This window comes from Adiantum capillus-veneris, chromosome 11 (assembly GCF_014529385.1).
Source record: "Adiantum capillus-veneris isolate H3 chromosome 11, ASM1452938v2, whole genome shotgun sequence".
Lineage (NCBI taxonomy): Eukaryota > Viridiplantae > Streptophyta > Polypodiopsida > Polypodiales > Pteridaceae > Adiantum > Adiantum capillus-veneris.
In genome coordinates, this window is record NC_140941.1 from 156,712,072 (window position 1) to 156,784,160 (window position 72,089).

At 42.0% G+C, this 72,089-nt stretch overlaps 1 protein-coding gene across 2 annotated transcripts; it reads left to right on the plus strand.

Annotated features, from left to right (window-relative positions):
• Positions 1-28,590: 28,590 nt before the first annotated feature.
• LOC147448286 (DTW domain-containing protein) lies at positions 28,591-42,140 on the plus strand. 2 transcript variants are annotated; one of them, XM_086524136.1, is made up of 8 exons: positions 28,591-28,918; positions 40,268-40,408; positions 40,534-40,626; positions 40,762-40,888; positions 41,007-41,080; positions 41,169-41,249; positions 41,333-41,415; positions 41,706-42,140. In XM_086524136.1, exons 1-8 carry the CDS (start codon positions 28,619-28,621, stop codon positions 41,899-41,901), a joined length of 1,095 nt encoding a protein of 364 aa, XP_086380262.1. In that variant the 5' UTR covers positions 28,591-28,618; the 3' UTR covers positions 41,902-42,140. The 2 variants fall into 2 exon arrangements, with proteins under 2 accessions (XP_086380262.1, XP_086380261.1); XM_086524135.1 differs by having other exon boundaries at positions 28,593-28,918; positions 40,977-41,080.
• The last annotated feature ends 29,949 nt before the right edge of the window (positions 42,141-72,089 follow it).

The following is a 72,089-nucleotide window of genomic DNA, read 5'->3' on the forward strand; positions in this document are numbered from 1 at the left end:
TGAGATGTAAATCCCAAAACTTGTCCACATATTTGTGGATAAACTCGTTGGAGAGCAGCTTCAAACTCCACCATTCGGTAAGCACTCTGTCCTTTGCATCACTTGCAAGGAATTGCTTCATGATGGAAACTCGTAGAGTTTTCCATGTATTTGGGCTTCGCCGTTGCTGTGAAGGCTAGCCCACCATTGACGAGAAGATTTTTGGAAGTGCATAGCTACATGACGTAGCTTGGAGGACTCCGTGAAGCACTCGTCTCCAAAGGCCGCATCAAATTGCTAGGTGAAGGCCAATACTTCGTCCATAGCACCAAAGGTGCCATCATAGGTGAGAAAAGAGATAATATTACCTCCCTCTTTGAATTTCTTGAGCTTTTGAGACCTTCACCATGCAGGGGAAGATTTGTGATGTCCTCTCCTCTTGTATTCTCTATGAGAATAGTTGTTGCTTTTGTTGGAAGAGGAGGAAGGTGAAGAAGAAGGAGAAGAGGGTGACCTATTTCTTGTCTTTTTCTTCCTTTGTTTCCTCTCTTCCCTTTTAGAGTGACGAGGAGAAGGACTATGGGTCGATCGTTTCCTCTTGGGAGGACTTATAGATCGTCTAGACCGTCGTCTTCATGGAGCCACATCTTTATAGGAACTTAGTGATTCGCTTCTTTCTCGTTCTTTGGATTCCTCATCTCGTATGGGAGAGAGTCTTCTTCTTGGAGTCTCATCAAGAGGCCTCCTAAGCTCTCTCTCTCTCCTCTTGGAGAGAAAGGGAAATCCCATAAGCACGAAGTTGTTGAGTAACTTCGGCTTGCAAAGCAGGGTTTCCCATAGCTTGTTGCAACCTAGTAACAAGATAATTAACAAACATGGGGGCATCATCATTAACATCTTCATATGCAAAATCAAAGTTATCAATACTCATTCTACTCTCTTGGTTATTGTCAGCCATGCTAATTAAACTTAATTTAAATTACTTTGTGCTTTGGTACTCTCTAAAACCTTCGTTGCTACTCTTCTTTACCTCTGAAAATTAGCTCTCAAGCAGCCACACCCGTGGTTTAAACACTATCAATTGCAAAGACTAGTGGAGAGGGTCTAACATTGCTTGGTTGATTATGGTTCTTGTTGAGCTTGCTACTAGCTCAATAATGGTTAAGCCAAAGGCAAGCCTTGAGAGACTCCATTATTAAGACTATAGTTCCCAACAGTGTACATCCAACTAAGTCCTTTTCAACCAAGATAATAGATCCTTGTGAAGGAGTACGAGCGGAAGTGTGACACGAGAGAGAGTGCGAGAAGAAGAGCACGACGATATGGTGAACTCGCTCTACTGTAATGTGTAGAGCATAGTGAGTTCTTATTAGGTTTTTACATAAGAATATGTGTACATACCTGGCGGCCCGCCCACTTACCTGGGCGACCACATTGGGCTTTATACCCCAACAACCTCCCACTTAAAGTCCAATGTGGTACTTTAAGTGTGAGAGAAGCTACTATACAAGCTAATATACAAGAGATGTAGAGAAGTGATGTACTACCCTACACCTAACTGCTTGCGAAAATGCGCAAAGCTCTCTGAGGGAAGTCCTTTTGTAAGTAGATCAGCAGGATTTTCTGTGGTGTGAACTTTGACAAGCTGAATTTGCTTATCCTCGAGCATTTCCCTGATGAAGTGATACTTCACATCCACATGCTTTGTCTTTGAGTGATAAATTGGATTGCGAGCCAATTGTATAGCACTCTGACTATCACAATATAACACAGGCATCTCTTCTTTGATTCCCAAATCTGTTACTAGTCGATTAAGCCAAATTAATTCTTTGCATGCCTCTGATGCTGCAACATATTCAGCCTCTGTAGTAGACTGAGTAACACAATCTTGTAATCTAGAACGCCATGATACTGCTCCACCAGCCAATGTAAAGACATACCCTGACGTAGACCTTCGGTTGTCTAAGTCACCTGCATAATCTGAGTCTATAAAACCCTTTACACTTAGCTTTTGACTCCCATAGCATATACGCATACTCTTTCTAGCTTTCAGGTATCTCAATATTCCTTTCACTGCCTCCCAATGTTTCTTGTCTGGGTTTGACATGTATCGACTTACTACTCCCACTGCAAATGCAATGTCTGGGCGAGTAGCAATCATTGCGTACATCAAACTACCCACTGCAGACGCATATGGAATCTTATCCATTTCAGCCTGTTCTTCCTTAGACACAGGACAATCTTGTTTGCTAAGTTTCACATATGGTGGCAATGGAACACTCAATGCCTTTCCCTTCTCCATATTGAAACATTGCAAAACCTTGTCAATATACTCTGTTTGAGATAACCAAATCAACTTCTTTGATCTGTCTCTCTCAATGCGCATACCAAGTATATGACTTGCCTCACCCATGTCTTTCATGTCAAACAATTTTGCCATCTTTGACTTTGTTATGGCGGTTACGCCGCTAGCGGAAGCTAAATAGCGAGAACTCAACCAACAACAGAAATTGTCAGACGAGGACAGAGCTTGACCCGCAGGCGCATGGAAACAACTAGGTGGGTGTCAAATCACCTACTCGACCTTTTAATGACAATCACTACTAAGGAAATCAAATCTAAGTTCTAAAATACGCAAATGACTGAAATCCGTACTACGAACAAATGCTATACGAAACAGGATCTAGAATCATTGAATCGATCTCAAACTCAACGGGAAGTTTATACACTAGGTAAGAACAACACCCTAAAGACTTGAACTGCAAAATCAACCTATAACCACTCCGTGCGGTAAACGCGTATGAAGACAGGCCGAAAAATACAAGTGACCGAAACTTGACCCCGATTGTACTAATGTGTAGCTCTACTCGTTGTGGTTCTATAGATATGTTGCATGCTCTATTCCGACACACGAGTTGGAAGAAAACTCACACCGAAGCTCGTAGGAACTTACCACACATAGAAGCCGATAGCGCGCACTCTTGGTATCTGTGCGTAGCTCTCGCCGTTGCTAACACAATGGTGGTGTCGCTTCTTCAATGGCGGCTCCGTAGCTCGCGTAGCAAGTAGATAAGACTCTCTCTCTCTCTCTCAGACACAGTCACGGCGCTCAAAAACTCACTTTGATTAATAATCTGAATCTTCTTTTAGGTTACAAAACTTTGGCTTATATACCTCAGCCTTGGAGGTGAGAACATCTCTAACTAATTACATCGGCAAGTGAAATTACTTCGGGATTACAAGCCGGAAACTCAATTGAGTCCTGTTACTTAATGAATGGCTCAATTCAAAATCAATGTCGGAAAGACATTTATTACAATCAATGGTTACAAAAATGATGAGTGTGAGCAAAAATGTGGGTGTGATCCTCTGCTGGCTCAACACTCCCCCCCTCCGCGTTCATGTCATCCGTGACATGACTTTTATGCTTGGTCAATAAAGTCCTGTCGTCTTGAGCATCTGCAAATGTGATTCGTATCGTAGGTTGCCGATGGTCAAGGTTGGGCCGAATATTTTACTTTCGTGGGTGAAAAAGCCGGTGTAGAAAGCTTCTTCGAATCTTTGCATGTGGAAGCTAGGCAAAAACATAATCCTCTGGTATAGGAGGTGCAACACTTTTGGAGAAGGCTGCAATGAAAGATCATATATCATATCAGTCACTGTGTCGGCCGTCGATAGTAGACTCGAGGTCGTGGCTTTATCTGGCGCGAACACTTCAAAGCAAGCTAAGAGAGTCCTGCAGATTTTCTTGAGCATCTGACACGAAAGGTCAGGAGAGCCAGTAAAGAGCTTGATGGTGCCCGTTAGGATTTTCACCATCAAGCTTTACCTATTCTCTCTCCTGCCTTTGGTCCTGGCATCCTGGGGTAATTAAGCCAATTTGGCTTCTTTTCTGCAATCCTGCCATGCTCTTTCCAGCTTCTGACTCTTGGCACCGGGCAAAAGGTTGCATCCTCCCGAATCTCCTTTGGTGCCTCTACCAAGTAGATGAGGTAGGCTGGGTATTTGTTCAGCCAACCTTTCCTCCATCTAGGCTGCGAATCTACAATCTTCTTTGATTGTTCCTCTTTTGTGATGTCGCCTTCGTAAAGAGCGACATACTGCTCCTCCTCTATTCTCTTTTTCATTTTTATCACTTCAAACTTCATCAAAGGGAAAGGCAGGTTGGGTTGCATCCACTCTTCATGGAGCACTTTTGTGTCTAATCCCTGAAGTCTAATGGAGATTAGGAGTCTCCTCTCCCATTCCATTTCCGCCTTGGCACTCTCCTCTGTTGACTTTGCTATTTGGTCATGGAGCCTTTGTTCTTCTTCTTCAGAGATTCCTGAAGTCGAGGCCACCTCGTGAACTGGGGCTGTATCTTCAATTGTGGTTGCCTCTCCAGTTTCTGGTAGCTCTATGGCTGCTCCACCTGATTCTTCTTGTGGTGTCTCTGTCTCTCTTCTTTGTTGCTCTTGTAGATCTTGGAGCTGTTTGCGGAGGGTCTCATTCTCTGTTCTTAATGTTTGATTTTCTAAAGTGAGCCTCTCCTCTGCTGCCAATGATCCCTCCGCAATGTGCAGCCTTTGCACTTGCTCTAATCTTAGCTCTCTTTGTAAGCTTCGAACCTGGTCTTCCAGAGTTGGTACAAGAGCTCCCTCTTGTTCGGTTCCTGCTCTGCTAGCTCTAGGGGTAGTCCTGAGTCTAGTGATTGTTCTTTCTTGGAGCGCGACTCTTTCCCTTAGCTCAATGAGCTCATCTTTAGCCGCCTCCAAGTCGTCTTCCATCCGCTCCCTTGCTTCCTGTGCACTTGTTACTTCTCTTGAAGCCTCGGCTAGCTGGAGTATCAAGCCATCTCTCTCGTTTTTCGCATCGTAGAGTGATGCTTTATGACTTTCAGATTCAGTCATAGCATCCTCTAATTTCCTCTGCAACTCGGCTTCCCTTTGTTTGGCTGTTTCAATCTCCACTTCCTTTGCCTTGGATCTTTCTTTGATCTTGTTGAGCAGTTCATGCACTCTTCTTGTATCTACACCTGATGGTCTCGAGGTGAAGAATCTGTGCAAGTCTGCCCTTTCCAGGTACCTGTTGATGTTCTCTGACCTGCTATAATCCACCAATTCTTGTGGGATCATCGGTATATCCACCGCTTGCCCTTGAGGATCTCTGAAAGTCCCCTGGTAGATCTTTATTCCCTCTTGTTCCAGTACTGCTTCCTCCACCCAAGTTTTGGTTGGCTTGAGGGTTTCTGCTGGAATGTCAAAGGGTTCTGCTTCTGCAAGAGCATCTTTGATTGTCGGTCTTTTTCTCTTTGTTGCTGATGACTTGGCGGAATCCATGGATCCTGTAACTCCAATTTCAGAAGTTAGCGTCTTTTTAGTACTGAAAGCCGAAATGAAGCTTTTAACTATTCAAATGACTTGAAAATTGAAACATGAGCTATTCAGGGCCTAAGGATGCAGGGTAGGTGAAAAAATATGCAAACTGGGCTCAAAATCATGCTGGAGACATTATACGCGTATGATGTCTTTTGTGTCAAAATGACTTCATATTGGTTGTGCTTGTAGCTGATAGTGTATACATGAGTATCATATGCTTGGATTTGAGTTTGGATCCCATTTGGTCAAGTTTTGGCTAGTTTAGTCCAGTTCCGGCTCTTGGCAAAATTTTGAAAGGGATTTGGATTTTATGATCCAAATTGGACAAAACTTGGTGGTTCACCTTCAAATGGCATGTAGATCACTTCTGTTTGGTGGTTGAAGCCCTGGGGTGCCAAAATCACATAGTGAGACATCATACACGTATGATGTCTTTTAGTGTATTTTTGGACCAAATTTCTCTATAAGCTTGGATATGGCTTTAGATAGGCTTATTCAGTGGATTTATGAATTTTGGATAGATTTTGGGCTAAAAATGGCTCTGGAGACATCATACGCGTATGATGTCTTTTTCATCAATTTTTTATGGGATTGGTTCTGTGGACTCCCCATGTACTAGTGAAGGACTGTCCCTACTCAAATCTTGGTTTGGACTTGAGTATGTTGGATTTGGGCTAAAATAGGCTTTGGATGAAGGATTTTCCCTCAATTGGACTAATGGGATGATCCACTTGACCAAATGGTTCCAAACTTCATATGTAGCATGTATTAGATATATATAATGGATGTTTGATGTCAAATGAACAGTTTTGGCTCTGTAAGTGCAAATAGACATCATACGCGTATGATGTCTTTTGTGTCAAAATGGTGCCTTTTGGTTCCAGATGGCTTGTAGATGTGTTAATCAACAATCCTACAAAGTTTCAATGAGTTTGGAGTTATTTTGACAAAATTAGGACCAAAAATCAATTTTATGGCCTACTTTGCGTCTTTTTGGTTTTCCTTGGGTTTTCTAACTCCAATTCTCATGATACTTGGTTCATAGGATGTGATTAACATGTGGAATGAGGCTATGCACTCAAATGTTGAAATGGATGTGAAAATCATGCTGTGAGACATCATACGCGTATGATGTCTTTTCTTGAAATGTTGGTCTTTTTGTGCAAAGAATGCTTTGTGCTAGTGCCCTAAGCCCTGCTAACTAGTTTTCAACTTAAAAAGTCATCAGTTTAGCTAAAAAGCCCTCTTATAGGCATTTCAGTTTCCGAAGTCGTCTTTTTGCCTTGGAGTTGAATTTCTTCAACTTTTCTTCTCGAGAGTTGCATTTTCAGCTCATTGGATATGTTGTGAAGCCACCCATTTGGTTGAACTTGACTTTGGCTTCCCATTCTCCATCTTTCTCCATTTGGTTGCCCGAAAGCGTCTTTTTCACCATCGGTAAGTGAATCAGCTTTCTTTTGGGTTTTGCTTGCAAACATAAGTCATCCATGTATATTTGAAGCTGCTTGTGAAGTTTCATTTCATTCGGTCGTCAATTTCAGCCGTTATGCCAAAATGACGCTTTGTGTGTCCGTAGCCGAATCGGTTGTTTTGACCCACTTTTGGTGGTCCAAACCTGGAGATACTCCATGGTTGCATTGCCCTTGATGTTGTTAAGATTCATGAGAAGTTTTGTGTCGTTTCGACAACTTTTTCCTGTTTGCCTCTTGCAGGCTCTGTTGACCTAGGGTTTTTCAAGTCGTTCTTTCTCTAGCTTTGAGTATTAGAAACCCATCTTCTATGTTAGGGTAACCCACCTCTAAGTTCTTGCAAGGTTTGGTTAGGCGGTTGTGCCCCTACCTAGCGTTCTTCCCCATTCCCTGTCTGCTCTTGTTTCTTGGTTTTGGTCAGTTTTCGCGACAAAAGTTAACGATAAGCACAAAAGCTTATGGCAACGAGTCTACCTCTCATGTCTGGTGTCCTCTGAGCTCTCGTAGCAGTCGTAGAAGGCGGTAGAAGGTCGGATGCTCCTGTGTGCTCTTTGCTCTCTCCAAGAAGGTAATAGTGGAAATGAGCTTGAAAGTAAAGTGAAAAATACTTAACTTCGGACTTCCCGGATCACTTGTTACCAAATTCGACATGTACTCCTATCTCGTCGTGAAATGCACTTTAGGATTTGAAATTTCTCAATTTGGACTCCGTTTGACCTGTTTCTGAGAAATCTGTCCACTTTGCCAAAATTCTGTCATTTCGGGCTTTCCGCAACTTTTTCAGAATTGTACCCAATTTTTACCATGGGTTGCCCTTGTCATTAGGACCATCACCGTCTATTCTTTTCTTTTTTCCGATCTCATTTCACCTGCTTTTTATTTTTCTTTTACTTTTATTAAGAAAATCATAAAAAATAAAGAAAAATAGCAAATTGAAGCCAAAAAATTCCAAACATACACGATAAATAGCTGGTAACCCTGTGTATATGAATATACACTTATTTGTGATTTCTGGACTTGGATTACCACTTTTTAGCTCCAAAAACACTCTTATTTAGTGATGTTTACACGTCTAGAGACCCAAATTCATCATTTGATCTCTTCTTGTTGCAAAACAAGGTATATAAGGGCATAAATAGTATCAATATCCGCAATCAAACATAAAAATTGCAAAATCATGTAAGACACTGCCCTTGTAATATAATTTTTGTTTTTCTTTGTTTTTGGCGCTTGTAGCTGCTTTGTAACTCCTGTATACCTGTATACCTCCCCCCCTCCTAGTATGAGTCCTCCCGGACGACTATGAAGTGTCTGTGGACGAAGCATTGTAGTTGTTTTGGTCATAAGTTCCCAATGCAATTGCAGAGAGATGATACAACAGTCTTTCCAGTAAAGCTGCTCTTTGTTTGATTGAAGGATTGGTGGTCGGGTTTTGGGTTGGTGATACTTCGGTAGTAGAATCAGTAGATGGATTCATCTTTACCTTGTTGTTCTTTTGTATAATCCAAATCTGCTTCCGCTTCGCTTGTGCTTGCCACAAACTCTTTGCGACCCAAACCTGCTTTGTCCTTTGTGTTGATTTCCTCGGCTTGAAATACCTAGGAGTTTTCGTTGATTGTACCGAAGGGAGTTCCTGTTTACAAATCTTTGGGATCCAAATTTGCTTGCTATGGCTTTGTGCCGTCATGAATTTCTTTGGAATCCAGATCTGTTTCACTGTCCTTGATTGTCTGGAATCACTCTGTTGTCTGGAATTGAAGACTCTGTTTTCCACCTTTGTGTTCTCTGGCACAACCTTTTTTGGTCTCCATACCAACTTTGACTCCGTTTTTTTCCAAGGTTGAGCTGTTATATTATTGCTTGTCTTCCTTATTCACTGTTGAGAATTCCTCGTCGAAGAGTAATCCGGTTGTATAGAAACTTTTGGTTGCCATTGCTTCTTCTTTTTCTCTGGTTGTTGTTTGCCCTTGTTCGTGGATTCTTCCTTTGGAGTTGGCTCTGCTCCTTTGGTGAACTTAACTGATTGACTTTCACCTTCGTATTTGATAAGCACTGATTTAGAACTCCAGTCAATCATTGCATTGTATTGTTTCTGCCATGGTTGTCCTAGCAATAATGGCTGTTGTGTAGCTTGGTCTTCAACCATGTAAAACATATGAGGATACACATACTGGTTAATCTGTATATGTAAAATTGTGCATCCGACAGTTTTGATTGAATTCTCAGAGTAACTCTTTAACTCTTGCTTGGCAGTTTGTACTTTAGTGTCATTTGTCAATTGTCTATAAAAACTGAGTGAAAGTAGGTTAGCTTGAGCTCCTGAATCCAATAGTGCTCTGGCTTTGATTTGGTTGGTTCCTACTTTGCATTCAATGATGGGTTCTTCTTTGTCATTATCCATTTCTATTATACTGACTGCGTTTATTCGTATTGCTCCTTCATTGCGCTGTTTCTGACGCAGTAGTCTTCTTTTCTCCATTTTTTCCTTCGCCTCAGCTTGCGCTTCCTCCACAATCATTTTCTTTTTCTGGACACGCAGCTTATCTTGATGTATTTTGAGAAGCATGTCTTGGGTTAGCGGCAAAAGATACTTTTTCACTCTGCATCCACTAATCCAATTGGGCATTTCTTCTCCGTCTAATGTAGCAAGCTTGATGGCTCCACTTGGTGATAGATCTTTAATCACCAGAGGTCCCATCCCTCGCTTTTTAAGCTTCTTAGCATGCTGTTTCAGAGTGTAAACTAGGACATAGTCCCCAACCTTAAACTCTTTAGTCCGCACATGCTTATCAAAAAATTCTTTTTGTCGCCTTTTTTGAGCGTAGATAGAAGCTACTGCTTTTAGACGAAGCTCATCTAGCTTTTCCAGGTCATCTATTCTATCAGAAAGCTCGTGCCCTGTCCACTCTAGATCCTTAGCCACCCTTAAGGTTGAAATCAAGAATTCTATTGGTAAGATAGCATTTAGCCCAAAAACCATGTTATATGGGGTCGTTCCTATTGATGTTTTATATGCTACCCTATATGCCCATAATGTTGAATGCAACTTCTGGTCCCAGTCAGTTCTCGACTCAGATACAATCTTCGTAAGGACCGTGCATATGGTTTTGTTTGTTGCTTCAGCTTGTCCGTTTGCTTGTGGATGATACGGGGCTGATTTCCTATGGATTACCATGAATTCATCTAGAAGGATCTCTATCACTTCATTTATAAAATGTGTGCCTCGATCACTCACAATTTCTATTGGCAATCCATATCGTACAAAGACGTATTCATATAGAAATTGTGCCGTGGTCCTGGCATCTGCTTTTTGAGTTGCCTTTGCTTCGACCCACTTTGATAGATAGTCTGTAGCCACAACGATGTATTGTGCATGAGTCTTATATGCAGGAGGTGAAATGGGTCCGACATAATCAATCCCCCATTTTGCAAAAGCTCTTGCCCCCATCATTGGTCTAAGCGGCATATCATCTCTTTTAAGTGGTACTTTGGTCCGCTGACAGTCATCGCACCGTCTAACGTATTCCTCAGCGTCCATATGTAATGTTGGCCACCATATTCCTGCGGCTAAGACAAGTTTTGTTGTCTTATCACCTGAGAAATGGCCTCCACCTACTCCTCCATGAGCTTGCTCCAGGATTATCACATACTCAGACTCTGATGCGCAAATCCTAAGCTGGTTGTCTTTACCTCTCTTATAGAGTTGATCTCCTATTAACGCGTAATCTCTAGCTTCTGTCTCTACAGATTTCTGACGAGCTTTTGACGTTCCTTCTGGGAAAGTTCTATTTGTGAGATATTCAACAATATATACACTCCATTTCTGAGCGATCATTATCTGATATAATGTCGAATACTCTGCTGGCGGTTTTGATGAACATACAATACATACAGTGACATATTCATGTACGCTTTCTTTCATTCATGGCCAATAGACTCCCAATTGTAACAAATTCCTATATGTGTTCCTTCTTGAACAATAAAATGCACATTCCTGAACATGTGCTTCGCGCAGATATATATTTACTATCCTAGATGAATAACCCACATGATGATCATTTCTATCGCTTTCACTCTGTACTCTTTTGTCTTTTCGTAAGCTCTTTTGATTATTACCTCTCATTCTTCCAGAAATCTTGTCCTTAACACAATCTTCCGCCTTTACTAGCATTAGGAATTGATTTTTTCCTCTTATTCTAGGCATCGGATTGGTTCTAACCCCCTTTGTTTTTTTCTTTGCTCTATAGCGTTTCTGGCGTTGTTTAGTTCGGTTCGGAAAATCATAAAATCGGACATCCGTTATAGTTTCTTCGTTTCCGCTTGAATTGTCCGTTGACTCGTTGTCTGCTTCATTTCCCCACTCTGGATGATCGGGAATGTCGTGAAACACCTCTTCTTCATCTTCCTTTTCCAGTGTATCGTTCTTTTCAGTTTCTTTTTCGAGTACAGTTCTCAACATGAAGTACGGAACCACGTCGTACCCGTCCTTGTCGCAAAATTTTGTTGTGGGACCATCCGGAATTGCACAAACATCTAGGGTTGCTAGAATGTGTGTCCATTCTAATGGTTCAAGCGTGTCCTCTGGAAAGGGTTCTCCTACATAAGCTTCATCTTCGATAGCCCTTTCTAAAACACATTCTTCTCGTTTCAGACTTCCACATTTCGAAGCTCCACACATCCATAACTCCTTGGGTTTACCTAACCAAGCTGGAAATTCGGATCCCGCCAAAGTAGCAGAATCAAACTCCTCCACCGGTGTTCGGTTCACATCTTTGTAGCTATGGTCTTTCAGGTTCACACGTGTAGTGGTTTCCATATTTCTCAGGTATATGTGATCGTAGCCCCAATCCTGGACCATTTTCAACTGTCTCATGAATGGTCTTCCCAGTATGATATCATAGTTATTCTCCTTGCCAAAATCGACAATAGCAAAAGTATGTTCGTATTCAATGCCGCAAGAAGTCACTACAACTTTCTCTAATAACCCCACAGGTTTCTCCATGTGTCCATCTGCTAATTGGAGTTTCAACCTAGTCTTCCTTATTGCTGGTTTCCCCCATTTTTTCCAGATTTCTTTTGTAGCAATGGCTACCCCAGCTCCGTTGTCTAGTATTGCCATCGTCTTCACTCCTTGGAATTCAACTGGTAAGGTTGTATTCCCCTCTTCACCTTCACAATACTCTCCGACCTTGTTTAAGGGTACAGGCTTAGCGTTCTTTTGTGGTTTGTTCAGCTCTTGTATACCCTCTTGCAGTCTCGATGTTGGGTCTCTTATCCCAAATTTCTCCAAGCATTTTCCTACAGTGGTCCACATATGTGGTCTTAACCTCAAAATCTCAGCTAGAGTGATAGTGCATGTCACTGGTGTTGACAAGATCTCTATCAATCCTTGCGAGTCCATAACTTTTTCTGATGAGATTCTTCGTGAGGGAAGTGCTCTAATCTCGGATTTTTCTTCATACTCTCCTAAGTATGAAGGTAAGGTATTCAGTGAATGAGGTTTGCTCTCCATTGTTCTAACAGAGCCCCCATCTCCCCAGTAAGATTGCAGATCCAAGTCCACTTGAGATCCTGCCTCAAATTCCACTATGGGAGGATTCCTGATGTCCTTTTCCCAATTTGTCTGATTAGCTTGGCAACTTAGCTCGTTTGCAAAGTTTGCCTCTCTCACTTGTTTCCAAAATTCATTGTAATCCTCATCTCTTCCGTAAGACCTCTGTATGACTGGATGAAAACTCTCTATCTCCTGATCGGTTGTGTTCAACACTATGCGGTCATCCTTGTGTGTATTTTCAGGCTTTTGTGCACTGGGAGTCTTTTCAGCTACCCGTGAAACAATAGTCTCTTGCTGAATTGGGTTTTCCGTTCCACAATTCATTGTTTCTTTTGTTGGTTCTAATAAGGCTTGTGCAGTCTCGATCATTTTCTGGCACATTTCAAGTCTCTGCTTTTCCAATTCCGCGTTTGGGTATGTCATCCACCTCTGTTCTTGTGTTTGGTTGTTCTTTAACCTAGCTTCGTAAGCTCTCATCAGTGCGTCCAATGGTTCGTGTACTTTGTCGACTAGCACTGATCCCCCTGAGCTTAAGCTAGTTGTTTCTTTGATACTCTTTTGTTTCGTTCTTTCAGGGCTCATCTCTCGTTTCCCGTTTTGACTCTCAAGTTTTTCTAATCTATCTTTCGTTTGCTTTAGTTCCTCAGCTAGAATAGCGTCTTCACGTTCTTTTCTCAACTTCATGCGTGCTTTTCTAGCTTTCCATGTGTTTCTCTGACTCCGCGGTCCTTGACTAACCACTTCAGTCGCTAACTTTCCATTCTCAGGTTCTCTAGTGGTTTTCTTAGCTTGAGCTCTAGTAACAACTTGCATTGGTATCAGAGTTTCATTTTCAGACCCACTGCTGGTAGGAATAGTTTCTAGCATATTCAATGTCGTCTTTTGCACTTTGTTTGGATTTTTTGAACAATCCTCAATGAAGTGAGTAACCCCACACTCAGTGCAATAAGCGTTAATTCTAATGATTTCCGTATGTGGGCAAACATTCATCAGATGGTCACCTCCACACTTGTAACATGGTCCTAGTGCTGGTCTTGGTCCCATTTGATTCGTCCTTTGTGGATAGGATGGTCTTTGTCCTGTTAACCCTCCATGAGCTATGAACATCAATGTTCTTGCGTCCAAATTGTATCTTTCTTCATCAGAAGAACTTGTAACTGTTGGTGTTCCAACATTCCCAATCATGCCCCATGGTTCTGGTTGTTTGGGTTCTTTTGGTGGGTAATACACAGTTGGAGACATGTGTGCACCAGATTCTTCATAATAGGCTTGAACAGGCACTAAGGCTTGTTCTTCCTGATTCTCTAAGGTTGGTGCATATCTAATGCCCACTGGTCTTGCTCCTGGTAAAGGTGGTTGTTGTCCCAATACCGGTTGCGGTCTTTCTATCCCCATAGGTCCTGGTACATTTCCCGTTGGGTATCGAGGTACTGGATGTACTTGAGGTGGTGCTAATTGAGCAGGAGGTGCATATTGACGCTCCCTTACATACCCTTTGTTGTAATAGCACTCCTCTGTTGGATGGTTTGTCCATTTTTGTTCAATAGCACACCACTTCAGTGTTTTTGGCAATGGTTTTTGGTATGGTGCCATCCTTTTTAGAGCCTCTTCTATCATTTGCTCTACATTTGGCATGGTTGTTGTTTGAACATTCTTTTTAGTGGTAGTCTCGCTCGCTACGGAGGAGGAGCTACTGGATGCAAAATCTGTATCCGCTGACACCTTTCCATAAACTGTACAGTTATCCACTAAGTACAATGCTTCTCTCGTTACTTGCTCGAAACTTGTACAAGCTTTCAAGTGCAAGTCCTTCTTGAGAGTGTCGTTCCTCAGTCCCTCAATAAAGAGAACAGATAGTCTGTCATCTTGTGGTCGTTCACGTACTGGACATCTCTCAATGTATTGTTTGAAGCGAAGTGATGCTTCCTTCACTTTTTCGTGTTCTCTCTGTTTAAAAGCATATATTTGTGAGACCGTATTGTGCTTAATCCCTCGTTTTGAGAATTCCTCAGCAAACTCTCTTATCAAATGGTCAATGTCATGGAATCCCCCTATGTTCAGTGGTTGAAACCATGTCAATGCCGTACCTTCTAGAGTAAGACCAAATCCCTCGTATTGTGTATGGAAATCTGTTATCTGCTCAGCTCTTAAGACTTGCTTAAAGAGTGACACATGTGCATACGGATCTCCTGAACCACCATACTTCTTTGGCATACACTTCGCTACTTGAGATGGTCTCATACGTCTATGGTCTGCTACCAATCTCATTGCTCCTGTGTCCCGGCTAAACCTTTCTCTAGCATCATGGACCTCATGGGTTACCCTTGTCGGTTCCCCTGCTCTGAATCTACTACTAGGAGGTAAATGTGATGGTTCCGCTTCGAACCTTGGACCTGGAGTGGTATACGTGGGGATTGGAACTGCACTACCTCGATTCGTATCCATTGACTCTCTGGAATGTAATGATCCCATTGGTCCGGGTTTCGAGTACTGAGGTTGACTGAAAGAGTCAGCAACCTGTGTTCTTTGTCCTCCTGTTGTCATTGGGTTTTGCACTCCATTTGTTGGTGCTGGTCTTTGTGAGCTAGAAGTAACATAATACTGATGTAGTGGTCCCCCAAAGTATGTATATCCTTCTAATTCTTTCTTACCCATTGTTGAGTATTGCCTGCCATACTTGTCGTAAGCGGCAATTTTCACTTCCGATCCCTCTGTGTAGGTAAAGACATAAAGTCTTTTTTGGTCTGTCAACTCTCCGGTGTAGGGTTCTTCACATCTATAATAGAGGTCTTGCTCCCCATTATTATATTTGTATAGCCCCACATAGATGTTATCAGTGTTGATCCTTGTAGTTTCATTCTCTCTTCTTAACCTCGCATCAGGGAAGTTCATTATTGGTGCTTTCTCCTCAAGTTCTTCATCTACTTTGGCTTTGGTGCCCATCAATCCCCACTTGTCCACAATGTTAGGGTTTAGGACTACCAAGTACATGGTACCCTCGTCATCTAGATATCTATCTCCGCTATAGCTCACAGGCACTAAGTCCTTGAACTCACTAGGTCTCTCCTCTATCTTTACACAATAGCGGTCCATTCCATCTTTGTAGATCTTGGCACCTTGCTCATTGTCGTACTGGTATTTTATGAACAATAGCTTCATTGTGGCGGAAGGGTTTGATGATCCTGCTGCCATATTTTCTCTGTTGTTCAGGTTCAAGTGTTCCAAGTGTTCAGTGAAAATCTCGTAAGATCTCTCCGAAGAAGTATCAGAGACACTTCCTTCAAAGATCGGCTCTAATGGTTGCACCCAACTTTGGTTTACACTTCCCTCGGTTGATATGACACTTGCTGGTTCCCCTTGTTTTGGTTGGTTATTCTGGAGGTTCCTGCCCGATCTCAAATTCATCAATTCCCCTAAAGGACTTTAACTTTTTCGTCTCAGCAATTTGTTTTCCCCAAGTTTTTGTGGTCAGAATTGATCCAAACTGATTGATACTTGGTCAATTGTTTAATCTTGTCAGTTGGACAACTTCTGTTTCATCAAGTGAGAATTTTGTTGCAGTTATGCTGAAAAAGACATTATACGCGTATGATGTCTTTTTTTCACAGATTTAGACTATTTTGGTTATGCTCACTCTCAGTAGCCCCCTTATGCTCTGTCCACTCACAAAATTCAGTTTGATCTCTGTTTGAGCAAGTTATGGCTAATTTAGGCTTTTCTTGGCAATTTTCCGCTTTTGACTTGTTTTGGGTCAATTGAGATCCAAATGGGATGAAACTTGAAATATAACCTCTAGACAGCTATTACAATAGATCTGTGTTGGCAAAGTATCAAAATATGTCCAAAATTAGGTCAAAGACATCATACGCGTATGATGTCTTTTTCATCAATTTGGGTCAAAACTTAATATTTATGCTTCCTACAGTGCTTGTAACAATCTTGTCAGGTCAGATATCAAAAATAAGCAGTGGATGTGCCAAAAGACATTATACGTGTATGATGTCTTTTGTCCCAGATTTTGACTATTCTTGGTTTTAAGCCTTCTCCAATGTTTACAATTGAGTTTCAAGTGTTTTTGTCAGGTTTGAATGTAAAAACAAGATCTGAATCCAAAATTTCCTCTTCTTTGCGTTTCTTGGACTCCGACTTGTCTTTTTGGGTTTCTTTGAGTGTTAATGCTCTTGTTTTAAGTTGAAATTAGGGTATAACCCCCTTTTTGAACACTTTGGTAAAGTCAAAATTTCTGTTTTGGTCTCTGTTTGGTCATTTAGACATCATACGCGTATGATGTCTAAAGTTGCAGATTTCCAGTTTTTTGGCACAGAATCCTTCCTGAAGCTTTCTCAAGTGCTCAGCAACTCCCAGATACACAGAAAATTTCTCTGACTTTTGTTTATTGCAAGTTTCACTACTAACTCGACGGTTTAGTGATCTAACATGCAATCAACCATATCAAGCAAATACTCCAATGATTACTAGCTCTAGATCAGGATCAAATGAAGTCCTACCTAAGCTATTCCTAATCATAAAATGGGTTTGGTAATTGTGATTTTAAAGAAATCCACTGCCACTCATGGACTAGCAAATTCTTCTTCTATCAACAACTACTCAACACCAACAAAACAACAAACAAATCTAAGCTAATCTAAAAATACTGTCAAAACGGAAGACCCAGGAATACCCCACTTCTTAGAATCTCTCGAGATCTTCGGAGTCCACCACTCCTAGATCTTTTCTAACTAAAGTATACAAAGTAGTTTATACGACTCACCTCGTAGGATTAGTCTAAGGTCACCTACTTAGGGCTCTCGTCCCCGGCAGCGGCGCCAAATGTTATGGCGGTTACGCCGCTAGCGGAAGCTAAATAGCGAGAACTCAACCAACAACAGAAATTGTCAGACGAGGACGGAGCTTGACCCGCAGGCGCATGGAAACAACTAGGTGGGTGTCAAATCACCTACTCGACCTTCTAATGACAATCACTACTAAGGAAATCAAATCTAAGTTCTAAAATACGCAAATGACTGAAATCCGTACTACGAACAAATGCTATACGAAACAGGATCTAGAATCATTGAATCGATCTCAAACTCAAGGGGAAGTCTATACACTAGGTAAGAACAACACCCTAAAGACTTGAACTGCAAAATCAACCTATAACCACTCCGTGTGGTAAACGCGTATGAAGACAGGCCGAAAAATACAGGTGACCGAAACTTGACCCCGATGGTACTAATGTGTAGCTCTACTCGTTGTGGTTCTATAGATATGCTGCATGCTCTATTCCGACACACGAGTTGGAAGAAAACTCACACTGAAGCTCGTAGGAACTTACCACACATAGAAGCCGATAGCGCGCACTCTTGGTATCTGTGCGTAGCTCTCGCCGTTGCTAACACAATGGTGGTGTCGCTTCTCCAATGGCGGCTCCGTAGCTCGCGTAGCAAGTAGATAAGACTCTCTCTCTCTCTCTCTCTCAGACACAGTCACGGCGCTCAAAAACTCACTTTGATTAATAATCTGAATCTTCTTTTAGGTTACAAAACTTTGGCTTATATACCTCAGCCTTGGAGGTGAGAACATCTCTAACTAATTACATCGGCAAGTGAAATTACTTCGGGATTACAAGCCGGAAACTCAATTGAGTCCCGTTACTTAATGAATGGCTCAATTCAAAATCAATGTCGGAAAGACATTTATTACAATCAATGGTTACAAAAATGATGAGTGTGAGCAAAAATGTGGGTGTGATCCTCTGGGTGTGATCCTCTGCTGGCTCAACAGACTTCAAAGCTGAAATTTCTTCCAAGTGCTTGCCAGCAATCAACATGTCATCCACATACAAAATAAGGATCAACCAACTACCATCCTTAGCCTTCTTTGTATATATACAGTGATCGAACTCACTACGTTTGTAGCCTTGAGAAAGCATAAACTTGTGGAACTTATGGTACCATGCCCTCGGTGATTGTTTTAAGCCATAAAGACTCTTTAACAACTGGCATACCAAATCTTCTTTGCCTTTCTCAACAAACCCTTCTGGCTGCTGCATGTAAATTTCCACATCTAGATCACCATGCAAGAACGCTGTCTTGACATCCATTTGGTGCAACACCAAATCTAATATGGCAACCAATGCAAGAAAACATCTCAATGTAGTCATCTTGACCACCGGAGAGAAGACTTCATCAAAGTCAATGCCTTGTTCTTGCTTAAAGCCCTTGGCAACAAGCCTTGCTTTGTACTTTGGCTGACTATCATGAGCGGTGATCTTATACCTGTAAACCCATTTACAAGGTAGAGTCTTTTTGCCCTGTGGTAATTTAACTAGCTTCCATGTCTAGTTTTTATACAGAGCTGTCATCTCTAACTGCATGGCCAATTGCCAATTCCCGGAGTCCTTCATTTGCACTGCTTCCTTGTAACATGAAGGCTCATTGCAATCAGTCAACATGACATAGTTCATAGATGGAACAAACCGATCAGGAGGTCGCGTGATACGTCTAGATCTACGCAAAATAGGTGGCTCAGGCTCAGCCACAGCCTGTGGATCCTATCTATCCTGTCCTTGCTCCTCTTGAGCCCTAACATTTTGTCTTGCACGTGCAGGTCCATCTTCTTGGAAGACAACTCTTCTAATTTCCTCAACCCTCTCTGGTTTAGAATGATATTTGGATTCATTAAAGTGAACATCATTGTTGCGGATAACCTTTTTGGATTCGGATCCCAAAGTCTGTACCCCATCTCACCAGAATTACCATAGCCTAGAAAGATGCACTTTCTACTCTTTGGCTCAAGTTTGTTCCTAAATTCCTTTGGAACGTGAGTATATGCCTCACAACCAAAGACTCTGAGATGCTTGTATGAGGGCATTTTGCCTGACCATACCATCTCTGGCACTGAATCCTTCTACAAAACCTTGATAGGAGATCTATTAATAAGATGAACAGATGTTGATACAGCTTCATCCCAAAACCCATTTGGCAGATGTGCATTAGACAACATACTTCTGACCCTCTCTTGTATGGTCCTATTCATCCTCTCAGCAACACCATTTTGAGGAGGATTGTAAGGAGCAGTAAGTTCACGTTTTATACCTTTTGACTCACAAAAGTCCTGAAAGGCCTTTGAAACATACTCTCCACCATTGTCAGTGCGTAAGCATTTAAGCTTCTTGCCACTCTGATTCTCCACAAGTGTCACAAACGTTTTGAAAACACTAAACGCTTCATCCTTGTGCTTGAGAAAGTAAACCCATACTTTCCTCGAGTAATCATCTATAAATGTCATAAAGTAAGAAGCTCCCCCTAGAGATAGGAGGCATAGGTCCACACAAATCACTATGAACAAGTGCCAACTGTGTATCTCTTCTACTGCTTCTATGCTTATGTGGCTGCTGTGTTTGCTTACCATACAGACAATGTTCACAGAATTCAAAATCATTAAATGAAAAGCCAGGAAAATAACCAGAACGAGACAAGATTTCCATTCCCTTCTTGGACATATGTCCTAACCGGCTATGCCACAAAGAAACGTTCGGCTGCTCGGTTACATTGATTACATTTTTAGAGACATTTGATACATAAATCATGTAAAGTCCTCCAGACTTTACTCCATGTGCTACTATCATCGAACCCTTGGATATCTTCCACATGTTTTGTCCAAAAGTGGTGACGTAGCCAACATCATCAAGTAAACCTGTGCTGATCAAGCTTTTTGTAATTGCGGGAACATGTCTCACATTCTTCAGCATGAAAGAAGAGCCATTCTGAAACTTCAATTGAACATCTCCAACACCTAAGATCTCACATGTCTGCCCATTGCCTAGCCGAACATGATCTTTAGTGGTCACATAAGAGGTAAACCACTCCTTGTTTGGAGACACATGAAGTGATGCCCCTGAGTCTATAATCCAGTCACTCAGTGCATTTCCATCAGATGCTGTAAGAAGAGCTGAGTCCATTGTATTCTTCAAGAAGTAGATGTCTCCTGACACTAGACTGTCATCCTCTGCAACAATGTTTGTCACATTTATTTCTTGAATCTTCATTGAGGACTTGTTCTTCTCACCATGGTCTTCAGCTTTCTCTTTGCCTTTTTCTGCTTTCCATTCTCTGCAGTCTCTTTTCATGTGACCCTTCTTGCCACAATGATAGCATTCTATTTCACTCTTGCCTTTAGCACTGCGGGACTTGCTACGAGACTGATTCCTCTTTCCACCTTTGTACTTTTCTTTTGTCCTTCCCCTGACAACTAAGGCTGTTCCTTTGCCTTTGTCCATTGTCTTTCTATTGGTTTCTTCAGTAAGCAGACTTCCTTCTACACCTGCTATGTTCAAACCATCTGGAGGTGCAGAATTACTCAAAGCTGTGCGAAAAGTGTCCCAACTTTCCGGCAATGTGATCAACAGGAACATAGCTCTAACAGGTTCATCAAACTTGACACCTTGAGCTGACAACTGACTGTAGATGGTGTTGAATTCATTCAGATGATTGGACATAGGTGTCCCTTCTTTCATCTTCAAGTCAACAAGCTTCTTAAGCTAGTATACCTGTGAAGCTGCACTCTGCTTCTCATAAAGATCACTCAGCTTTGTCCATGCTTCATAAGCCGACATCTCGTCTGCTACATTGAAGTAAACGCTTTCTGCCAAAGTCAGCATAATGGTAGAAAGTGCCAATTCATCCATTTCACTCCATTCATCTTTGTCCATATCTTGTGGTTTTATCCCCTTGAGCTTTATAGGTTTTATCTGCTTCTTTTGTACCAATACGTGCCAAATCTGCTTCTTCCACAATGGGAAATTGGTTCCATCCAGCTTCTTGATATTGTAAAGAGCAATGTCCTGTGATCCAGCCATAGCTACGCTTCACAGTAGTTTACTTTACTGGGAAAAATTCGGCAGAGTTTCCCCTGTAAACTGACCTCTGAACCAATATCAACCTGTCAAATGAACCAAGAAAGCTTCAGATTCTGCAAAAATTTCGGCAGAGTCTGCTTTGTAAAATGGCTCTGGTGTACTCAAAAACAGACCAAAAAACAACTCAAAAAACTTTGTCTCTCTGACACTGTAAGCTGTGGGTAAACCTGTCCTGCACCTGTACTGTCTCTCATTGTCCTGTCACTGTCCTGTAAGCATAGACTGCGACAATGCCTCAACGGCAGTAAAGCAAAGATGCAATCCCAACTGTCTAACTCACAGTCAATACATCCTAGCTGCCTTTCTAAGGGTGCTCGAGGGATCGCTCCAAGACCTGTATCACCGAAAGGATCTCAACATTTGAGAATCCCCCAGCTCAATAAAACCTCACTCGACCCTCAACAAAGGCTGCAGTGAATCTGACAATACATAGACTTCCCACAAAATCATACATCCACAAATTTCCCACTATATGCTGTAACCGTTGCGGCGGTTGTTTGCTGCGTGACTCACAGCCAACAAACCCTCAACAGACATACATCATCTCTGACAATACATAGACTTCCCACAAAATCATACATCCACAAATTTCCCACTATATGTTGTAACCGTTGCGGCGGTTGTTTGCTGCGTGACTCACAGCCAGCAAACCCTCAACAGACATACATCATCTCTGACAATACATCCCATGTGGAAGTACCTGCAATGTCATGATGAAATTTGGAATATCAAGCAGCAAACACAAGCTACCTGATGAACTAGTGGATGTCGCCTACAGTCTGTGTGTAGATGCGCCCGTGTCGTATGTGACACGCCTCCAAGAACTGTGAGCCGCCCTTCGATGTGTAGACAACCACAAATCAACACTCTGGGAGTGCCGATATCCTCAGCACCTACAATCGTAGGCCGAAACCCCAAATTTGCAGAGTCGGATCTGCACTCGTCGAGACCACGTAGTCGAAAATGGCCTGCGCAGAACTTTGTCGAAGCCGAACGGTGGTCGAGATGACCTTAGAATGAAATTCTGAGAACACCAAGCCCTTCAGGCTTGCCCACTGGATTTGGGGCCGTGTCTTCGCCTGTCGAATCTCACTCCAATCTGAGCAGGTGACTCTAGCTTCCTGTAGTGCCGCCCCGAGCCTCGATCTGAGCTCTAATACCAGTTGAAGGAGTACGAGTGGAAGTGTGACGCAAGAGAGAGTGCGAGAAGAAGAGCACGACGATATGGTGAACTCGCTCTACTGTAATGTGTAGAGCATAGTGAGTTCTTATTAGGTTTTTACAAAAGAATATGTGTACATACCTGGCGGCCTGCCCACTTACCTGGGCGACCACATTGGGCTTTATACCCCAACACCTTGTCCCACTTACCCTATTGCAATGAACAAGTCCAAACTTTCATGGACAACTTAAGGACCTCTCTTCTTAAGCAACTAAAAAGAAACCAATAGCTCTGATACCAATGTAATGGAAATGGCCTATGAACATTCAGAATAACATAATTAAGAGAACTATAGTGAGCATTTTTATGAGACTACTTTGAGAACATAGAGGGCGAACTTAGTTAGCGGTAGAAACACAACCATTATACTTAATTAACTTGGCATGAACAATACTTTTGCAAGAGAGAGAATTAGAGAACATGACAACAGTTGAGGTTGGTCCCCCCTCCAATAGGATTCTGTATTATAGATTATCCCATAAAGAGAGACTTGGTACAATACAATCTTTGTGTTTGTTGTAACCTAGGTCATGCAATGAAGATGGAAAGCTTCATGCATCACGAGCATAACATAAAATTTGTAAAAACATTAACCATCCCCGGCCTCAGGCCCAACAAGGCCTCAAACACCTTCAAAGGTGGAGAGAGCTAGCGGGGAATGAGGGTAGGGAAGAGGAAGAAGAAGTAACATACGAGAAAGAGATAGTTCCTCACTGATCATCACTCCTCTTGCATAGCATAGCATAATAGCATAATAATGATGATGAAGAAGATGGCAAGCTTAAGCATTGAAGATTGGCTCTTGGTTGGATTTGCATTCCATAGCCAAGAGTGCTGGTGTAGGCTCTCAACAAGCTTGGAGAAGGAGATGGAGCTCTTGCACTTTGCCAAGCAAGAAAATAAACTTGTGAGAGTGTGTGTGAGAGAGTATACCTCCCAAGAACACCCGTAGATTCTCTTGGTCCACCCCTCCTTGTAGCTCAAGATGAAATTTGATGTGACCCCTACAAGCCTAGCCAATCACATGCTTTAGTCATATCAAGCAACCATGCCAGCATTAGGACAAGTGTCCTTCTTACCCCTTTGAGAGAGAGGGCTTGATAAATGCTTAAACAACTAATTTAATTAGCTAAAAGATTATTGGACCCCTTTAGAGGCCAACCAATAGGCTTCAGGAACCTTATGAGGGCAACATGAAGAGGATCTTGACATGTGTCCTTGTTGCCTCTTTAGACTAGGCTTCCCTTGTGTGAGGGTGTGTGTGTTCTCTCTCATGCTCCTACAAGTAGGGCTCACCCCCCCATGTGTAGGGATCCTTGTTGAATTTTGGAATACCTAAGCCCCTCAAACACCTTAGTCATTAAGCACTTCAAGCACCTTAGTTAGCAAGCATGACAAGCACCTCAAGCTTGGGCCGGGTTCCCACCTCAAGCACAACCCTAGCCTGCCTAAGGTCAAATGACTTGTCACACTAACCTTTGGAGGTCTTTAATGAAGCTAACCCTAAGGTCTTTAAGCTCCATAAGCTAACCTTGCTCTTTGGCAGACCATCTCTCAATTGGAATCCTTTAACCTTGGCCCCCTGTTGAGATAGATTCATAAGCACATGTCTATATTCCAACCCTTGTTCCCATTTATACTCCCACATTAAATGATCAGTTTAATATGAGAAAATCATTTGGGTGTGTTAGATATTAGATTTTATGACATCTAGATTTTCTTGGGATTTTCAAGTTTTACCGTAGGTTTATAAAAATCTATGTTCAAATTGTTGTTCCTATGATGGACCAGCTAAAATCTAAGGGAAAAACCTTTCAGTGGGGTGAAGCTCAACAGAAAAATTTTGATGCACTCAAGGTCTCTCTAGCTCTACACCCACTTTAGCTATTGTGGACCCCACGATACCTTTTGTGCTTAAAACAGATGCTACTAATTGTGCTATTGGAGCAGTCCTTTTTCCAAGTAGGAAGGCCAATTGCATTTGAAAGCAAGAAACTTGATTCTGCACAATAGAACTAGTTTGCTTATGAAAGAGACATTTATGCAATAGTGTTTTCTTTGAAACATGGCGACATTATTTGTATGGTGCTCAATTTGAAATTGTGTTTGACCATGAAAGTATAAAGTGGTTTACACAACAATCTGATTTGAAAGGCCGAAAGGCCACGTGGACTAAGATTCTTCACGAGTATGATGCAATCTCTTATATCGTAAAGGTTGATATAACGTGGTGGCTGATGCTATGAGTAGAATGCCTAATATCAAATCTCTTTTGTTCATGAAACTTAAAAATTATTTTTGGATTCTCTTAAAGGTATATGTGAGCACGATGATGCATACATACTTTGAGGTGTGGGGCCATGTCAAAAAGAGGGATCCTTCTCACTCCAATGTTGGTAGTGTGTCTATTTCCTCCATACTCAATTCTCCTCTTTCAAATGATGAGCTAACTCGATGGAAAAAAATTCCATTGAAAATGGGTACCTTCTCCACAAGGGGTGAGTTGTGTATCCACGGATGGAGACATTCGGTGCCAAATTCTTTATGAATATCATGACAGTCCAAGTGCAAGGCACCTAAGCATAAGAAAAACTTATGCAATTGTACAACAACAATTTTACTAGGCCAAGGTTACATGGGTACTACGCGTTGCATTGCCAAAAATGTCAAGTTAATAAAGTAGAGTACCTGAAAGTAGGAAGTCTCTTGCATCCGTTGGAGACTCCCAATGGTAAATGGGAGAGTATCTCTATTAACTTCATTGTGGGTTTACCAACCATTGTACCATGTCATGAATCGGTATGGATGGTTGTCGATTGGCTGACTAAAATTTTTAAGTTTATTCCAACCAAATCCATTATTAAAACTCCAGAGTTAGCTCTTTATTTGTTGACAATTTGTACATGTTATATGCATTGCCCAACGATATTGTGAGTGATCGTGATCCCAAGTTCAATAGTCATTTTAGGAGGGATGTGTTTAAACAATTGAGAACAGGTTATATGGATTGCCCATCAATATGGTGAGTGATACTGACCCCAAGTTCAATAGTCATTTTAAGAGGGCTGTGTTTAAACAATTGGAACATGTTATATAAATTGCCCAAGAATATTGTGAGTGATCGTGATCCCAAGCTCAATAGTCATTTTAGGAGGGCTATGTTTAAACAATTGGGAGCACAACTCAAACTCAATATTGCAGATCATCAAGAGACGGATGGCTAGACTGAACGTGTTAATCAGGTGCTAGAGAATATACTAAGAGCATATGTTATAAAAAAGAAATCTAATCGGGAAGATTATCTTCCTATTTTAGAGTTTGCTTACAATAGTGCAAAGCATGTTATGATCGGGTTTATTCCTTTCATGCTTATGTATGGTTTTCAACCTAGATCACCAGTTAGGTTGGGGTTGGTGACTAAAAAAACTTCAGCAGGTGAAGGAATTTATCCAAGATCATAAGGATATTCTAAAATTACTTGTCAAAATGTTTCGACAAGCACATGATCGATATAAAAAGTACGATGATGAGAAACGTCGACAAGTAACCTTCATGGAAGAAGAAGAGGTATTTTTACGTGCGGTAGAGCATTCAAAAAGTCTAAAAAGTGGTCAATGCCTAAATTATCTCCTAGATATGGTGGGCCTTTTAAAATACTCAAGCGAGTTAGGGATATTTCTTACAAACTTTCTTTACCTGCACACTCTTGTATCCATCCAATTTATCATGTAAGTCGTTTACGTTAACACTTGCATAGGGGCAACGATGTCATTGACCAAAGGTTTTGGTTGATTTCATTTAACCTCCAACCCTATCGCATGAACTCGAGCTTATATTAGACTACCATAATTTGTGTACTTGTCATCATGTGCGTCGTCAAGCATTAGTTAAGTGGAAAGACTGGCATGAAGAAGGTGCCACTTGGGAAAGCATTAGTGTTCTTAAGAAGAAATACCCCACTTTTGTTTTCAAGAATGAAAACACTTCTCCAAGGGGCGAGTAATGTGAGGTCAAGGATAGTGTGAAGCGCAAGGGCTCGGGGGTTGCCTATAAGTAGGCAGATGCCTAGGTGGAGAGCTAGGCTTCACATCCCCTGGCCTTAAATAGATGCCCTATGAGCTCTCATTAAGAGCACCTCTTGTAACGAACTTCAAGCTATTACATATGATTGCAAAAGTGTGTAGAACTTAGACAATCACTAAGGCAATGAGAATAGACATAAGATATACTAAAAAATGCACACAATAGAGGATCCTAACCTTACAATCATTGTCTACACAAGTTGCACTTTCATTCTATTGGTCCATCACACTTTATCTCATCTCTAAAGCCTTTAGAGGTAACTTCCATGTAAGTTCATGCTTCGACAACTAAACCTGGTTTGAGATGTCTATTTTTAGAAGCAAGGAACATGGTAGATGGCATGTTATTTGTGATGCAATGGCCAAGATAAACGCATAAATAGGACTCTGAAGACCATTATAAGGAAGATTACGTAAAAGGAACCTCATAACTAGAGTTTGAGGGTTTACACTTTGGGCTTATAGAACATTTTACAAGGTGACAACATGCCTAACATAATTCAAACTGGTATATGAGACTAAGGCTATTGTTTTCCTAGACATAATGGTTCTCAGTTTGAGAACGACTTTAGAGTCAAGGATCAATTTTGACATCACCCAAGGAAGAGTTTGGACAACTTGTCAGCTCTAGATGAAATCAAAGAAAAAGCTATCTTTGGAGCAAAAGATCATTCAACAAAGAAGCTATCACTGGCATGACATGAAGTTAATGCATAGACAGGTGAAGTAGGAAGATTTGGTTCTACTTTACTAGTCTATACTAGGCTCAAAGAAACCTATTTGAAGATATCATGGTCAAGCTAAAGGTCTTGTTCGAATTGAGGTTTCCTAGAGTGTATAATGGGGGTATTATAAAGGTCAACCACATTACTGAATGTCCAGTGAGGGTAGCTAGGAAGAAGATGAAGTAGAAGAAATGCCTTTGAAAGATAACTCGTCTAACACTAAAGAAGGGGTTGATGTGAATCTGGGTGATTTATTTAGTGTCATTGATACCGATGTGTTTGAATTGGTTAATGAAGTAATATTAGCTACAAAGCTACAAATGATGGCAAACAAAAGATTGTATGGCACCTTTTGTAAAATTCTCATTAATTTATGAAGTCGATCAATTTAACTTTGTCATCTCAACTTGACCCCATGCGGAGTCGACACCGCACGAGACCAGCGAGAGGGAGTGGAGGTGCTCCGAGTGTGTGTGTGTTTACCTACATTTTAATAAAAAAAAGTGTGTGTTTACCTCCTCTGTGTAGCTGGTTCCGCTCATAGCCTGCAACTCTCAAGCTTGCTAGTAGTAGGCCATGCACATGCAATACTAACATGCATATACCTAGCTTCTCCACTTGGTAGATTATGTTCTTCGCACAAAAAAAAAAAGGATTGAAGAATGGCGTTTCTCCCTAAGGTGGCCATAACACAATGTACCACGTCATTCTCAATCTTTCTTCTAATTTGTTGATCAGATTTGGGGATGCGAGCTTCAATGCATACATTCTACTGTTGCCTCACATAAAAATCATAGGCATCGTCTTGCCAATCAAGAGGCTATTGGGTGCTCCATTTCCTAAGGGGATTTCCTCATGGCCCTTTATCATGATGCCTCTACCCCATCTCATCTCGGGATGGGTAGGTGTGCTTCACACACGAGCTTCAAGTTTAATTTCAAAATAGGCCCATGTCACACACAAAAAGGTAGATAAGCTATTGGCTAACTTTTTAAGTGGGACCAATGTTTCAACCCCTTGCCCATTCTTAGATGTAGGAGCTTCGCTGCCCAGCAAGGTTGTCCACTGGACTCCACCGTGCATCTCGCAGACCCTATCACGTTTTGGCACTTGGTTGCCACGATGGCTCACACATTAGACATAGCCTGATGGCCAAGGCATAGCTGCGTGAGCCTGGGCCCTGAAGTGAAACCCTCTCTTGATTCGAGGCAATGTGCTTTGAGGGCTCATTTGCACACACGTCCGGGCGGACGTGTGTGACAGGGTCCTATTTAAAATCTCCCTGCACGCACCAACGTTTAGTGTAACATATGCTAGGAAGGCGATGGTCGGTGCCTTGTGGGTTGTCGCTCCCCACGACTGTCGCAGGAAGAAGTAACTTGCCCTACCGTCGTACTACTGGCAAGCTCAGACTTAAGGCTATGGTTGTTCACAATCCAATAGCAGGGGAAGCTGCTCCTGTCGAAGACTTCTCCGGGGCCTGGCACGACTTCGGAAGATCCCCTCCTGACATCCCCCCTCTCGTCAAGAGACTCATCCTTGAAGTCAAGTCTCTAGAGGTTGAGTTGGGCGAGAAGCTTGTATTTGGTGGACCTCGTGGTAGCCTGCAGGTTTCCTTTTCCCTTGCCATCTTATTGAACTCAGTTATATAATAATGAAGAAAATTTAAATAGTTCAAGTGCTCAAAATGTATGCGCATATGGGGTCTAGAGAGTGTGCACAAATCGTTTCAATCACGAGCACGCTAGCATATGAACATGGCAGGGAATATCCCTGATGTTTGAGGAGTATAAAATTGTAGATTATTTTAGATATAACATGGCCTCTCAAAGGACCAGAAGATGCTAAAGATGATGCAAAAGTTGTTGACAAAGGAATCTGAAAGGGAAAAGTATTTTTTAGCTATCAGAAATCAAGCATGGAAGTTGAAACGACTCTTCGGGTATAGTTGCAAAAGGGTACGTCTTGACTACCTTAACATTGAGGGGCTGGGTACTTTGCCGCTTTCTTGAGTGGGCCGAACCTTGTAGAGTCTGGGCTCCACCTTGCAACCTATGACCTCTTTGCCGGATTCAAGATTCCGAATTGGCAACCGAATGCTCCAAGGAGACCACCTCCATGCCTAAATTGCGCACCTCATGCACCGACATTAGATGGAAGCCTACTTGTGGAACATAAAGAACCTTAGAAGAATGCATCCCCCCTCTCCAGTCTGGGATAATTCCACAAAATTACAATTTGTCGCCAATGAAGATGGAACCACGGTGTCGTGGCATGTTGGATAATAGATCTTTAGAAGGTAGCATGTGCCATGAAGCACCATAGTGTTGTCTGTCATGTGCCGTGAAGCACCACTACACCACTATCAAGGATACAATCTTGAGAATCTCAAACCGCAAGAACTTTATCAATCTCCAATGTTGCAGGAGAAGCCTCAAGAGGTGTCAGCTTTAATTGTACAAAGGCTGGGGGACTTTACTACAACTGAAGAAGAGGACGACTCACCAACTTGCTTTGGACACTCCCATCAATTATGGTCTTTCTCTCCACAATTGTTGCAATGCTGCTCAACTTTCAAAGCTTCCTTTCCAGCATTTGTCTTTTTTTTGTTGTTGTTATTTTTTGTCAGGCGCAATGGAATTGAAATGGTTTACAACTTTTTACTTTCACAAATCTTAACTTCTTTCCTTGCTTGAATGTGTGCTACTTAGCACGAATGATGGTTCCTTTTATAGATAGATAGAGAGAGAGAGAGAGAGAGAGAGAGAGAGAGAGAGAGAGAGATGACACCCGATGGAGTCCGAACCAACCCTCTCAAGGGCCCCCCCACTTCTGCTTTTGATTGCGTAAATGGAATGTACACACATGCAATACCTCAAGTGTAGACTCTACAATCTCAAATGGGGAATGTCGCCGCGGTAACTCTTCAAAATGAAGCACCTTCGGGGCTGATTTGATGCACCTTTGGATCTGTTTCGATGTGGGGTTGCAGATGGCCACCAAGGGATAGATTTGTGGCTTTAATTGCACTCCCGATGTGAGAGGAATGAAGGGCTGATGGCTGGCTGAAAAAACGCAGCAGATCTGATGCGCTTAGCAGGTCTGAAAATGCAACAGATGATGGACAACGATGGGAGAATTTGATGCGGCGAGGGAATGGCCGAGAAGAGGCTCGATTGGCTAACAAAAAGTCCGGGCTGCCGCAAGAGGGATCTAGCATTAGCAGATGTGAGGCTTTTCTGGCGATGAAATGGGGCCAAAACACCAAAACGATGGTTGATCCGGCTGATGGCACCGATGTGGAGCAAAATGCCAAGGGACTGCAAGACATAGAAACACTAGGTTGGTGTAACAGACTTGGACACTCCAAGTCAAGAATATACTGCGATAGGACAGGAATTAACTTCAAAACAATTCACAATTAGATTTGGCCCGTGGCGGAGTTCCGTGCCAACAGATATTGGCCCCAAAGACTGGCGCCCCTTTCGGTATTTCTTTTTTATTAAATTTGTGCTCAAAGTACAAGGGAGTGGGGGGGGGGGGGGGGAGGGCGGTCTCACTCTCAAACTCTGCGTCCAGATGCTCTCAAGAGTGAGGCCCTGAGGGCTCTTTTATTCTGTAAGGTGCAGCGGAAGTGAATGTTGAACTTTGCTCAAGATGAGTGCTCCGAACTGTGCTCAAGGTTCCTTTTACTTACGGCAGGGAGAGCCTTTCGTTCCTTTAGTGAGAGAGTGCAATGGACACAAATAAAGTGGTAGACACTGTGAATGAAGGTGCTGAGACTGAGAGATAGATAGAGAAGAATACGCTAGGGTCTTGGTGGGGGTCCTGCTGAGAAGGTGCTTGTTGAACGCGAAGTTCCTGTTGCCTCTTCTGCCAGAGAGTGCTAGCGCTAGGTTTCCTTATATATATCATTGGCGAAATTGCCCTACCAGTTTCCAACAAAAGTCACTTAAAAATAATAAGTGAAAAATGTCAAAAATAGGGAAAATAGGTCTATGCACTGTAAAAATGCTCCTAATGGGTTCTGATGGAAATCTGATGGTCATGTTGTGTGCAACCAGAGGATATGCATCTAATCTAAGTGTCTGGATATGCACGGTCTGCGAACACACTCACAAAAGTGCCAGATCATGAAGTAGCGTGTCCACGTACACATAGGGTTAAATGTGTCACGTGACATCCCCTCCTTTTCAAAGTGAGGTACTGGCATTGAACTGTATGGTGTCGAGGGAGATCGCCAACAGGGTCTGGAATCCTGGAAAGGGCTCTTCGCCGGCCCACTCTGATGCGTGGGTCATGTGATACTTGAACTTAATAAAAGTCTGCAACACTTGCTTCTCTGGGCCGCGCAGAAAGGGACACAAAGTCATTTGTGGCTCCTTCATGCTTCAACTTCGGCTATAGTCATGCATCTACCTTCTTCAAGAATCTCCGAGGATGAAAATTCCTGAAACCACTTCCAACACAAAACCATGAACATACCCATTCCACGTAAAGTGATTGGAAAAAGACTATTCCTTCGAAAAAACTGTGCATGCAATGTAGATATACAAAGTGACGGAGTGCCACACCGTTCATGAAACACACGCAAATTGTCACGTGACACATCCAACCCTATGTGTCCGTGGACAAGCTACAGCATGATCAGGGTTCAGTCAGTCCAGTCAGTCTAGATTAGAAGTGATCTGACACTTTTTGTGAGTCTATTCGTAGACCGTGCATGCCTAGACACTTAGATTAGATGCATATCCTCTGGTTGCACACAGCATGATCATAAGCATTCCCACCAGAATCCATCAGAATCCTTCAGGGGAATTTTCCAGTGCATTTAGCTTGTTTTACCTATTTTTGACATTTTTCACTTATTATTTTTACGTGACTTTTGTTGGAAAGTAGGTAGGGCAAATTGAGTTTGTATATAAGCAAACCTAGACTAGCACTACATGGCAGAAGAGGCAACAGGAGCCAAGCTCAGCAGGCAACTTCTCCAACAAGACCCCTTGGTGGATTTCCTCCAAGCAAGAAGCAGAATCTCCCCTAGCGTTTTTGAAGACCCCTTCCTTGCCTGGCGTTTTTGCATCAGCAGTCATCGCCATACCTCCCAGCCACTAGCGTTTTTCACTCAGCATCATCGCCATAAGAAGTTCCTTACACAGCTAGCATTTTTGACATCAGCATGCCTAGCGTTTTTGGAAACACCTTAGCCTAGCGTTTTTGCATGTCCCAGCAATTGCAGATTTGCAGTAGTAGAAGACCTTCAAGTTCAGCCATAAGAGGTAGCAGATTCAGCCCGAAAAGACCATCAGTTTTCAGCCTAAAGAAACCTCAGTTTTCAGCCCTAAGACATTGCAGGCATTAGCGTTTTTGTCAAGCCAAATCAGACCCAAAAACGCAGCCAAAACCTGCGTTTTCAGCCACCCAAAACAGCCCCAAGTTCAGCAGATTTCAGCAATTAGAAGGTTCGTAGATTTCAGCCCTTAAGTCGTCACCGTCGTCCCCGTCGTCGTCACCGACATAGTCCCAAGTTGCATCAGTTCCATGCATCATCATTGACCACTTTGTGCAATCAATAGTAGACCACTCTCGCCGACGAGAGTGGGGCCTTCGGAGGAGGGTTTTACAACGTCTTTGGTGTCGTATCTCTCTTCTCTCTCTATCTCTCAGTCTCATACACTTGTACGCACAGTGTCCATTCACTTTGTTTGTGATCATAGCATTCTCTCACTAAGAGCGGAAGGCTCTACCTTCCATAAGAACAAAAGGAACCTTGAGCACAGTTCGGAGCACTCATCTTGAGCAAAGCGCAAAGATTCATTCCGTTGCACCTAACATTGGTATCAGAGCTTTGGCAGTGTTCTGTATCACTCAAGGAAAGAACCACAAGAATCACAAGAATTTTTTTGCTTGTTGTGGTCGCACGAACCCAAGCTCGCTTGGGCGTGTCGATTCCTAATCATGTTTTTGAAGAGTGACAGGAATCCCAAGAAAGAAGGGCTTGTCCAGCCCTTGTGTCTCTTTTCACTCATTGAGAGAGGACCGTGCACTTAACGACCGGCCACTCGACGTGAGGTGGGAAAGAGCAACCTTGGTGTGAGCGCAAGGCCGCGAAGGGTGCGCCCGCAGAAAGGAGTAGAACTCGGGTGAAGAGAAGATCCTTCTCAAACACGGTTTGCAAGCGAAAGAAAACCTCAAGAACCTTAAGAACCTCAAGAACCAAAGAACCCAAGCACCCAAGACCCTCAAGAACCCAAGTTCCTCGTGAACTTAAGAACCCACAAGAACCCACAAGAATCCACGACTTCAGAATGGTCATCACTCGAAGCGGAATGGATCCTTCGCTTGGAGGTGATGAGCATGAGAGAGGCGAAGAAGAATTTTCCCCACCAGGAGGTTTTTCCGACCCTCCCCCTTCCCCATCTACGTCAAAGATTGCACTAACTCCTATGGAGGAGTTGGAGCAAATGTTTATAAAAAGGAATTTAGAACGGGAAGCAAGAAATGCAGAAAGAATGACAGAAATGGAACGCAGATACGTAGAAAGACGAGCAGAAAGAAAAGCAGAAATGGAGCATAGACGCCAAGAAAGAATTGCAGCTTCTGTCAAAGAAAAGAGCGACCAACACGTGAAAGAGTTCTTGCGACTCGTTTCTCGAGCTCAGACACAGATGCAAGAGACTCGGGAAAAGGAGACTCTCTCAGTCTCTTCTTCTCCAAAGCCTGACACATAGGATTTGCATGATTGTGATAAGCATGATGATTTGAATGACAAGCATGATGATTTGGATGACAATGATCAGCATGATGATTTGGATGACAATGATCAACATGATGATTTGGATGATAAAGACAAGCATGATGATTTGCATGATCAAGATGTGATTTCTCACAAGCATGATGATTTCCATGATTAAGATGTGATTTCTCACAAGCATGATGAGTGGCATGAAGATGATGTGATTGTTCACAAGGATGATGTGTTAGTAGAATCTAGATGCTTTTTCTAGCGAAGCTAACCTCGTTGTAGATTCGATCAATCACGAAGAACCGATCTTGGCTTTCGAGTCAAGGTCCAAAGAACCCCCACAGGACGATTCTATCATTCAGGAAGAATCGATCTTGGCTCTCGAGCCTAGGTCCAAAGAACCCCTTCAGGAAGAACCGATCTTGGCTCTCGAGCCTAGGTCTAAAGAACCATCACAGGAAGTATTATGCGTTCGCATGATTGATACACACGCATTGTTCGAGGGTTTCGTTCGTGATCGTTTCCTGTATTTTAGTCAACGTCTTTATGTGATCCCTTTTACTAGGCATGGCATATTGTACGTTGAGCACGTTTCACTCATGGATGAGCACGAATGTATGCGGATTTTTCATGAAAAGCTGAAAAGTATGCATTTAAGAAAGTCACATTCTCTGTCTCTTCCTTGGTACGACACAGTTGTAGAAAGAGCACATGAAAATATGAGCACCAAGCATGGGTATTTCCGTTGTGAATTGCCACATTTGATTGCTTTAGATCAGAAGAGAAAGATTCAATCTCAATGTTTGCGTGTGTGTGGTGAACGGGTTAGCACTCTGTCTATTTGTTCATCTACATTGCATGCACAGTCTTTGAGGAAGACAAGATTTTTTCCACTCACTTTACATGGAATGTGTATGTTCATGGTTTTGTGTTGGAAGTGGTTTCAGGAATTTTCAGCCATGGAGATTCTTGAAGAAGAAAGAAGCATGACTCTCGACGAAGTTGAAGCATTGAAGGAGCCACAATCGCTTTCGGCGCGGCCCAAAGAAGCAAGCGTTGCAGAACTTTATGAAGTTCAAGTACCGCACGACCCACACATCAGAGTGGGCCGGCAAAGACTCCCTTCCAGGATTCCGGATGCTATTGGCGATCTCCCTCGACGCCATACAGTTCGGTACCAGTACCTCACTTTGAAAAGGAGGGGATGTCACGTGACACATCCAACCCCATGTGTCCGTGGACAAGCTACAGCATGATCAGGGTTGAGTCAATCCAGTCAAGTCTAGATTAGAAGTGATCTGTCACTTTTTGTGAGTCTATTCGTAGACCGTGCATGCCCAGATGTCACAAAGTGATGACGTGGTGGACAACAGAAACCCTAATTTTTGCCAGAAATCCTAAAATTCATGCAAACCCTAATTTCTGCCAGAAACCCTAATTTTCGGAAATCGCGGAAGCTGGTTTTTTTTTTTTGGATGAGTGACGCGAATTTTGCTTTTTTTTTTAATAAAAAAAAGAGAAAAGACTCTCTAAGAGAGAGAGAGACACGGAGTGGCGGAATTCCACCCCAGAGAGTATTGGCTTCAAACCTTGGCGCCCCTTTCGGTATTTCTTTATATTGCATCAACACAGTACAAGCCGGTACTCCAGACTCTGCACCTTCTTCAGGAAGCATGCCAGAGAATGAGCCCTAACCTCATATTTAAAGGCCTTTGGCCTAAAAACCAGTTTACAGTAAAAAGCCTTCAAACTTAAAAGCTTATGGTCCAAAAGCAAAGCCAAAAAGCTGCCAGCGTAAATCTCCGAAATCTGTATAGCTTGCCACGTCATCAGCCAACGCAATTAGGGTTAGGGTTAGGGTTAGGGTTTCCAGAATTAGGGTTTGCAGGTTTTAGGGTTAGGGTTTTCAGAATTAGGGTTCCAAAATTAGGGTTTCAGCAATTAGGGTTTTTGGCAAAAATTAGGGTTAGGGTTTTCTACTCTTGGACAACCACGTCATCACTTTGTGATACTTCTTCTGTTGCTTGTTCTTCTTAGGGTTTAGGCCCCTCGGCCGGTAGCTCCGTTCTTCAGTAGGTCGACACATCAGCAGTTTGTTCTTCAGTAGGTCGACACGTCATTCATGAGTGAAACTTGCTCAACGTACCATATGTCATGCCTAGGAAAAGGGATCACATATAGACGCGGACTAAAATACAGGAAACAATCATGAACGAAACACTCGAACAATGCGTGCTCACGAATCATTCAAACACATAGTACTTCCTGTAAGGGTTCTTTGGACCTATGCTTAAGAGCCAAGATCGGTTTGTCGTGTTTGATAGAATCTGCCGGGGGGGGGGGGGGGGTGGACCTTGACTCAAAAGCCAAGATCGATTCTTCGTGATTGATTGAATCTGCAACGAGGTTAGCTTCGCTAGAAAAAGCATCAACTAAACCATCATCCTTGTGAACAATCACGTCTTGATCATACAAATCATCATGCTTGTGAGAAATCACATCGTGGTCATCATGCAAATCATCATGCTGATCATTATCATTCAAATCATCATGCTTATCATCATGCAAATCCTATGTGTCATGCTTGGGAGAAGAAGAGACTAAGAGAGTCTCCTTTTCCTTATTCTGTGCAAAATGCACTTGCACAACAGAAAAAAGTCGCCACAACTCTTTCATGTGTTGGTCGCCCTTCTCTTGTCTTGCTTTGTTCTCGCGATCAAATTCTGCTTGTCTTACTTTGGCTTCCAAGCGTGCTTGCTCGCGCTCACGTGCTATGGCTGCCATTCTGGCTTGGTGCTGACGATCAATTTCTGCCATTCGTTCTGCTGTTCTTGCTTCGCGTTCTAACTTCCTTTCCATAAACATCTGGTCTAAAGCCTCCATAGGAGTTAGTGCAATCCTTGACATAGATGGGGAAGGGTCGGAAAAACCTTTTGGTGGGGAAAATCATTCTTCGCCTCTCTCATGCTCATCACCTCTAAGCGAAGTATCCATTCCGCTTCGAGTGATGACCATTCACTGAAGTCGTGGGTTCTTGTGGTCTTGGGTTCTTAAGTTCACGAGGAACTTGGGTTCTTGGGGGTCTTGGTTCTTGGGGTTCTTGAGGTTCTTCTTTCGCTTGAAATCTGTGTTCGAGAAGGATCTTCTCTTCACCCGAGATCTGCTCTTTTCCGCGGGCGCACCCCTTGGCGGCCTTGCGCTCACACCAAGGTTGCTTTTTCCCACCTCACGTCGATTGGCCGTCCGCCAAGTGCACGGTCCGCTCTCAATGAGTGAAAAGAGGCACAAGGGGAGGGTGGAAAAGTCCTTCTTTCTTGGGTTTCATATCACTCTTCAAAAACAGGATTAGGAATCGACACGCCCGAGTGAACTTGGGTTCGTGCGACCTCAACAAGCAAAAAAAAATTCTGTGATTCTTGTGGTTCTTTCCTTGAGTGATACAGAACACTACCAAAGCTTTGATACCAATGTAAGGTGCAGCGGAATGAATGTTGAACTTTGCTCAAGATGAGTGCTCCGAACTGTGCTCAAGGTTCCTTTTACTTATGGAAGGGAGAGCCTTCCGTTCTTTAATGAGAGAATGCAATGGACACAAACAAAGTAGATGGACACTGTGAATGGAAGTGCATGAGACTGAGAGATAGAGAGAGAAGAGAATACGACACCATAGACGTTGTAAAACCCTCCTCCGAAGGCCCCACTCTCTATGGCGAGAGTGGTCTACTTATGATTGCACAAATCTCTACAATGCTTGGACTTGCCGACGATGTCGACGACGACGATACGGGCTGAAATCTGAAAACTCTAAGGGCTGAAATCTGCAAATCTTTATCTGCTGAATTCTGACTCTATGTCGGGGACGATGTCGATGGCGATGATGCGACGATGACGCGCTGAAAACGCAGATGCTGAAATCTGCGTTTTCCGGGCTGAATATGCAAACTTCGCGGGATCTGACCGTGTGTCGAGGATTTGATCCGGGGAGGAGAGATCTGTGAGGTTTGGGACTAGATTTGCGGTGTCTAAAGGTTGAAAACTGAAAACGCTGGTCCTATGGCTGATTCTGTCGTGATGATCTGCAAAACGCTGAGTTGTCCTGTAGATAAAAAACGCTAGGGCTGAAAATGGTCTTCTGCTGCTGCCGGTGGCCTTGCAATGCAAAACGCTAGGCTGTCCTGCTGTAGCCTTGTCGCCAAGCCGATGTAGAAGCAAAACGCTCGGCTGATCTTGTCCAAAACGCTAGGTTGTTGGTGGGGATGCAAAAACGCTAGACCATATTGGGGTGTCCTGCTGAGAAGTTGCGAATTGAGCAAGGTGCTCCTGCTGCCTCTTCTGCCAGAAAGTGCTAGCGCTAGGTTTTTATTTATACAAACTTAGCAAAATTGCCTTACCTACTTTCCAACAAAAGTCACTTAAAAATAATAAGTGAAAAATGTCAAAAATAGAAAAAATAGGTCTATGCATTGTAAAAGTGCTACTGATGGGATCTGATTGGAATTTGATGGTCATACTGTGTGCAACCAGAGGATATGCATCTAAATCTAAGTGTCTGGACATGCACGGTCTGCGAACAGACTTACAAAAGTCCCAGATCACTTTCTATTCTAGACTGACTGGACTGAACCGAACCCTTATCATGTTGTAGCTTGTCCACGGACACACAGGGTTGGATGTGTCACGTGACAATACGCAAGCTAAAGGCTACTAGTGCTTAGCATCTGGCAAAGCATGCAAGGTAGGTGGACACTTGGATGGCCCATGCATGGCACGTGCGAGTGAACTGGAGTCCATGCAAGTCGACTTGGAGAATACGCAAGCTAAAGGCTACTAGTGCCTAGCATCTGGCAAAGCATGCAAGGTAGGTGGACACTTGGATGGCCCATGCATGGCACGTGCGAGTCAACTTGGAGTCCATGCATGGCAAGTGGCAGTCCATGCAAGGCAACTGACGTGCATGCATGGGAGGTTGTAGTTCAAGCATGGCAAGTACTAGGCGACCCTAGTAAAGGCAGTTGCATGACAACACACAAAAGCTGCCATTTTCAGCTAAGGCGCCCATTCACACACATGAAGAACTGGCCACTTGTCCAAAACAGCCCATTAGAGGCTTAGACAGAAGAAGAAAGTGCACACACTTGCTTGGACTTTGGGAAACACACACACGTGCGCGCGCGCGCACACACACACACACACACACACACACACACACACACACACACACACATCTATTTAAAGGGCTGATTTAGCCAATTGTAAAGATTATTGCTGCTACTTTCTGTGTGTGTGTGTTCGCTCTCACAAAAGTGCCATCTGTCATGAGCATTGTAATATAACTCTTTGCTTACTTGAAAGAAATATTGAAAGGGGCTCCTATTCGGGGCCAGTATCGTGTAGGTGAGGAACTCCGCCTCTTTATCTCTCTCCATCCTTGTCCAGCACCCTTCTCAATATTTCTTTATTTATTTATGTAAAGATTACAACTATGTGCATCCATGCACCCGATCCAATTTACAACTGAGGTTAGGCCTCGTATTTGAAGGCCCCAGGCTCTATAAGCAACTCTTAAAACCTAAAAATAGGCTCCAAAATCTCTCGCTTTTATTGACTTCCCAAAAAGTCAACTGCTCTAATAACTGATCCTCAAAATCTTTTTAAAATCACTAGCGCCCAAAAAATAACTGGCGCAAAAGGCTGTCCTTGTACAGAGACCTATGATTTACATTGTAAGCGGCCTATGATTTACATTGTGATTTGGGGCGGGATTATGTGTCACTCAGTTGAGACTTAGGTCCTTATGTTTTGCAGCCTCTTTTCCTATTCCATTGGTTTGTGGTGCCATGTCACTTATTTGTCATAGAAGAACGAAAAAAAGGACCAAACAGTTGAAGGTTCTGTTTTTTTGTGGCTCAATTTTTTTTGAGAGAATCTATAGGTGTCCCAGTAGCTAAGATCTCAACATGGGAGAAACTCAGCTAAAGGGAATTCTATTAAACATCCTAAGCTCTCAAGTATGTATAGCCTTTGATTCACAGCAATCTCTTGTGCTCAATGATTCATCAATTAGGATGGTGTGAAGAAATATGAATGTCAAATAATGTAGTCGAAGATGAAGCTTATGTGAATGAAGCCAGCCACATTTTTTATGTCTGAGCTGTTAAAGCAGAAAAAGCATGCATGCGTAGAGATTTAATGAAATGTTTTTTGGCTGATGCAGGGACGAGCAAAAGCTGCGGAGGATCACAGACATAGGGCTTTTTATGGGTATATGCCTGATAGGGAAGAAAAACTGCAGTTTTATTCAGCTAGACAAGTTGCTTGCAGAGTCTTGGGCTGTAAAGGGTATCTGTGCAAAGATGTAAATCTGCTTTCTTGTCTATTGCATCAACACATTATAAGTACATTGTTTGCACTCGCATGCCTGCCTTAATGTCAATTAGACTATCTCTTGCTGCTGATTTATGAATGTGCTTGCGTGTTCAGTGCTGGCTGCCATTGACAGATTGCATGTGTGCAAAGGTGGAAAGGGTTTCACTGTGGTCAGGGGTTCAGTTATGGCTCTACATGCACCCAAAGGTGAGCACCACGGTTTTGAAGAGGAGCGTTCTTTTTGTGTGAAGTAGTATGGATATTATGAGCCAGTCGTGTCGGGATGATCCATTTTTGCTTGTTAATTGACAATACTGGTGGTTTCCATGCATTTATTTGAAGGATTTTCTCAGAAAGAATAATTCTGGGAAGCTGCTCTGGCAAGTCTTTGGAGGAGAATCAGCTCATCTATGCGTATGTGGAATAGAAGAACAAGAAGAAGCCATGTGGGATGCTTTGAAGCAAGCGGGTTTGTGATCAAATTCTCTTATTCTGGGCTGGCATTTTGCTGATCAGCTTATTTATTATTCAATAAAAGTATAAAAATGTTACAATAGGCCAAGGTTCAGTTTGGTATCTCTATCCAGAGCAAGGTGTTTCAAACACTCAGGTCAATGAACTTGTACTGCCGAAGGAATTAGCTCATACGGGAGTCCCAAGGGTAAGGTAACAAGACAATCTTTTTTATGTTATAGTTGTTTGGGGTCTCTAACGTTACTGGAGCCTCACCATTCTTGGGATGGATGCAGGACAAATGCAAAACCAGTTTGAACTTCATTTTGATCGATGGTACTTGGAGCAACTCAAAGATGATGGTGAATCGCCTGCAGGTACTGCTTTATCTGATTCTTTGCAACAACAGAGTGGCTTACTCTTCAGAGGCTTATTGATGCGTGTGGTTGTGCATTTTCAGAGTCGAGCAAGAGGGACATGGCAGGATTGCATGCAGTCTTTGTCTCTTTCTGTTGATAAACACTCTGTGCTACACAATTTGAGGTGAGTTTAACGAATGTCAGGTTCGAAGGAATTTTTATATTGCAAAATTTCCATGCACAGGTTTATCATGACCTTTTTCATGACCGGGCCTATTTGCTTGTGATTTGCCTTGGTTGCGAAGTTTTTGGATAGCATCATTTCATGAGTGTTGTTTTCCTCAATCATGCAATCTGGTCTTGACAGCTATGTTTGACTTGTCCTCATTGAGTTTACTTTCAGTGTTTGATACGTCATGATAGTTGATTATCACACTGCATTCAGAGATGGATAATTTCCTATTGTGCATGTAGACCACAACCATCCCTGGATCGGACGTGCACTGCAGCTGCGGTGGTGCAATTACTGAGGGAATTGGATTTGCGGGAAGATCTTGTTGGCTGCCAACTTGAGAAGGCAGCTGATGCGCTTGATGAGGCATTACAGCGCCTTCTTGAAGTCCTGACAACACGACGTGAACGAAAGGGTCGAGGTCTGGGAAAGCATTGAAGTGCACAGCTTGCATGCCATGGGATGAAGCTGCAATCACTTATGTTACAGTTAGCCGAATAGATTATGGGCCTTGGGGGTTCGGGAGACAGCCAAATTTTTAGCTGGTTGTGGCTGGTTCCTTTGCTTGCACCTACATTAAGGTGGACATGGGATCTGCTTCGTTTTTGAAGGTAGCATTCTTGAAAGTTACTCTGTTGTGAAGCTTACCCAAAATGATCAAACTCTTGATTAGTTTCTTTTTTGTGTTTGTGGCTTCTCTCACATGCAACCTCTTCTTATTCTGTTTACCTATCCCTGATAATACGTGCTTCCAATACCAAAAGCTCAAAATACTACAGGTCTTTCAGCACCTCTTTTTGTAATTAGTTTATTGAAGAAGAGTAGTGTCACCTATAGTTGTACACACTTCTCACTATCATGGGTGCGGTATTTTTTATTTGTGGTGTGACAAAAGCGTAACATTAGGTATTCAATCACGATACTAAAATCAATTACTCATCTGTGAATTTGTTATGTGTTCCATGCAAGGAAACTAACATTGTAAAGGAAGAACACAACATTCAGGATCTCTTCTTTGGCCTCCTCTTCAATTGTACAGGAATGCTTCGATTATATGAATGTTTTTGTGCAAATACTTTCATGACGTGTGGAACCATCCGTCTTTTAAACATGGAGCTCCTCCTTGATGATGACCTCACAAAGATGAAAGTGGAACATAGGCGAGCATGCATATCTAAAGTACTCCAAGCATGTCGTCGTGCTACGTCACATTTTCAATGTGAATTTTAATGTTCACTTTTTATGTTTTTTGATATATGGGACCAAATGCTACAATGTACATAATGTCATACGCGTGAAAACAATTGCCACGGTTGTAGTTATACCTTACAGGGGAGGTAGGGCCTTGGACGTTGCACTTTGGCATTTTTTTCTCACAATAAAATACTCCTAATTTGGATTACAGTATACATGTTATGTACGAGGAGATGACACTCATTTTGCCTAGAAAGCTCAATGCAGACGACCTCAAAAAAAGAAAAAAGAGATTCCATGCGTGAAGATGTTTCCAAAGTGTTGTTGGAATTAGGTTTACAGGAAAACACAGCTTGGAGAAGATGAAGGAAGCTCAAGGCACACAACATAAGAGTGTTTTTACTTAGTGTGCAATGGAAAGATAGATAGCCCTAGAATGATAAAGGGAAGTGTCATGCTTTGAGGACATGATGAGTCCACAAAGGGGAGTAAGTCCAAAGCTTAGCGAAAAGCTTCGAACTTCTCACGAGAGAATGCTTTTGTGAAAAGATTTGCAAGATTGTCTTGTGTTGGCACATAAGCCTACCTGCTCTCTCTTGCTTCTCCTTGACATAGTGGTAATGCACTTCAATGCGCTTTGTGCGAGCATGAAAATTTGGTTTCCTCGCAACTGCCAATGTGCTTTGACTGTCAGTGTAGATAGTGTTGGCAGTGTCCTGTCCAACACCCAAATGAGCCAAAGGCACACTCAACCGTAGTTGTGAAGACTGCCCTGTACTCAACCTCACAACTAGAAGTGGCCACAGTAGGTTGCTTTTTGCTTAACCATGATATGCATGAGCTACCAAGCATGAAACAAAAACCACTTGTGGACACTCGTGTGTCAAAACAACCAATCCAATCTGAGTCCGAAAAAGCATAGTCTGGCAGGAATGATTCCCCCTTGGGATAAAACAAGTCAAGATGTAAAGTGTCACTCAAGTAACGAAAAATCCTCTTGATAGCCTGCCAATGCTTAGACCGTGGGCTATGCATAAATCTGCTGACTTCTGAGACTGCAAACTGAATATCTGACCTCATGTTGCATACTTAAATGAGGCATCCAACATCAGTTTGGTAAAGAGTGACATCTGCAAGATCACCAACATCATGAAGATTCAATTTCAAACCTGTTTTCATGGGAGTGGCAATAGGTTTGCAACCCTCAAGTCCAAACTTACATAGCAATGTCTCTATGTAACTTTTCTCACACAAAGCAATACCACCATCACACTGCTTAAACTGTATACCCAAGTAATGATGCAACATCCCCAAATCTTTCATCTAGAAAGTAGCATTCAAATTAGCCTTAAATTCAGCAATATGTCTCTCATTTGGTCCAGTGATCAGCAAATCATCTACGTAAAGAACGACAATGAGAAGTACATCACCCTCACGCTTTACATACAATGTGCTTTTTGTTGGACTGTTACGAAAGCCTCGTTTGACCAAATGAGTGTCAACCTTCTCATACCAAGCACGAGGAGATTGCTTCAACCCATACAAAGCTTTGTTACATTTGCATACCTTATCCTCTTGTCCTTTCTTGAAAAAATCGTGAGGCCTCATTACATAAACTTCCTCAAATATGTCACCATTCAAGAAAGTAGTAACAATGTCTGACTGATATACATCCCAACCAAAATGAGCTGCCAGTGCACATAGAAAACGCATAGTAGTCATACGACAAGTGGGAGCAGAAGTGTCTTCATAATCTATTCCTTTTTGCTGTGCATAACTCTTTGCAACAAGTCGAGCCTTATAGTGATCAATCTCACCATCCGGCTTGTGTTTCAACTTGTAAACCCACTTCGTACCAATGGCCTTTTTTCCAGGAGGCAAATCACATAAATCCATGTGTCATTTTTTAAAAGTGCATTATATTCTGATTGCATGACAGCCATCCAATTTTCTGAGTTTTGTGCTTCATCAAAAGACAGAGGTTCCTCAACATCATGTAAGCTAGACACAACCAAAGCACAACAATATGATGCATAAGGTGCATGGTGAGAACCTGAACGAGTATGACTAGACAAAGGTGTATCAAATTTACTTTCACGCAAAGTATGTACCAACCATTTATGCATATCTCTAGCCTGCTCATTCTCAACCCTTTCCTCATCAAGTACATCATGTACATCTGCATCAATAATAGGCTGATCTGTAACATTTTCAAAAACCCCCATAGGTTGTACATTTGCCTCATTGGAATTTACATTCAAACTTCCACCATTGAAAAGAGGCAACAAAGCGTCATAAATGTCCTATGAACTGACACTATTGTCTCTAGTACATGACAACAAGGACTCGACCAAATCTTCCACAAACACAACATCGCGTGAGACCAAGATACACTTTGTTTGTGGATGATACAACCTGTAACCTTTGCTTTCAACACTGTAACCAACAAAAATACATTTGACAGTCTTATCATCCAATTTTTTGCGCTGCGCCAAAGCATGTGCCAAACAACCAAAAACACATATATTTTCAATAGAAGGCTTTCTATCATACCATGCTTCATACAGAGTAATAGACTTCAAAGCTTTCGTAGGACACTTGTTAAGTACATAAGTGGCACACATGATGGCCTCAAGCCAAACAAAGCTTGACTTTTGACCATACATTGTGCCATTTTCGTAAGTGACTTGTTTTTCTTCTCAGCAACACCATTTTGCTGAGGCGTATAAGGCATTGTACATTGGTGTTTTATCCCATGACTAGCCATAAATGCATTAAATCCATGAGACATATACTCCCCCCCTCGATCGGAATAGAGGGTGTCCATAATACATTTCAAGACATTTTCAGCCATATCTAAAAATTATTTGAAGCACATAAAAACTTCGGAATTTGCTTTAAGCGGATACACCCATGCATGCCTGAAGTAATCGTCAATGAAAGTCACAAAGTAAAGGTAATTGCTCAAGGACGAAGTTTGCATGGGCCCATAAACATCACTATGCACAAGCTGCAACCTACGTATGGCCCTAAAAACCATCCTTGGAAACTTTGAACACTGCATCTTACCCAAAATACAGCCTTCACAAACATGTTTGACAGGTGCTTCAAGAGGTGGCAAAGAAGCAACCATATCAGATTTCTGCCAACGCAGCAAACTGACAAAATTCAGATGACCAAAATGTGCATGTCAAAGTTTTGCATATGAAATAGCCTTTGAATCCTTTGTAAAATTTTACCCACACTTGTCATACAAAGTGACCTTATACAACCCACGATATAAAATGCCAGATGCAACAATTTCATCACTGAAACTGAACATTACATATGTCATCCACAAATTTGACTACAAGACCAAGTCTAGCAAGTGTAGATACAGACAAAAGATTCTTCTGTACATAAAGTGCATCAACAAGTGTGAAAGAACTGCCATTTGCAGCAGTAAGCACAATCTTTTTAACTCCCTGAACCGGATAAGAGGCATTGTAGAACACAAGTAACTGAATTCCCATGAGGGACATACTCAAGAGAGGTGAACAAATCACGATGTGAGGTAATGTGCTTTGTAGCACTACTATCAAAATACCACACAGGTGAATCTGTAGCAACTGACATGCATGCATCATGGACAACAGAATTATAGATATACTGTGCACTAAAAACCCATTCTACATCAACATTAGCATCACAGTCTCCTTTCACAGAAGATTCAACAATAGCTGTATTTGTAGTGGAACCAGCATTTGCAGTGGAACCACCCTCTTTCTTCTTAGCCTCTTTGGCCTTCAACTTAGGACACTGCTTGATCAAGTGATCATTGGCTTTACAATAATGACAACACATCTTCTTTTTTGCCCTTATCACCATAATTTTTAGAAGAATTATTGCCAATAGAAGCATTAGGAATATGTAATTTTCCACTCGCAGAAGCAGCATGAGGAGTGGCTGCATTACTGCTACCACCTGTAAAGGCTTGTTCAACTGCACGCTATTTAGTTTTGTTTTTTATGGAAAGTGACTCTTGCAACACCAATGTACATAATGCATCAAACTTGACAACTTCATGATTTCCTTGGGTCATAAGTTTCCAAGTACTAGCAAAAGTTTGGCAAGAATCTAGCAAGGCATCAAGAATAGTCTGCACAAGGGAACTGTCTGAAATGACTTCAGCTGCAAAAATAAGTTGCTCATTGTTATCCTTGACACCAGCAAGGAAAGTGTCCATATCAACTTCCTCATACATAATCTTTGACTCCAGCTCTTTACCCAACAATGCAATTTTTGCCCGATTGCGACTTGCATAAAGATCAGTCAGAATATCCCAAGGTTGTTTTGCAGAATTCGCTGAACGAATATGAGGAGTAATAGTACGCTCCACAAACAACACAATCAATGCATGAGCACGCGCATCCTTTACATCCCAACGAGCTTGTTCTGCCATAGACAAAACAACTCTAACAACAACAATTCATGCAGCAAGACCTGCAACATCCTCAACATCGCCTACATCATCAAAACCAAGACGTACATCAATGCCTTGCACAATATTCTAGACACCCTTTTGACACAAGAACATGTTGTATCATGTAAGCCCACATAGGGTAATTGTCCCTATCGAGTCTATCCTCAACAACAAACATCTTGAACACATCTGCGTTGTTGTCGGCCATGACGAACTGCACTTGATATGAAAACTGTCCAAAAATAGGAGAAATGAAGCGAGAACAACAAGTGCTATATAGCACAAACCATAGAAGACTGTAAGGGACCTGTTATGCAAAAAACGACACTGACAAAATTTTTGCACAAATGAGGAAATAGCATGTGCAATATTGCCTGGAGTGGAAATGGAGATCGAAATGAGCCCGAATCAGAAATCTGAGCAGACTAAGCTCTTCGAGCTTTCTCAAATTTTTTTTCGACCTGCGAACGCTCGCCAAAGCTCACAGAGATAGCAGAAAGTGAGCATGCGTGTGCTAGAGCTGCTGACGACTAAGCCCGGGAGGTCGCAACCTGCTCTGATACCAATTATTGGAATTAGGGTTGTAGAAAAACACACACAACTTGGAGAAGACGGAGGAATGTCATAAAATCTAATATCTAACCAACCCAAATGATTTTCTCATATTAAACTATTCATTTAATGTGGGAGAATAAACGGGAACAAGGGTTAGAATATAGACATGTGCTTATGGATTTGTCTCAACACGGGGCCAAGGTAAAAGGGGTCCAAATGAGAGATGGTCTGTTAAAGAGCAATGCTACCTAATAGAGCTTAAATACCTTAGGGTTAGCTTTATTAAAAACCTCCAAAAGTTAGTGTTAAAAAGTCCTTTGACCTTAGGCAAGCTAGGGCTGACCTTGGGGTGGGAATCCTATCCAAGCATGAGGTGCTTGTTGTGCTTGCTAACTAAGATGCTTAAAGTGATTGTTAGAACCTTGCTTAAGCTTGAGGTGATTCTCATGCTTGAATGACTAAGGTTCTTGAAGTGTTCAATTCAAACATGATCTCTTAAGAGACATAAATGATTTTCATGCTTAATTGACTAAGGTGCTTGATGTGTTCAATTCAAACATGATAGTTTAAGAAGCATAAAAGACACATGTCAAGATCCTCCCCATGTGGCCCTCATGATGTGCTTGAATCCTATTGGATAGGCTTTAAAGGGATCCAATGAGAATTTAGATGCATAAAAATAATAATTAAGTTCTTTCTCTCAAAGAGGAAAAAGAGGACACGTGTCCAAATGATATAATTAAATAATACGAGAGAGAGAGAGAGAGAGAGAGAGAGAGAGAGAGAGAGAGAGAGAGAGAGAGAGAGCGCATGAGAGGAGGTATACTCTCCCACACACACACACACACACACACACACACACACACACACACACACACACACACTCATTGTGTGAAGAGTAAAGTGCAAAAGCTCCATCTCCTTCTCGAAGCTTGTTGAGAAGTTGTGAGCCTACACCAACACTCTTGGCTATGGAATGCAAATCCAACCAAGAGCCATGCTTCTTTGCTAGAATGGTAACCTAACAGGACATAAAAGTGTCCTTTCAGGGTTATGGGAAAAAATTCCAAAACCATATTAGATCCACTCATTTTGAAAAATCCTTTCATGAGCTTATAGTTCAATAACTACTACATATGGAAAAAATGAGAAACTTGTAATTTTTCTCATCCCTTGGTCACTACAAGCCTCCAAAGTTGATGGACCGGTGCATTTTGCCCAAAACAGCAATTTCTTACGGTTGATTGCAAATAAATAAGAGTGGGGATTTTTGTAGGACATGAGATAAAATGCCCCGTTAACTTCAATGGGTTGGTGACCAAAACATATGGTTGCTTTTACCTCACTAATTTTTTTTTGGGCAAAAAAAAAAGGTACAAAAAAGTTGCATTTTTGCCATTCTGCGGACCTATCATCAAAGTTTCTACAGTCACGCTTAATACAGATACTATATACATGTTTTCTTAGTTCCCTTTGGGCCTTTGGATTCAAAAGGAGCCATGGAGTATGTCAAAAGGATAATGGATCTCTTACAATTGGAACCTTGGGGGCAATGCTAAAGTGCTAAATACAGTAAACATGAAAAAATTGGGTTTAGCATTATGACCTCTAGAAACCCTTAGAAACTACTCAATCTAGCCAAGTTTGTAGTCTATGATTAGATATGGTTACTACCTACAAAATACACACAATTGGCCTAATAAACTAGAAATATTGAGAAAGATATACTTGCTACTCTAAAATGTATCGTATTCTTCAGCAATCAAAAAACTCAACCATCATCATATACTATGCTATATAGAATATTAGGTCCCCCAAAACTCAAGGAAGATTAGCTTTATGTTATATATTACACTTACACAATCAAAATTGAATTTGGATATCAAGAAAGCCCCCAAAAGAATCATAAAAGTGCTAATTTTGGCCAAAAAACAGGATTATGCAATTCTTGTAAATTGGTCATAACTTTCAATTTTAACACTTAGCTCTCCCTACAAGCATCAAAACATGTTGAGAACTATGAAGGCCTAACCTCTAGCCATCTAAACCTCACAAACATGAAGTTTAGAGTGGTATAGTTGCCAAAAATTGAAAAAAAGCCAAAAACAGGACCCGTTTTTTCACACAGTTAGGTTCAAAAATGTTGTGCAAGAGTAAGGTTAATGGTGAGATCGATACTCCAAAAAAAATACTAAGTTTTTTTCAGCTCATAAGGCAACTTTGTGGATATATAGCACCTAGAAATCCATTCTCATACTCTTCAAATAATTCAAGCAAAATGGTCACTTAATAGGACACAAAAGTGTCCAAGGACATAAAAGTGTCCTGTTACCATTCTAGTGTTAAGCTTGCCATCTTCTTCATATTTATTACTATGCTATTATGCTATGCTAAACAAGAAGAGTGATGATAAGTGAGGAACTATTTCTTTCTCCTATGAATGATTCTTCTTCCTCTTCCCTACCCTCATTTCCCGCCAGCTCTCTCCACCTTCTAAGGTGTTTGAGGCCTTGGGATAGTTAACGATTTTTGCAAATTTTATGTTATGCTCATGATGCATGAAGCTTCCCATCTTCATTGCATCACCTAGGTCACAAGGAACACAAAGATTGTATTGTACCAAGTCTCTCTTGATGGGAGAATCTATAATACAAATGCTTTTTGGAGGGAGGACCGGCTCCAAGTAAATTAGGTCCTCAACCGTTGTCATGTTCTCTAATACTCTCTCTTTCAAAAGTATTGTTCATGCCAAGTTAATTAAGTACTATGTTTATGTTGCTACCATCAATTAAGTTCACCCTCTATGTTCTCAAAGTAATCTCACAAAAATGCTCACTCTAATTCTCTTAATTCCGCTATTCTCAAAGTTCATAGGTCATTTCCATTACAACGAAGATCAAGGCACACAACGAAGAGTGTTTTACTTAGTGTGAAATGGAAAGATAGATAGCCCTAGAATGATGGGTGTATATACAATGCATGGAGGAAAAAACCTCCTAAAGAGGGAAAAAAATGCCCCGACGGTCCTAAGTGTGTTCACACACATCACTACCACATGTATATGGTAACAAGTGCTTGCCAAGTGGAAAAATAAAGTTTAACAAGGATTTTTTCACAAATTTAGGGATTTTTTCCAGCTCATTTGGGATTTTACAGACAAAAAAGGATATTTTTGGACTAAAAATTTCCATAAAATAGTAAAAAATAACCCAAAATTAGCATAAAATAGCGCAAAATGTCACATCAGTGATGGTGTTTTCCTGGCTCAAGCTAAGGGTGAGTTTATGGAGCAAAAAAAAGTTTTTTTTGGATAGCTAAGGAAGGAGATACTATAGTTCCAAGTTAGGATGCTAGTGCAGTCCCTTGATGTTTCCACTGCATGTTCGAGGTTGTGAGGCCACCAATTAGGGGTTTCCCATTTCAAATAATCATTTGGGATTTTTAATGAAGTTCTAAAACTTTTATGAAATGGTCACAACGAAGAATTAAAGCGTTAATTTAGGGTTTTTAATAACAAGGTGAAAGAGCACTGTATTAGTGCAATTGCTAGTGAGGCTACACCAAATCTTGACAGACACAAGAGTTTTGAGTCGATCTTGGTGGTTTCCCAGAGTGTGGATCTCATTACTGGAGTTTTTTTTCTTTTTGAGTGTTTCTTTTGCTTCCATAGTTCAATGATTTCGTTGATTTCTCTACGAACCCTCACAATCAAAGACTTGGCACTTTCCTAGCCGCACTGCATACTTCTTGGCAATGCAAAGAGGGAAAAAGAGATTCTTACGGCGACGGCCGGGTCATCATTGATGGCAAGGCCATAGCATAGGGAATTGTCGCCTATGGGACACATTATGAGGAGATACACCTTGCCATTTAGAACTACAACGGGGACCTATGGACACATCCAAAGAGGCTGGAGGAGGTCATGAGTGTTCTTGACATCATATTACACACCGAGACACACGAGAGCCACAAGAGAAGCTTATCACGCACACATCATTTTTAGTGGGAGTCCATACATAGAGGGTGTACATGCCAGAACACATCTAGAGGGTTAGGAGGAATCACCATATTTTCGCTGAGAGCTATAGAGCAGGATATAGATTGTAGCACGCAATCTGGATGCCCGTTTTCTTTGGATTTTGTTTGGCGGACGAAGCAACAAGCGGCCGTTGCCAGAAGGACCATATTTTTCTGAGAAACCATTGTAAAATTCTTTTGTAAAGAAGCATCTCTAAGCCGGAAAATTGTCAAAGGATGTATGATTATTCTTATGGGAGCAATTGTATATTAGAGAGCCAGTTAGAGGTTTGGGAGCTTGTGGCCGGACAAGCCATTTTGTAAAGACCTAATCTATAAAGGTCATTTTTTGTAAGTTTGAAGATAATCTTTTAATTGAGAACTGAGAAGACAGCGTACGTTTGAGAGCTCCTTCTTGTTCAAATTCGTAATCTTCGCCATTGCGGTTACTGTAATCCAAATTCAGATTTGATTATTGCATTGTGTTCCTCTCCTCTTGCTCTTTCATTCAAGTGTAATCATTCAAGATTCGGTGTAGGTTTTCAACTACGAGTTTGAGGCCTTAAATCACTGTTTTGAGTGTCAATATGCGTATTTTATGTTGTTTTGACCCTAGGAGGGGCTCTAGGGACCCTAAAACGACCCTTTAGGATTACCTGTTTGCCGTTTTTGCTAACTTTGGGACGAACGATCGCGATCGTTGTACCTCTCCAGAATGCTGTGACAGTGATAGGATATGTTCCTGATAGTCCCCTGTAGCTTCCCTTCAAGTTTCGTGCGATTTCGATATGATTTGCATGGTAAACGGGCGTGGTGGCTGAAGAACGGTGTAGGAGGACATAAGCAGATTACTTGGCGGTAATGCGATTGATTTACTTATAGAGTTAGTAGTTGCTTCTCTTCGAGTTCACTCCATTAGGATTGACACCCTAGTGAGTTCCCATGCCTCATCCGAGTCGCTTTCCCTGTATTGACAAATATGTTCATGCTTGAGAGCTATGCTATGGACGTCCGTCGCGGCGACCCGCAAACATTGGCGCTGCTGCCGGGGAATGCACCTTAGGTGATGAGTGACCGAGTGCGCAGTTAGAATCCTTAAAAAAGATCAATCCACAAATCCATTTTACACCTCAGTTAGGATGCTAGACAAGGGTTTAGAGCTTAGTGGAGTCTAGAGCCAGTGGACCGGCTAGATCCTCTCTTAGGAGATTTAGGGAGCTGTGAGTGAGTGTGTTAAAGCATTTTTGCTCTTCAATTTCTCTAATTTGATTGAGTACTGAAATCTCACCCGAAATCCGTCGTGTTTGTTTTGTTTGATTCATTTTCTTATGTTTTTTCATTTCTGTACTTAGGAGTAGGATAAGTAAATCACATTCCAGTTAGATTTGGGGCAAAAGTTAGAGCCGAGAAACCAGAAAACCATAACTTTGGCCAAAAAAGCCATAAGACTCTGAAATTTTGAAAATCTGACCAAACAAGATTGATATTGATTCAAATCACAAAGTGGTAGCACAAAACACTAGGAAATACTTGTTAGAGGGAGCATACAAAATTTCATCAGATTTGGCGCAGGTACTACGATCGCGATCGGTGTACCTCAGTGTTAGATTTGGACAAGATTTGACATGTGCCTTCCTGATAAGATTCTAAACAACTTTGTCTAAAGCAACCACACTCAAAAACATCAAAAATCAAGGAAATCAGGCCACTTGGGTAAAAATAGCCTGAGAGACCCAGAAAGTTCAAAATCTTGGCTTTTGGTGATCCAAATGCAAAAAGACTTTGGGGATAGCCTTAAAACATCAGTGTCTACAAGCATGCCAAATTTGGTCTAATTTGGGCTCAGAAGTACGATTGCGATCTGTGTACCTCAGTGTCAGATTTGGACAAACATAAAAGTCTAAAGGACCTAGAGCTAGAAACCTCAAAATACCTGTCAAACCATCTGAACACAGATCCAAGTCAAAAATTGCTAAACTGGCTTAGAAATTGACTTTCAGTAGACCAAAACACATCAAAACTGAGGAGGAACCATACAGAGGGATAGCCTGTACACAGGACAACCCTAGGTATCTCTCAAATCCCAAATCAAACATCAAATTCCAGTCAAACTGATAAATTTGGGAAAACAGGCACTTCCAACCAAGAAACGGTAAAAACTTGACCTTTTGAGTCCAAATACAAAAGTGTCTGGCAGGTAGTCTTAAAATAGCCTAGTGAACAAGCTGGTGAAGTTTCATATAATTTGGGCTCAGAACTACGATCATGATCGGTGTACCTCTGGCCCAGATCCAGCTCATTTTTGACTTGCTCCTAGACCTAGGCTATACAAGATACCAGCAGTTTTCAAAACTCAAATTGGACATACTGTCAATAATGTACGAGCAAAATTGTGTTGAGATCATTTTGAAGTGTTGAATCTGCTGACAGTTGGAATGATACAGTGATCTCATAGCCATCCAGTGTATTCATTTGCAGAGACCGATCAAGTAACAACCCATGCAGTCTCGCATGAATTGGAAGATCTTTCCATCTCCAGATAAGAGGTTTGGATTCAGTTAGTAAATCCCACTTTCTTCATGTTTTTGAGATCGGGAAAACACCAGACACCTAAATTTAGCGGATCAAACGAGTGTTGCATCAACGGAGGAGAGTGTAAACCAAGGGATAGTGCGACCGTTAGAGCCGATCCTTGAAGAAGTCATCTCCAACACTTCTTCAGAGAGATCTTCCAAGTATTTCACAGAACACTTGGGACAAATAAAACTAAACGGGAGACAAAACATGGCAGCAGGACCATCAGACCCCTCGGCCACACTAAAGCTATTGTTCATCAAGTATCAATATGAAAACAAGCAAGGTGCCAAGATATACAAAGATGGTATGAACCGCTACTGTGTGAAAATAGAAGATAGACCAAGTGAGTTCAGGGACTTAGTGCTTGTAAGCTATAGCAGAGACAGGTACCTAGATGACGAGGGTATCATGTACTTGGTAGTCCTGAATCCTAACATTGTAGACAAGTGGGGATTGATGGGCACAAAAGCCAAAATAGACGAGGAACATGAGGAAAAGGCACCAACAATGAGCTTACCTAATGCGAGATTAAGGCGAGAAAATGAAACGTTGAGAATCAACACGGATAATGTCTACTTGGGGTTATACAAGTATAATAATGGAGAGCAAGATCTCTATTATAGATGCGAGGAACCCTACGTCGGGGAGATGACTGAGCGGAAAAGACTTTATGTCTTTACCTACACAGAGGGAGCGGAAACAAAAATTGCAGCATACGACAAGTATGGAAGACGATATGCAGCACTCGATAAAAAATAATTGGAAGGATATACGTACTTTGGGGGACCACTTCATCAGTATTATGTCACTCCAAGCCCACTAAGACCAGCACCTACAACTATCATGCTAGAACCGTTTACCACAGGTGGAGGCTGGACTCATGTATCTGATTCTTTCAGTCGAACTCATTATTCAATGCCAAGCCCCATGGGAACGTTACATTCCAGAGAATCAATGGCTACGAATCAAGGTAGTGCAGTTCCTATCTCTACACATACGACTGTAGGTCCGACAATTGCAGCCACCCGATCACATTTACCACCTAGTAGTAGATTTGGGGCGGGGGAGCCAATGTGAGCAACCTACGACCTCCATGATTCACGAGAATGATTAAGTCGAGACACGGGAGCAATGAGATTGACCGCTGACCATAGACGGATCAGACCATCCCAAGTAGCGAAGTGCATGCCAAAGAACTATAGCGGATCGGGGGATCCATATGCCCATGTATCGCCCTTCAAGAAAGTCTTAAGAGCAGAAAAAATCACTGATTTCCACACTCAATACGAGGGATTCGGGCTGACCTTGGAAGGGACGGCCTTAACCTGGTTTCAACCTTTAAACCTTGAAACTTGTCCGAATATTGAACATGAATTGCGCGAGTTCGCAGAAGAATTCTCAAAACGGGGTATAAAGCATAATACTGTATTGCAGATATACGCTTTTAAACAAAGGTAGAATGAAAAATTGAAGGAAGCAACCTTGAGATTCAAGCAACCTTGAGATTCAAGCAATACATTGAGAGGTGCCCAAGGAGAGAATTACCGCAGGACGAGAGATTGTCTGTGCTCTTTGTTGAAGGACTTAGGAATGAAACCTTGAAAAAATCCCTTCACTTGAAAGCCTGTAGCATCACCAGGAACAAATAGTACACTTCAAGGAACAAATAGCACGTTTCAACAGGTTACAAGGAAAGCGTTATATCTTGTCGATAACTGCAAAGCATATGGGGAAGTGTCAGAGGATATTGATTCAGTAACCGGTGGCTCATCATCAATTAAAAGAGAACCCTCTACCAAGAAAGATGCCCAGGCATCCTTGATGCCGACAAATGATCAATTGATAGAGGAGGTAACGAAGAGAATGCAGCAACATATGAGATCAAATCTGGTGTTGAGACAGTCTCAGACAAGGAAGTGTGACACATGTGGGGGGGATCATCCAACGCCATGGTGCCCACAACAGCTGAAAGCACCAGTTGCGAATGGACGAATACTGAAATGGTGTGCCATAGAACAAAAATGGATGAATCATAGCACGGAAGAGTGTTTTAATAACAAAAACTATGTGAGGGAAATACCATATGGGCCTCCAGCAGGACCATCCTAACCACCTCCTCCAAGATATCAAGTTGGACCAAATATGAATCTGGTAGCAGGAACAGACAGACCTCAACCTGTGTTGGGTCAACAACCTCCATTACCACAGGAGAATAGGACCATGATTAGGTATGCTCAACCTTGTGAAGCATCACCAGGAACAAATAGTACACTTCAAGTTTCTTATAATGAGGAACCGAATGAGCCTTACGCAACAGAACTTGAATCACAAATGTACGCAGATGAAGCATATCAACCGTGGGGAAATAACGAGGTTATGGCACCACCAACGTATGTAGCACAACCTTCGAGAGATCAATATTTGGTAGACGAAAGAACGTTAATGTTCATTGCGAACCAGAATTACAAACAAAGAGGATATCCTAATAGAGCAGGACAACCTATGGGACCACCTCCTCAAAATCAACCACCAATTGGACAGTGCTATAGCTGTGGAAGTACGGATCATTGGGAGCGTAACTGCCCTTTCAAAGGCGAAAGAGTGAAATTTTTTGGGTTTTGTGACGGATGTGGTGTGAATCACATATTGCCAGATTGCCCAAAAAATCCGGACAACAAGGGAAAAGCGACTATGAATATTGTGGGGGTAATACCAAGTGCAAGCAGCGGAACGGAAACCGATCCCATGATCCAGATCAATGCGATAACAAAAGCTCAAGCGCAGGAGGAGGCCAAAATCAGGATTTTAAAATGAAAAAAAACCTTACAACAACAAAGACTTCCTCAACCAGCAGACACGGCTCAAATTTCTTTGTCTATACTTCAAACTAATGAGCAATGGGAAATAGGAATCGATGTTCGCATCAATGTCAGACTCCTGCACGGTAGATATCAACAAGCATTGATTGACAGAGGAGCAAGAGTCAATGCGGTCAACTTCTCCACTTACAAGATGCTCACAGATGAACCCCTCGTACAATCCACACGTGATCTACAAGCAACAAACGGTGCAACAATGCCAACATTGGGGATAGTAAACTTACCAATCAATCTTGATGGAAATAGTTGTCCTCATCAATTTTTCGTAATGAAAGACGGAGAAATCAGAGAATCAATATGCTTGGGAGTTCCATGGATGAGAACGTACAATGCAGTCATTGAATGGTCAAAACATGAGTTAAGGTACACACACGACTCTAATGTGTACATGAATCCATTTGCCAAAACAGATCACTCGTGGCCAAGCATCCCCATCGACAAAAAGCAACCGACGAATCATCCAAAAACAACACAAAACGTTATTCGAAAAGTATGGATAAAGAAAAGTTTGCTGACCAACAAACCGAGCAAGATATGGCTACCTAAGGACAAACTCCAGACGGCAGCAACATCATCTCAAAGACCTTCAGAAGCTACTCCAAAGTGCCAAAATTGGAGAAAACTACAGATTCGACGACAGAGCTCGAAAGCAAACGCAAAACTCAAAACAAGAAGCCTGAACCTCCAAAATGGCAATGGAAACCTGTGAAAACTAAAGCAGAATTGTATAGATGGGTTCCAAAAATAGTTGCCAGCACAACAACCACAATCAAGGAAAGAGAAAATGTGACTTCAAGCTCTTCTGTTCCATAAACACCTACCCTCGCCATCAAAGCCACTGAAAACTACATTCAGTTCCCACATGTTGCACAACATCTTGTTACCCAACGCATTGTCTCAAACATCAAAATAGGGCCACATTACACGGCCATGCATAGACACAGATTCCAAAACCCATGCACATGCACCAAACCTTCGTCCGGGACGACTCAGACAAGGAAGGGGGGAGTAATTGATGAATCTAGCAACAGTCATGGCCATTAAGGGGTCCAACGTGTATATATGTACATAATGTGTGTGTTTTTTTTTCATTATTTAGAGTTCAATTTCGAACATATTCGATCAAAACCTGGCAATTTTAGCGTTTTTGTATCATCCGACCAGCATAATAATGAGCTGTAATGACAAAATCCGGAGCATTGGGATGCTTCTAGAGAAAATATATGCTTAGGGGTGAGTATAATAATTTTGGCTAATTTTTACCAGTTAATAAGTATTTTCAATTTATTTTGTTTGATTTTCGTTCATAAACATCAAAAATTAAAAAATCTCACTCACAAGTGTCGGAATCAAGTTCTGGAAGCAAACGCCGAAGTATCATGATAAGGTTATCAAGCATGGAATATATGAAGCTAATCTGAAGATGTCAAATTTCGGCCTTAATGATCATGACTACATTTCGCCAAAATTGCTTCAAATGGTCATACGACGTCGGAATGACAAACGGTTCGACCCACAACTGGTATGCGGATTATATCGGGATCAAAGATGAGGAAAATCAGCCCTGTGTCACGAAAATCTCGGGAAGATATAGGTCAGGTAGGCCAAATGCTAGCTCATTGTTTATTTTCACCTTTTGAGAGAGAAGGAAAGAGCTTTTTGACATAGAGCGAGTTGCCACATTTCTACCCCGTACGGACGGTCGGAGCCAGCATTTCACACCAGATTTCACAGATATGTTCCTTATCAAGTAAAGATCAAGTCTATTACGCATGCAAGCGCGAATCATTGTACAAATGGGCGAAGGAATCAAATCAAAGTCGGATCGGGTCAAAAGAGGTCAAGGGCCCTTAGAGGTATTCAAACAAAACCTTTTTCAGGCACAGAACACATCAATGAGCTCCCCACAAGGTCAGGAACAAAGGCATATGGTTAAAACACAATTTGGTGGTGGTACATCGATCGCGATCGGTGTACCTCACGACAAAAATTGGGATAGAACATGCAAAACATCTCCCCTCAGCCTCGCCTACAATTTGCTGGTGTCAAAATCAATTTTGGCCTCCATGGTACGATCGCGATCGGTGCCCCCAGATGCAAGTTTTGCAACTTTTGACTTGGCCCAGGCTTGGAACTCAGTTAAATCTACACACTCTTGAATGTTCAAGGAAAATGCACAAATTTTGCTCATGGAATGGGCCAAATTTGTCAAACACAACCGAAAAGGGAAAATTTGACCAACAACTACCAAAATCCGGTTAAAAATAATGATGGATGGTTTGAAAGGTACACTTGTCCAACTAAGAGTCAGAACAGTTGTAGAAAACCTCGGATGGATCTCAGAATCTCCTACAAGTACAGATATAGTCATTTCAGTCTCGAATGATCATACAAAGGTAGAATTGAAACCGAGCTAATGCCAAAACCAAAAGGTCACTTAAGGATGTTCAAGCATCACATGGATATCCAAGAAGTGCTTGAAAAATGCACAAATCTTGAAAACCTCCTAAGACAGGGTATGAAGTGCCTGATAAGGTCAAAATTAGACAATGGAGTAGGCTGATGGTAGCAGAACCTCATGGAAGCATTGAGAGCTCTAAAACTAACTTCCACTAACTCCAGGATCCCCAACCAAATTTCATCAGGAAAACCCAATATGGTTAGACTTAGTAAAATACAGTCAAACAGTGAAAAATTGCTCTAATTTGTTCATTTTAAGTCCAAACTTGAAAATAAATCATCAGTGGGCTAGGCAGGCATAGGGGTTCATGACCATCTACTTTTCACCCAAACAAGGCCCAGAACACCGATCGCGATCGGTGTCCCTCAGATTCAGATTTTGACAAAAACCTATCAGATCCCTTGTATACATCTTGTTCAAGTCACCAACCAAGTTTCAAGCCATTTGGACAGCAAAAACTCATAAAAAGTCAGAGTCTAGTCCAAAACTCCCTTGTAACCCAGAAATGGGACCTGTAAACTCAAAAGTAGTTCAAATGACACACAAAGTGGATCAAAATGACCCTCCAACTATCAGCAACCCACTCATGTGATCAAATCTAGTTTTGGCCTCTGTACTACGATCGCAATCGGTGTACCTCAGACCTAGAACTGGCTCAGATTTTTATCAGTCATAGCTCTAGTCTTCCTAGTCCCAATGGTGAAATATGGACAAAAATGGATGAAATTTGTTCAAGTTATGATCAGTTTTAACTTTTGAACTGTTTTTTACTAAAAGTCTAAATGCGATTGATTGCGAAGGGAAAATCCTGACAGCTTGTGATTCTCCTGACACAGAATGCCTCGCCAAAAGAAAGAAAGGCAGTGGACACCAACACCATATGAAGTGGAGGAGCTCGCCACAAATGAAAAGGCTCACATCTCGGATGAAATACTTGCTAAAATCCCTGCCCACATATTCATCTCAAAGTTTAAGGATGCGGATGGTGACTTGGTAAAAACAACTATCATGCCACGAGAGATATGGAACCTCCACCGAAGGCCGGAGGTAATAGAGGCTGTGCGAGCTGTACACTTGGAGCAATTTTTTAGATTACAGCCATGGGGAACAGATTACATGAGGGCCCATGAGCTCATGAGCTCGATACAATATGATGGACGGGCAATGCTCACGGATAAGGATGGATCGAAGGTGAAAGTAAAGATCACGAAGGAAATCATCAACGAAGCTTTGCATTTCCTCCCAGGGCAACACGATCTGCTGGCAAAGACAAAGTCACTGGATAATGAGAAAGCATTTGTCAAAGTAAAGGGAAATAAATACAAATACAGTGACATGATATACGGAGAGATGGAATTGCCGATGAGATTGATCTCCCATCATTTCAGAGTACAAAAGCCTCCTCGCTACACCGAGCCAATCCTGCACATTGCCGTAGTCATGGCTCTAGCGATGGCAGAAAATAGAACCATTCGCTGCGACTACGGTTCCTACATTTTGGACAATCTGATTGAAGCAAATTTGAAAATCTCGGCAAAAAACAAAAGCTACATGAACGCAGGGCCGATGCTAACCAGAATAGCATACCAGGCTTTGGGAATGATCGAAGATTTGCCAGCTGCCAGCTCTCAAACGAACCTGATCCAGAAAGCCAAGCTAGTTGCTCACTCCGTAAGGACGACCCCCGACGCGACATCATCGCGCTCAACAAAGAACACCAATAAAAGTTCGAGTGATGAAGTAAAAACGGAGACAAATGATGAAGGAAAGTCTCAAGATTCTAAAGACAAAGGGCCCTCAGAGTTTGAGGAAAGCGAGGAGGAAGATTCAACAAAGCCGCTCGAGAGAAAAAGAGGGGAGAGAAGTGCAGTACCGCAGTCGGACCTGCAAAAAGCATATGCGGAAGCTCAAAAAAGAGTCGAGGAAAGACGAACCAAATTACGGGCTGATAGACAGGCTCGAGCGGCTGCAACACAACAGGCACAAAAAAGAAGATTCGAAAGGGAAAGGCAAGAAAGGATAGAAAATGCAACTCGCCTACGGGCTGAGAAGCAAAGGTTAGAAGCAGAACAGAAGGCTGCGGAAGTGGACATTTCTTCGCAATACACTGAAGGAACAAAGGAGAAAGACGTGGCTGATGAGACAAATCAGGTGGATCAGCTTAAGAAGATCCAAAGAGAGAGGAATTTGGAAGTGCGACGGGCGGCGGATCTCACCCGCCAAAGAATAATCAGGATTTTAAAGAAAAGAAAAGCGGAAGCATCTTCTTCGCAACAAGGGGAAGAGACTTCCAAGAAGAGACATGTACGAGAAGAATCAAGTCCACCTCCTCCCGCGCCCAAATCACCTCCTCCCTCGCCTAGAAAATCGCCTCCTCCATCACCAAAATCTCCTCCTCCTCCCCCTTCTCCATCGAACAAAAAACAGCCAACTCCTCCCCCTTCAACCTCGCAAAAGGAATTTATACCACCTACATAATCCATCGGATACCACAAAGCCTGCCAGGCAGTGGCTGGTTTTGATTACAAGAAAACTCTACGGGAATTAGAACGGCAATTCGAGTGTCAGCATGTGGTGCTGAATGAAAAGGAAAGGCAGGTACAGGAAGCCCAACAAAAGCAAGCATCTGGGAAAGAAGAGTTAGAGAGCCTGAGGACGCAACTAGAACGCACAACGGAGGAAAGAGACCTTGAGTGACAGGCTCAGTCACTGATCAAAGACTTGGTGGACGTCAGGACAGACTTGACCGCCAAAGAGAAGGAGTGCCAAGAGTTGATGGCAAGAGTCCAGAAAGCAACGAAGAAGCTTGCCTACGAGAGTGCAAGATTCCAAAGACTTAGAAGTTCCTACAGTACTGTCAAAGTTACTCTGACGACTTTAATGGCGAATCAGGAACCTGCTGGGGCATTGGTCTCCACATTTGACGATGCCATAGCAATGAACACTATAGCAGCACTAAAAGCAGAGCTAGAGCAAGAAAAGATTCAAAGACAGCTGCTCGTAGGGATGGTGGCCCAGACGGCGGCAAATGAGCTAAAGTAAAAAGAAATGGAGCAGCAACTAGCTCAAGCAAGCACTGAACTACAGAATCAGAAGCAGATTGGTGACATGTTGCTAAAGGAAAAAGAAGATCTGCTTTTTCAACAGCAATCAAAGCAGACAAAGCCCAGACTCAACCGCAACTACTGCTCGGACAACAAGCGTCAGATTTGCCTGGAACATCACACCAAGGGCAACAGGAGCAAGAATTTGAAGGGCTCAATCTGGATATAAGAGATGAACTCAATGAGAGCATTCAGGACATGCCAGAGGGGCCAGCCAAGGAGTACATGCTCTATGAAAAGAAGATACTGGAGTCAGCAGCCCTAGCATACTTACAACCAGAAGAGCAGGTGGAAGGATTTGGCCATGAGTACCTCCCGTTTCCTCTGCTATGCCATGAAGCAATTTTGTGGAAAGAAAAGATGCGTCCAGCCTTGCCACGAAACAAAGAAGGGGGTTACGAAAGCATTGCACTCACAGTGGAAGAAGCTCAGATGCTTGTCGATGACCACCCCAAGTGGAGGCAGAAGTGGTTGGACAAAAGGCCACAGGATCTAACAAATTACCACAACGCTCCTCAACATATACAAATAGATCCTACATTCTGCCCAGTCCCTCGAAGACACACTTAGAAAGATTTCACCACATGGAAGGGGTCAAGGCTGCACAAGCTAAATTACCCGATTTTGACAGCGCAGCAACCCCCTACGGTGGCCTACATGGTCAGCACATTGAATTCAACAGTCACATTGCTGCGGGATGTCCCTGATTTGGCGTGCCAAATGTTAGTAAAGATAGCCCGGATGATCGTTACCTGCATCCAGGTGTTTAAAGACACTGAAGGCGACGATCATCCGTGGAATCTATTCTTGGAAGGACACAGAGGCATCTACTGGAATCTACAGGATTCACCGCCACGATACATCTTGATGGCCATGTACTCCAAGAGGCATCTGCTGGAATCTACAGGATTCACCGCCACGATACATCTTGATGGCTATGTACTCCAAGAGGCATCTGCTGGAATCTACAGGATTCACCGCCACGATACATCTTGATGGCCATGTACTCCAGGCTAATGTACCTGCTCTCACACTACTTGCAGACATTTGTAGAGGCCTTCGTCACAGGATTCTTCGAAATGGATTCAAGGATTTTCCATCCCATGGCGAAGGACCTCAAGGCAAGGTACGTAGCATACCAACACACCTTATCTAAAAATCCATTCAGACAGCATCAAGAAGCCCTCGAAGCCGTCCTGCAAACAAGAAGTTTTGCAACGACACTCGCTTCATTAGAGCCACATCAACAGCCAAAGCACTGATCATGCACGAGGGCGTGCAAGGATAAGGAAGGGGGGAGTGTTTGGCGGACGAAGCAACAAGCGGCCGTTGCCAGAAGGACCATATTTTTCTGAGAAACCATTGTAAAATTCTTTTGTAAAGAAGCATCTCTAAGCCGGAAAATTGTCAAAGGATGTATGGTTATTCTTATGGGAGAAATTGTATATTAGAGAGCCAGTTAGAGGTTTGGGAGCTTGTGGCCGGACAAGCCATTTTGTAAAGACCTAATCTATAAAGGTCATTTTTTGTAAGTTTGAAGATATTCTTTTAATGGAGAATTGAGAAGACAGCATACGTTTGAGAGCTCCTTCTTGTTCAAGCTTGTAATCTTCGCCATTGGGGCTACAGTAATCCAAATTTAGATTTGATTATTGCATTGTGTTCCTCTCCTCTTGCTCTTTCATTCAAGTGTAATCATTCAAGATTCGGTGTAGGTTTTCAACTACGAGTTTGAGGCCTTAAATCACTGTTTTGAGTGTCAATATGCGTGTTTTATGTTGTTTTGACCCTAGGAGAGGCTTTAGGGACCCTAAAATGACCCATTAGGATCACCTGTTCGTTGTTTTTGCTGACTTTGGAACGAACGATCGTGATCGTTGTACCTCTCCAGAATGCTGTGACAGTGATAGGATATGTTCCTGATAGTCCCCTGTAGCTTCCCTTCAAGTTTCATGCGATTTCGATATGATTTGCATGGTAAATGGCGTGATGGTTGAAGAACGGTGTAGGAGGACATAAGCAGATTACTTGGCGGTAATGCGATTGATTTACTTATAAAGTTAGTAGTTGCATCTCTTCGAGTTCACTTCATTAGGATTGACACCCTAGTGAGTTCCCATGCCTCATCCGAGTCGCTTCCCCTGTATTGACAAATATGTTGATGCTTGAGAGCTATGCTATGGACGTCCGTCACGGCGACCCGCAAACAGATTTAAATTGAGCTCTCATAGGACCAAAGCATATACATAGTCCTATGCTACTTTGCTCCTAGTGAATCCAGGTTTGCTATGACATAGTAGGGGGATGGAGAGAGAGTGGTAAGTCACCTTACACGTGCCTTACAAAGGGGATCATGGAGTACTCACCTCATAGGGAAGTTTTCCTTATGGGAGACTTCAATGCCAGGATCTGTAGCCGATGGTGTGAGATCTATGACTTTGAGGATCCCAAGATATTGCAAACCATGGAGCACATACACACCATGCGGACCTTAGCTAATATGGCCTACCCCATAGGATACGAGCACCACCTACTCAAACTAGGATCTCATCACCGTCTCGTTATCTACAATGAGATGGTACAATGGCCTAATTTAAGAGGTTTCACATGCATTCCACATGGTGTACTAGAGGGGAGACACAACACAATGGACGACATTATGGGACCGAGTGAGTCAACACACCTACTCAACTCTTTTACCATTCCCCCTAGGCCCATTGGAGCTGACCATGCCCACCTCACTTTCTCTTTCACAAGGCACCCGCATCTCTCATACACACGCCACATACACCCCCCGCACCACTATACATTTCACTCACAAGAAGCTAACCTTTGTTTACTCATCACAGGTCTACCAAGGCTCTCTTACCCTTGACCTTGACACACCCTTATCCACCATCACCTCTCTCATCAATCCTTCACATATACGCTATTAGTTGCTTCCCACAAACCACCCACACTGGTTTCACACCTCCACATGGGGCCCCTCATAATAGATGGTATGATGATGTGTGCAAAGAGATATACCACAATCTATGAGCATAGAGAGCACTAGAGGAGATCACAGAGTGAGATGCTAGATAATAAATGAGAGCCCTCTCTCACCAAAAATGGCGAGTGTTTGAGGAGACCCAAGAACTCAAGTTGTATCATCTACTTATGAGCATGGACCATACTACAACATGGCATACACTCAAAGAGCCTTGCCCTATTATCCCCATTTTTTGGGGGTTCAAGCCCTCGTTCAATTTTTGGTGTTTTGCCCGTGGGAAACGCCCCAAAGGCAAGCGACTAAGAGAGCCAGTTTGCATGGCCAAATACTTTTATATGTAAGGTTTCACACAGAACAATCAATACACATTAGTGTTATATTTTTAGTGTGCCGTGTTGATTCTCTCTCTCTCTCTCTCTCTCTCTCTCTCTCGTTCAATCTCTTATGCATCTCTTCTCTCTCGTCATGACCTGCCCAAGGTATCATCCAAAGTTAGATGCAGCCTAACAGTGGTATAACAGCTTGGTGCTCTTGGCTCTGGCCAGGCAAGGTGAGTCCAGGCGGGCAACGCGAGGCGCTGCAGAAGAGGTGACTCGGCATACACAGAGGGCAGTTCCGCAAGCATATCAAACGCAGGCGCTTCTTGGAGGCAGTTCTACAAGGCGGCGAGGTTGTTGACCGTGTTTTGAAACGCTACAAGGGAGTTAGCCGGCGAGGGCCTTTCCTGTGCCTTAGGGGTTTACCAAGCAAAGGCAACAAAGCCCTTGGAACAATAGTAGCGTGCTGAAATGCTGCCTGAGTTGCATGAAGCCCATTGGAGCTCTTCTCAAAACGCTAAAGCAGTAGCGATCGACAAGAGGTGCTCATTAAAACACTGCCTATATAGGCATTCTTTCAGATCTTTTCAAAACGCCTATGTAGAGTTAGTGGAAGGTGCAATTTTTGTGTGCATATCAAAACGTTGCCCCTGTAGTAGTCTTGTGCAAAGCTTGTCAACAACAGTAGAGCGAGGCGTTGGAGATTCTTGCTTGCATGCTTTTGCTGGCATTTTAAACAGTTGTTGAAAATTGGCCTATAAAGCTACTTGTTTATCTTGTCAAAGCATTCCAAAACGCACCTATTGCTATGATATGGATAATTTTTTGAGGAATTTGCATCATGAAAAAAATTCTAAGGTGGTTGATAAATCTCTAAAGAAGCGGTCTAATGGTGATGGTAAGAATAGTGATGCTCAATTTGATCCATTGGTCAACAACCTGGCTTTGGATATTGATGCCAAAGAAGAGCAAAATAATGACTCTAAAATCAAAGCTCTTCTAGAGAGAAAGCCAGTGGTGATTTTTTCAACGGTTTTGCTTCGAGCACTTGATCCATCAACATATACACAATTTCACAAACTATTTTTACCAGTTTAGTGTGATAGTTTTGCTCAAAGTTTATCTTTTGTCACAAAATCAATCAAAGCCTTGTTTTCTCTCATCATATGTCAGTCATGCCATGATAAAAACTTGTACGGGTTAGACACTGCCACAAATAGAGAAGTGGTAAGACCTCCCAAACATATTTGTTCTCAGCCTTTTTTTTTCTGCTTCTCATGAGGTTATTGGGTACACCTTAGACCCAAGGTTTGGTAGTAAACCAAACACTCTATTTACTGTTAGAGCTAATTTTTGACCTACACCCTATCTATTCAAGGGGGGTTTACTATCACAACACTAGGTTATGGACAAAAATCCTTTGTTGTCAGAGAACCTAAAACTCACAGTTGACGAGTACACCAAAAACTTGAGGTATCATGAGAGTGGCCTGTCTAGTTCGGGCTTGAGGGGGGGATTGTTGGGTTCAAACCCTCATTTAGTTTTTGGTGTCAGCCCGTGGGAAACGCCCCAAAGGCATGCAATTAGGAGAGCCAATTTGCATGGCCAAATCCTTTTATATGTAAGGTTTCACACAAAACAATCAATACACAATAGCGATATATTTTTAGTGTGCCGTGTCAATTCTCTCTACTCTCTCTCTCTCTCTCTCTCTCTCTCTCTCGTTCAATCTCTTTTGCATCTCTTCTCTCTCGCCATGGCCTACCCAAGGTATCATCCACCTTAGTTCATCCTAACACCATTGAGGACCCTCATACATGGCATGCCTATGCAGAGAGACTCTACGAGATCCTTGAGAAACCACCCATTCCAAAGCCACTAGATTCAAATCCCACGACATCCACACTTTGCACAACAGACATGGTAGGGTGGGCCATTCACAAACTGCAACACCGAAGATCTATAGATCATAAAGGTTTACAAAGTGAGAACCTCATTTATGTGGACAACACCTTAACCCCCTTGGTTGCACACCTTTTCAATAGGGCTATGGTAAAAGGATTCTTAGAGGAGTGGACTAAACACATCATAGTATCTATCCAAAAATCTAGCAACACCCTAGATCCAATGGGAACTACATGACTATCATGATTGGCCACACAATGACCAAACTTTACGGAGCACTCCTTGAGGTAGAGGTGAGCTCATATGTAGAGAGCAAGGACAAGAGATCTCCGAGATAGAATGCTTTAGATGAGCTTTCTCTACCATAGATTATATCTTTGTTTTGCATCTCTTGATTGATGGGGCCAAGGTGAGAAGGAGAAGCTATATTGTTGCTTTGTGGATTTCCACAAAGCTATTGACATAGAGCCATGAGAGAGACTTTTCCAGCACCTAACAGGCAATGGGGGCTCCATCACATATGATCTGGGCCATATATAAATTATATGAGCAGGTAAAAGAACAAGTTAGATGACTAGAAGGACTCTCATATACCATTGCTAGCACCATTGGTGTGAAGCAAGGGTGTCGCCTTTCACCCACGTTGTTTGGGCTCTACATCAATGAGATCTTTGATTTTGCACTCTAAGCTGGAGGGCATGGGGTAGATCTTGCAGGTACCCCAATACATATTATGCTATATGTTGATGATATTGTTTTGATCTCTAAGTCACAAGAAGGGATATAGTGCCATCTCCACACCCTTGATGATTTTTGCACACAGCAAGGTATGATAGTGAACCTTGGTAAAATCAAGTTCATGATCCTCCACACATCCAAAGGAGTCAAGATACAACACAATTTTCACAACAACTAGAAGGAGAGTGGAGGTGGTAAAGCCATATTTATATCTAGGGGTTACCTGGTGTTTCACCATGGCTCGGGCTACCACATATAGGCTCACTAGAGGATACGCAACATTGGTTATGCTAGAGTGGAGATGCCACTCAACACACTTTCAAAAGCCTCTCTTGTGGACATTTTAAATCACTTGAGAAAAGTTAAGGATGATTATGCATTGAAAAAGGAAAATGTAAGAGGTGATATAAGTGAAACAAGGACACATCCAAGTCATGGACAAATGTATGTAAAGATAATGCAATTTCCTATTCATCGATTGTGCAAGTTATGGCTCAAGCAAAGAATGTGAAAGTCACATAATTCTTGATGATTCTCTATTATTACTTCCTCCGATCGAATGTTTGAAATACACCCTGAATTATTCTTCAAAGTAGGAATAAACCTCTTCATGATAACAAGACCATCATTGAACACCTTGTCAAATGGTCAACTTATCCCGAGGAGAATGCTACTTGGAAACGTGATGATGTATTGAGGCTGAACTACCCAGACTTCATGTCGAGGTGAGGATACCTTGAATTTTTCAAGTGTGGAAGGATGTAAGATCCCTGATTTTTAGATCCTTTTAAAAAATAAGAAAAATAGATCCCAATGTCTACTTCTTGATTTTTTGGTCCAGAATGTTTGTTGGGAAACGTTGTAAGGTTTTAAAACGAAAAGCAAGGTTGTTTTCATGTTCCAATAGGTCAGACGGACGTTTGATTTAGTTTTGGATTTAAAAAAAAAACAGATTTTCGTGCTTTTTTTTGTGAAAAGCAAGGCCAGATCCTTAATCTACAAGTCTCGAGGATGCTATGGTTCAATTTTGTAAAAACCTTCTTTTCGAGCGCTTTTCACGCTATTTTTAGCTTTTCATGATTTGGTGCTTTTCGATGAAAAACGAGTCTGCTTTCTTATTCGGGTGGACAAGGAAAATCTGTGGTTTGTTTGTTTGCTTTTTAATGCTATTTTTAGCTTTTCATGCTTTTTGGTGTTTTTGAAATGCAATGTGCTTTTTAGAATGATATAAACCTAAAAATAATATTTAGTCACCGTTGGGTATATAAACAACCATATGGTGAAAAAACCGGATAAAAGGAATTTTTACAAGAGTGAATTTTATAAAAAAGAGGCATCAAAAATATGCCAGGGTAGTACGCGAAAGTTGTAATTAAAGCAGAGTATCACAGTGCAAGCTAATTCAGTTACGGTCTCATTGGTTGCTGTGATACTATTTTTTTTGCTACAAAAAGCAAAGAGTAAGGCCAAAGTTGATTGCAAAAAGCAAAATCCTTGTTTTAGAAAAAGACTCAAGTCTTTTTTTGAAAGCAAGGGGACGCCTTGTTTGCCTTGGGGAACACTCCGGACCTCCAGGAACAGTTTATAAGGAGCTCTTCTACTGTGTTTTCAATGCCGACAGTTGTGTCTACTACTGTAAAGCTATACATATGTATTATATGGAGTGGTGCAAGTTCTCTATTACTATCTCCATAAGATCTTCTCTCTCATTTGCAAGAAGAAGACGAAGAAGAAGAAGAAGAAGAACACACTCTCTCTACTTGATTACTATATTCTTCTCTTTTCACGGTGTACGCGCTCTTCATCGACTTCGTGATGAAAACATCTACATAGCTCTCATCACCCCTCTGTTGCAAAAAAACAAGAAGCCTTTTGACCACCAATAATTACTTTTCAATCATGGTAAGAAGCTTTAAACTCCATAGCCATCATCTCTTTTTCTCTCTACTTCGTATTTGAGTAAGTACTCTCTCGATGGTTGATTTTATGTATACATAGGCATGTATGGGCTTTCCTGGTGTGCATGAGGATGCTCCATGCTTATTTCATCATGTTTAGCACACTGATCTATGCATATGGTGTGTTTATGGTCAAATAAATACATAAAAATAGCTTTTTATTTCACGTCACATAGATGGTAGGGACACTATTTTGATCATATCTCCTAAACCACAATGAATCAGTTCGAACCCTTTTAACCAAAGATTAAAAAAAGAATTTAGAACATTTTCTATCTTGTATGTCACATGAAAACTCTGCACGAGTAAATAGTTATGGTCAAAATATATCTTGTTGTCCACTGTAGAGTCAAATGTTTTGGACCCTAGACTCCTTGGAGATCTACTATATAGATTCATTGGATGAACAAACCCACTTGACCAATCAAGAACTTGATTAAAGTTTTTATTAAATGTATGTAGATCATCGGCATCACTTTGTGAGTGCAAGTTATTAACCATTCCTTGTATGGGGTTACATATGCTTGTAGGGGTGCTACCAAGGGGCAGTACCATGTGGAGCCGTGAGTTGGACGAGAGGTTCATATATGTTTTATGGTTTATTTTGGTGAGTTGAATTCAAGTTTTTGATTTCCATAAACTTATATGGGGGTACATGGTTAGTCAACCCGGACCGTGCAGGCAAGTATGGATAAGGTGGCTTTCTTTTTGTGTCATGGTTGTTTGCATAAGTCTCATATGGGTATAGTGAAATGATAATGTGTTAGCCTATGTTATGGTAATGATCTTGATGCATTGTCTTGAGGTCAAATACTTTCTGTTGCATGTGAGACGTGTGTACGAAAACGTGAAAGAGTTGTTTTTTTGCATACATGTGATGCTATGGCATATGCTTGACCAAAGTGGTGGGGCTGTTTTGCATCATGATTGGGTTGAGGAGATGATTTCATTCAATGCATAGAACCTCATGGATATATGTGGATATCTCATGTGCATGTGTGTATTGCTTTCCACCCTTCTAGGTAAAAACTAGCTCTATATGCATGGAGGGTGAGGTGCGGTCATAGTGCATCACTTGTGCATGGTTAAAAATTATCAAAATGAGATTTCAAAGTTATATTTAGTCACTGGTTGTACTTCTTTTATGCATAAAAAGTTCATTCTTTAAGAGACATATATGCTGGCTCAGGATGGTTGCATCGTGTATAGTCAAAACTCCAAGTGTGGAAGTTGGTTTAGTAAGGATTTATGGTTTGTGGTAGAGGCCTGAGATCCCTCATCGATTATGGTTGGGATTTTGTATGATGGAAGTCAATGTGGCTATTGGATCACTTTTTTTGTTATGGTTGTGTTGTCAAAATGCTGTCAAAATTATTGCAGCAGCCATATGATTTGCTAAAGTGGTTTTGGAGGTTGGATATCCATCACCCTGAGTTGGGTAGAGTGCTCACCCGGGTGATTTTATGG

What these genes read in the sequence shown, in the direction of transcription:
- LOC147448286 (XM_086524135.1), top strand. Translation starts at nt 28,619, where the DNA reads ATGCTAGGAAGGCGATGGTCGGTGCCTTGTGGGTTGTCGCTCCCCACG. An exon ending in AAGGGTATCTGTGCAAAGAT is followed by an intron (nt 40,409 to 40,533) that starts GTAAATCTGCTT and finishes TTGCGTGTTCAG; the next exon opens with TGCTGGCTGCCATTGACAGA. An exon ending in GGCTCTACATGCACCCAAAG is followed by an intron (nt 40,627 to 40,761) that starts GTGAGCACCACG and finishes ATTTATTTGAAG; the next exon opens with GATTTTCTCAGAAAGAATAA.